The sequence below is a fragment of the Saccopteryx leptura genome, chromosome 6 (assembly GCF_036850995.1).
Source record: "Saccopteryx leptura isolate mSacLep1 chromosome 6, mSacLep1_pri_phased_curated, whole genome shotgun sequence".
NCBI classification, from domain to species: domain Eukaryota; kingdom Metazoa; phylum Chordata; class Mammalia; order Chiroptera; family Emballonuridae; genus Saccopteryx; species Saccopteryx leptura.
The window spans coordinates 130718974-130789955 of NC_089508.1; the positions used below are offsets into that span (position 1 = coordinate 130718974).

Here is a 70982-nt window from a genome sequence, read left to right on the forward strand (position 1 = left end):
TTATCTTGGGTGGCCATTCCTCACCCTAAATAAAGATACTCCAATCTGACATGACATTGCAAGGATTTAGAGACTATGTTCCAGAAGCCAAGGGTAAATGCCAGACCTCTCTTTGGGTGAGGTTGTTTTTTACTACACAGGCAGATGAAACAGTCCCAGCCCACACCAAGGTTGTGCTCTCTGCATGCACACACCAAGAAAGACCATGTGAGGATCTAACCAGGAGGAGGGTTAAGAACCTGACCCTGGCCCTGGCCAGTTTGCTCAGTGGATAGGTGTATAGACGTCCCAGATTCCATTCTCGGTCAGGGCATGCAAGAGAAGCCACCATCTGCTTCTCTCCTGCTCCTTCCCCTTCTCTCCCTCCCACAGCCAGTGGCTTGGTTGGTTTGAGCATTGGCCCCAGACAGGGTTGCCAGGTGGATCCAGTCAGGGTGCATGCAGGAGTCGGTCTAACTCCCATCCTCTCACTTAAAAAAAAAAAAGAACTTGACCAAGATTTCAGACTTCTAGCCCCTCAGTCTATAGTATTGTGTTATAGTGGCTAACACACTGTAAAGCCAGTAGGCACAGCCACCATCACAGCCACCTGGTCCATGCAGGTTTGCATTTGATTCAAACAGACAGTAATAAAACAACGAAGCCAAGAACTGGTGGGCCATTAGCTTTAATCCTAGCTTGCACCCGGTGAGTAAGTAAAAACACACACTGGGCTCCAAAACCCACTCATTCAGTGCTCACAAAGCTACTGACCTATCCGAGTTTCCTATAATCAAAGGTTTCTACCTCACCAGCCTTATTCACCTCTGTTCCCCATTTCCTTCTCTCTGCACAAATTCTGCACAAAGTGGCTTCTTCAGCATTCCTCCATCTTGGCTACCTCTCCACTCCTCCATGTGGCCTTTCTCTGCTCTCCTCTTTAATGCTAATCTCAGGAACTGATAGAGAGCAAGCTCCTGGTTCTGCCCCACTTTAGTGTAGAAATCAAAACCTTTAATCCAATATACAAACAAGGAAGTCTCTGATACAAAGTCACTTATCTGAGGCATAATGGAATTCCTCATGAGAGTGCACCACCCCACATCATACAATTAGTCAAGGGTGTAGGGAAAAGCTTAGTCTTAAAAGTGAGCCTTAGGCTATAACCACCCTGCCTGCTTACAGCCTGTCTCCCCATACCCAATGCTAACTATAAGCGAGCAAACATATATCATATTTAAAAACTTATTTGACCAACAGACATCATTCCATCCTGACCTGTGGTGGTGCAGTGGATAAATTATAGACCTGGAATCCTGAGGTCGCTGGTTTGAAACCCCAGGCTTGCCCAGTCAAGGCACATATAAGAAGTAATACTTATAGTTTGTGCTTTTTACTCCTCCCTCTGCCTTTTTTTCTATTCTCTTTCTCTCTCTCTCTTTCAAAAAAAAAGACACCATTCTAACAAATCATTTATAGTATTGTCTTTCAGAGTTATTAGTTTCCTATTGCTGTTCTAACAAACCACCACAGACTAGTGGCTTAAGACAACTTACATTTATTATTTTACTGTACTGGAGGTAAGAAGTCCAAAATCAGTCTCACTGTCCTAAAATTAAGGTATTAGCAGGGCTGGTTCTTTCTAGAGGTTGTGAGGGCAGAATCCTTTTTCAGCTTGACTGGGCGGTGGCATAGTGGATGGAGCATCGGACTGGGATGCAGAGGACCCAGGTTTGAGACCCTAGGGTTGCCAGCTTGAGCACAGGCTCATCTGGTTTGATCAAAGCTCACCAGCTTGGACCCAAGGTTGCTGGCTCAAGCAAGGGGTTACTTGGTCTACTGTAGCCCCACGGTCAAGGCACATGTGAGAAAGCAATGAATGAACAGCTGAAGTGTTGTGGCGAGAAACTGATGATTGATGCTTCTCATCTCTCTCCATTCCTGCCTGTCTGTCCCTATCTATCCCTCTCTCTGACTCTCTCTCTATCTCTGTAAAAAAAAAGTAAAAAAATAAAAAGAATCCTTTTCCAGTTCCTAGCGGCTGCCTATATTGTGTGGTTCACGACCTCTTCCTTCATTGTCAAAGCTGTCAGCGTAGCATCTTCCAATTTCACTCAGAGAAGCATCAACTTGTTCCATTTAGTTGTGCACTCACTGATTGCTTCTTGTATGTGCCCTAACTAGGGATCGAACTTGAGACCTTGGCTGCCTAGTCAGCACTCTATCCATAGAGCCACCCAGCCAGGGCTGTCTCTTTAACTTTTAATTTTGTGGAAGCACTAATACTGAATACATAGTTGTCCTCAATTAGCATTGTAACCAAAACATTTCCCCACAGGAAGTCTTTGTCACCTTCTTTCAAGGCTGTGAATCCACAGAGGGTATGTGCTTCACTTTGCTCAAACTAGACACCAGGCTGGACCCCATACTTGGTATTACTGCCTTAGTAGGTTCCCAGAAACAGGTCAAAGGGAGTAGTTTTATGATTATATATATATATATATATATATATATATATATATATATATATATATATATATATATATATTTTTTTTTTTTTTTTTTTTTTCTTTCTGAAGTGAGAAGTAGGAAGGCAGAGAAACAGATTTCTGCATGTGCCTGACTGGGATTCACCTGGCATGCCCACTAGGGGGCGATGCTCTGCCCATCTGGGGCATTGCTCCATTGCAACCGAAGCCATTCTAGCACCTGAGGCTGAGGCCATGAGCCGTCCTCAGTGCCTGGGCCAACTTTGCTCCAATGAAGCTTTGGCTGCAGGAGGGGAAGAGAAAGGGGGAAGGGTGGAGAAGCAGATAGGTGCTTCTCCTGTGTGTTCTGGCCAGGAATTGAACCGGGTCAATGCAGTTTATGATTCTTATTACATGGTGCCTAATATCTTTTCCGGGATTGTGTAGTTTACACCTCTCCTTATCAGCCTCATTTGGCTTTCCTAAAAATTAAAAAAAGTTGTCTTTCATAGTAAAGATATCATATATATCCTCATTAAAGAACATTTGGGACATGCATATAGAGACAAAGGAGAAAATCACAGTCCCGTAAACGGAAACACAGCTTATACCACCACTTTTCCACTGATGCACTTCCTTCCCATAGTTCTGTGTGCATGTGTATATAATTTTAAAAAACATGGATATGGTGTTAGAATTTTGTGGAACTATTTTAGATCTAAGACACCTCGTGTTTTGGGGTATGCAGGAGAAAACTTTTTATTGGCTTATCCTGTTTTCCCCTTTGTTTTTTCTTTGTTTTTTCTTCTGTTTTTCCCTTTGATTACTGCTCTCTATGTCACTGAGAGTTGGAGCCTGGTCAGTTCCTTCCATGGATGCTGAGTGTCAGGAAACAATGTGGAAAGTGTAGTGTAAGGCCAGTGGCAATGGCCATCCAAGTTCACCCTGAATTCAGGCAGACGGTAAAGGAACTGTGGAGCCAGAGGATGGTGGGCCATTCTGTTTATTAAAGTTTCTCAGCAGCAGATGAGCAAGCAGGCAGGGAAAACTGCTTTCCTCTCTCTCTCTCTGGACTCATAAACTAAATAAGCCAGGGCAGGGGAGGGGTAACCCCTTCCCCAGCAAACAATGACCCCTCCCCATGGTGGCAGCTAATCTGCAATTTACAATCTGCCACCCTGAGAGCAAGCACCTGCAGCCTTACAAAGACTATACACACATGGCACTGCCCCAAGCTCATGCACTGTTGGTCAAATAAGTTTGTAAATATGATATATATGTTTGCTCGCTTGTAGTATGCATTAGGTGTGGGGGACAGGCTGTAAGCAGGCAGGGTCCTTGTAGCCTAAGGCTTAGTTTTAAGACAGCTTTTCCACACACCCTTGACTGTTGCATGATAGGGGGTGGTGCACTTTCATGAAGAATCCCATTATGGCTCAGATACTCAGATAAGTGACTTTGTATCAGAGACTTCCTTGTTTGTATATTGAATTAAAGGATTTGATATCTACACTATAAAATGGGGCAGAGGAGGCCATGCTAGAGGAAAGGAGAGAAAGGCCACATGGAGGAACGGAGAAGCAGCCAAAATAGCGAAGTGCTGAAGGAGAAGCCAGTTTGTGCAGAGAGAAGGATATGGGGAACAGAGGTGAATAAGGTTGGTGAGGTAGAAACCTTTGATTATAGGAAACTCGGATAAGCCAGTGGCTTTGGGAGCCCTGAATGAAAAGGGAAGTGTTTTCTCACTGTGTGTATTTCTTGCCCGCCGGGTGCAAGCTAGGATTAAAGCTAATGGCCCACCAGTTCTTGGTTCTGTTGTTTCATTACCATCTGTCCGAATCACATGCAAACCTGCATGGGCCAGGCAGCTGTGATAGTGGTCATGACTACCAGCCATACATGCACCAATCAAGCAAAGTGCAAGGCAAGCAAACATACTTGTTTGCCCAACACGTGGCCTGAGATTCTTGAATACAAATTTTCACTCTTGACTCCTCCTACCTAAACTCTATTCTGGAAAATGATTAGAAAGGTTAGGTATTAGACAATTCAGCTTTATACTGTAATCCAATTCATTGATCCTGGTTACAAGCAGTTCGGCAGGGGGGGGGTTGTGTGTGTGTGTGTGGCAGGAACACAGAGAGAGGGACAGATAGGGACAGACAGGCAGGAGAGACGAGAAGCATCAATTCTTTGTTGTGGCACCTTAATTGTTCATTGATTGCTTTCTCATATGTGCCTTGATGGGGGGGTACAGCAGAGCGAGTGAACTCTTGCTCAAGCCGGTGACATTGGGTTCAAGCCAAAGCAGAATATTTTTCTCCTTAAAAATTAATTTATAGCCTGACCAGGCAGTGGCACAGTGGATAGAGCATCGGACTGGGATACAGAGGACCCAGGTTCGAGACCCCAAGGTCGCCAGCTTAACCGTGGGCTCATCTGGATTCACCAAAACTCACCAGCTTGGACCCAAGTTCGCTGGCTCCAGCAAGGGGTTACTCAGTCTGCTGAAGGTCCACAGTCAAGGAACATATGAGAAAGCAATCAATGAACAACTAAGGTATCACAACAAAAAACTGATGAGTGATGCTTCTCATTTCTCTCCATTCCTGTCTTTCTGTCCCTATCTATCCCTCTCTGACTCTCTCTCTGTCTCTGTAATAAAAAAAAAAAGTCTGAGGATCCTTATGAAAGTTTCTGAATAAAAGGAAATTAAAAAAAATTAATTTATATAAATTATATCTTCCATTTCTACTTTCATAGACCTTACCTTCAAGCTCTGGTTACCTGGCTGAGACAACCTTAAGAAATAATGTTGCCCTGACCTGTTGGCTCAGTAGTAGAGCTTTGGCCCAAGGTGTGGATGTCCCAGGTTCAATTTCTGGTCAGGGCACACAGAAACATCCATCTGCTTCTCCACTCCTCCCTCTCTCACTTCTCTCTCTCTCTCTCTCTCTCTCCCTCTCTGGCTTTTCCTCTCCTGCAGTCATAGTTCGATTGGCGAGTTGCCCCAGGCACTGAGGGATGGATCCATGGCCTCTGCCTAAAGCACTAAGAAGAGCTCTGTTGCTGAGCAACAGAGCAACACTCCAGATGGGCAAAGCATTACCCCCTTCTGGGCTTGCCAAGTGGATCCTGGTAGGAGCGTATGTGGGAGTCTGTCTCTGTCTCCTCTTCTCTCTCTGAATTAAAAAAAAAGGAAAAGAAAATCACAGTTGTTGGTCAAGTAAGCTCGTAAATATAATATATATGTTTGCTCGCCTGACCAGGCGGTGGCGCAGTGGATAGAGCGTCAAACTGGGATGCAGAGGACCCAGGTTCGAGACCCTGAGGTCGCCAGCTTGAGCGTGGGCTCATCTGGCTTGAGCAAAAAGCTCACCAGCTTGGACACAAGGTTGCTGGCTTGAGCAAGGGGTTACTCGGTCTGCTGAAGGCCCACGGTCAAGGCACATATGAGAAAGCAATCAATGAACAACTAAGGTGTCGCAACAAAAACTGATGATTGATGCTTCTCATCTCTCTCCATTCTTGTCTGTCTCTATCTATCCCTCTCTCTGACTCTCTCTGTCTCTGTAAAAAAAAATAATAATAATAATATATATATATTGTTGGGCAGATAAAATATATTATGCTCACTTTGTTAAAGACGGCGCTGCCCATGAGGAAGCCGTCGCCCAGGTGATATTAATGTGTGTCTCTGTGCGCAGGTAGAATCCTTGTAGCCTGGGGCTTGGTTTTGGGATTAAGCCTTTCCCACCCGTTTTGATGTGGGGTGGTACAATCCAATCATGCCTCAGAAAAGTGACTTTGTATTAGACTTCCCTATTTTGCATATCGGATTAAGAGTTTGGATTTCTACACTATAAAATGGGGATGGAGCGGGAGTTTGCTCTCTTGGTTCCTGGGATGATTAGCATGAGATAGCAGAGGGAGCAGAACAGAGAACAGCGGAAAGAGGCCATGTGGCCAGGAGAAGCAGCCAAGATGGCGGAGTGCTGAGTGAGATGTCAGTTTGTGTAGTTTGTGCAGAGTTTGTATCTGGGATAAGGAAGGAGATGGGGAACTGAGGAGAATAAGGCTGGTGAGCTAGAAACCTTTGATTCTAGGAAACTCGGATAAGTCAGTGGCTTTGTGAGCACTGAATGTAAGTGGGTTTTGGAGCCCAGTGTGTGTTTTTACTTGCCCGCCAGGTGCAAGCTAGAATTAAAGAAGATGGCTCATCAGTTTTTGGCTCCCTTGTTTCTTTACCGACTGTCCGAATCCAATGCGAACCTGCATGGGCCAGGCTGCTCTGATGGTGGCCGTGGCCACTGGCTTTACATATATATATATATATATATATATATATATATATATATATATGTTTGCTCACTTATAGTTTACATTGGGTGTGGGGGACAGGGTGTAAGCAGGAAGGGTCATTATAGCCTAAGGCTTAGTTTTAAGACTAAGCTTTTCCCACCCTTTTAATACTAAGGTCTTTTCAAAACTAAGCTTTTCCACACAGCCTTGACTGTTGCATGATGCGGGGTGTTGCACTCTCATGAGGAATCCCATTATGCCTCAGATAAGTGACTTTGTATCAGAGATTTTCTTGTTTGCATATTGGATTAAAGGTTTTGATTTCTACACTATAAAATGGGGCAGAGGAGTCTATGCTGGGGGAGAGCAGAGAAAGGCCACGTGGAGGAGAGGAGAAGCAGCCAAGATGGCAGAATGCTAAAGGAGAAGCCAGTTTGTGCAGAGAGAAGGAGATGAGGAACAGAGGTGAATAAGGCTGGTGAGATAGAAATCTTTGATTCTAGGAAACTCTTATAAGTCAGTGGCTTTGGAAGCCCTGAATGGAAAGGGAGATGTTTTTCCACTGTGTGTGTTTCTTGCCCACCGGGTGCAAGCTAGGATTAAAGCTAATGGCCCACCAGTTCTTGGCTCTGTTGTTTCATTACCGAATTACAACAGTGAAATGGGCTACTCTGATGAAAATTAAAATAAGAAATAATGTTGAGCCCTGGCTGGGTAGCTCAGTCGGTTAAAGCATTGTCTAGATATGTCAAGTTTGCGAGTTTCATACCCAGTCAGGGCACATACAAGATTCAACCAGTGCATGCAGAAATAAGTAAAATTAATGTGTGTGTCTCTCTCTCCCCCTTCCTCTTTCTCTAAAATTAGTTTTTAAAAAATCATGTTGCCTGACCAGGTGGTGGGACAGTAAATAGAGCATTGGCCTGATATGCTGAGGACCCAAGCTCAAAACCCTGAGGTTGTCACCAGCTTGAGCACTGAATCACATGCTTGAGTGTGGGATCACAGATGTAAAGCCAGTAGACACGACCACCATCACAGCTGCTTGGCCTGTACAGGTTCACATTTGATTTGGACAGACGGTAATGAAACAACGGAGCCAAGAACTGGTGGGCCATTAGTTTTAATCCTAGCTTGCACCTAGCGGGTGAGAAATATACACAGTGGGAAAACATTTCCCTTTCCATTTTGGGCTCCCAAAGCCACTGACTTATTCGAGTTTCCTAGAATCAAAGATTTCTACCTCACCAGCCTTATTCACCTCTGTTTTCTATCTCCTTTTCTCTGCACAAACTGGCTTCTCCTTTAGCACTCTGCCATCTTGGTTGCTTCTCCTCTCCTCCATGTGGCCTTTTTCTGCTCTCTTGCAATGCTAGTTTCAGCAACTAAGCAAGAAAGCCCCTGATCTTTCTCATCTTATACTGTAGAAATCCAAACCTTTAAGCCAATCTATAAATAAGGAAGTCTCTGATACAAAGTCACTTATCTGAGGCATAATGGGATTCCTCATGAGAGTGCACCACTCCACATCATGCAATAGTCAAGGGTTCGGGGAAATGCTTAGTCTTAAAACTAAGCCTTAAGCTATAATGACCCTGCCTGCTTAGAGCCTGTACCCTACACCCAACGCAAACTATATAAGTGAGCAAACATATACATCATATTTACAAATTTATTTGACCAACAATAGACATAACGCCATGGTCGCTGGCTTGAGCCCAAAGGTCATTGGCTTGAGTCCAAGTTTGCTGGCTTGAGCAAGGGGTCACTCGCTCTGCTGGATTCCCCCCCCCCCCATCAAGGCACATATAAGAAAACAATCAATCAACAACTAAGATGCCTCAATAAAGAATCAATGCTTCTCATTCTAGCCTGTCTGTGCCTCTCTGAAAAAAAAAAACCCCACAAAAAATCATGTTGAGGTATATCTGGTTCTGAATACAGAAGTGTGGGAAGTATTCCAACTTAGGTTCTTAAGTAATTGGCTGCTTTCGTTCTTTTTTTCCCCTTTCTTTTTAATAGAAGTTGATTGATTGACTGATTTTAGCAAAAGAATGAAAGAAACATCAATTTGTTGTTCACCTATGCATTCATCGGTTGCTTCCATTACCTTGGTGTATCCAGATGATGTCTTAACTGAGTTACCTGGCTAGGGCTGACTGGCTACGTTCTTTCGTTCTTTTAAAGATTTTTGTTGGTCAAATAAGTTTGTAAATTGATATATATGTTTGCTCGCTTATTGTTTGCATTGGGTGTGGGGGATAGGCTGTAAGCAGGAAGGGTCGTTATAGCCTAAGGCTTAGTTTTAAGACTAAGATTTTCCCCACACCCTTGACTATTAATTGCATGATGTGGGGTGGTGCACTCTCATGAGGAATTCCATTATGCCTCAGATAAGTGACTTTGTATCAGAGACTTCCTTGTTTGTATATTGGATTAAAGGTTTTGATTTCTATACTCTAAAGTGGGGCAGACCCGGGAGTTTGCTCACTCCTGGTTCCTGAGATTAGCATTAGAGAGGAGAGCAGAGAAAGGCCACATGGAGGAGGCCAGGAGAAGCAGCCAAGATGGCAGAATGCTAAAGGAGAAGCCAGTTTGTGCAGAGAGGAGATAGGGAACAGAGTGAATAAGGCTGGTAAGCTAGAAACCTTTGATTCTAGGAAACTCGGATAAGTCAGTAGGTCTGTGAGCACTGAATGAGTGAGTTTTGGAGCCCAGTGTGTGTTTTCACTTGCCCACCGGGTGCAAGCTAAGATCAAAGGTAATGGCCCACCAGTTCTTTGCTCTGTTGTTTCATAACCGTCTCTCTGAATCTAATGTGAACCTGCATGGGCCAGGTGGCTGTGATGGTTACCGTGCCTAATGGCTTTACAATTTTTTTATTCATTTTAGAGAAGGGAGAGAGAGAGAGAGAGAAGGGGAGGAGGAGCAGGAAGCATCAACGTGCCCTCATTAGGCAAGCCTGGGGTTTCAAACTGGTGACCTCAGCCTTCTAGGTCAACATTTTATCCATTGCACCACCACCAGTCAGGCGACTGGCTGCTTTCCATCTTGGTAAATATAAGAGAAGTCCCATAGTGTAAGTTAGGTATAAGAAAGGACTTTCCTAAAATGAAACATTCTTACACTGTTCAGCCATCCCAGTATTAAAAATTAAAGAAAAATTTCATCTTTCCTGGATGTTGTTGTAGAGGAACAGTTTCTATGAAAATATTAATTTGAACTCAATTGAATATGAACAATAAGGGGTCACAAAAAAATGGCTGCAGGAATGATTGTCATTTACTAATGGGCTGGATAAGATGTTCTGTTGTAGTTTCCCGAGGCCAGGAGGATGTTCTTACCACTTGACTGCTGGCCTAGGTAATTATTCTGGTATGTGGTGACCTTTCTTTGTTCCTAGAGGTTATGCAGAAGGGCCCTCATGTAATAGTTTCCAGCCAAAAATTTCCCCTAAAACAGGTTCTTAGACTGCTCCTGAAGCTCTGGAGAACTCTTCCTAGTCGATGTGCATGGCAGGTGGCTGACTTTGGAGGCCAGGCTGATGCTTCCTGGTCTGGTGATGTGTTCCTCTACGGTTTAGTGAAATTTGTACATACTCGTAATTCTTGTTTTCTTAGTCTATTGCTTTAACTAGCTATTACTCTAGAGCTCAGGCTGATATTTCTCTGTCTGGTGATGTTGTGTAGCTCATCATTGTGTTTTTTCTCTATTCTACTTTGGGTTACATAAGTTCAAACCCCTTTTGATATTGCCTTATTTTTTATTGTTATTAATAAATTTCTCTCTAATATCCATCCATGAGTAATCGCAACTCTGTACTGTGCCTCCTGCACAGGACAATTGTATATTGTTCTGCTTGAAGGGAGGAGTGGAACTGAGTTAGGACCTGGAAGAAAACCTAATCCAGACTAAACTAAGTAGACATTTTTTTTTTCCAGCCCAGATAGCTGGAAAGCAGAGAGAGGAGCCTGAGGCATGGTTAGGTCCAGAAAATGATGTGCCCAGGATCTGGTGTTTACTTCTCTTTGTGGGCTGAGTTCATTTCCCAAGTCTTTGTTTCAATAGCCCCAGGAAGTTTGATGCCATCTCATTGGTCCACTCCTGTGGCAAGGGGAATGCAGTGGGCTGACTGGTCAGACTGAGTCAGGGAGCTACTCCAAGAATATCAAGGACAGAGTCAGCTCCATCAAAGCTTGTGAACTGAGGAGAGAAGGGTCATTCCCCCAAAGAAAAATTGTTAGCCCTTACCTGGATTTCTTAGTTCAAAATTAGGAGAGGAACTGATTGGCAGGTCTCAGGTCTGGTGCCCACCTGACCCCAAACCCAATCAGATATGGCAGAGGGGAGGTAGGGCTGGGAGTGGGGTCCGTAAGCCTGGTAGGACAGGTTGTCTGGGCTCAGCTCTTTTCTCAGGGTGGTGGTGGGGAGATGTCAACACTAAAGCCTGAGGGCTTCCATGATCCAGTTGATTTCTGCATCTTTTTTGTTTTTTTAAGGTGAGAGGAGGGGAGATAGTGATGCAGACTCGTGCATGCGCCCCACCAGAATCCATGTGGGATAATGCTCAAATCAACCAAGCTATCCTCAATTGAGCCACTGGCTGCAAGAGGGGAAGAGAGAGAGAAGAGGGAGAGGGAGGGGAAGAGAAGCAGATGGTTGCTTTTCCTGTGTGCCCTGACCTGGAATCGGACCTGGGATACCCATACACCCAGCCAATGCTCTATCTACCGGGCCAGGGTCAGGGCCTTCTGCACCATTTTCTGAGTGCTTACTTGTTATGTGACCCATTTTAAACTCACCACAGCCCTTTGGAGATGAAGCTGAAGCCTGTTGCCCAGGCCAACACAGGCAGTAAGTGACTCAAAGGATGCTCAGCTGATTAAATATGGAATTGGCACCTGGGGGAGTCTCAGAAGGGACCACAGCAGGGAGGTGTTGGAGTGGAGGGAGCATAGTGAACGAATGTTTGGTTCAAGTGCCACACCAGGGCTTCACTGACTCCAGATATGGCACCTGTTCCTGGATGGAGTGAGGTTTCTAGAGCTCTACCATCCCTCAGAGCCACCTGGTCCTGCCCTGCTTCCTCCCAGTCCTGTGCTCCCAGTGGGTGACTCGGTACTTTTTTCTGCCTAATCCTCTTCAGGAGTGGGCCTTTGTGTTGCCGATGGGAATGGCCACGTTGGAAGGCTCACAGTCTCCAGTCAGCCATGGAGCTGCTCAAGGTCTTGAGGAATGTTCTAGTATCAGCCCTCCACTCTTCAGGATTTAAGGAGATTTAGGGGCTCCTCCCCACATTTTCAGACCCAAGCCCCATAACAAGGCCTAGGGAACCCTGTCTGGCACCCCCCCCCCCCATAGGCTCCCTTCTTCCTCAACACCCTGTCCAGCCCAGTGGAACACCAGTTACCACTTTCCCATTTAAGCTGCTGCCTCTTTCCAGTAGCCTGCCCAGACTGCCTCTTCGCCTGTTCCAGTTGCCTACTCCTTTAATTTGTGCCACAGCTGGTTGTGAGCTCTTGTCCTGTTTCTGTAGCCCAGAACTTCCACTACGCGGCCCTAAATGCCTGAAGCCTTGGAAAACGTTGGCTGAAGGCGAAGGATTCATCCAGCCACGAATTCATTTAATAGTTCTTGAAGTCGGCTTGTAAACGTCAGTTTGGGGTTGGTCTTGCGCAGGATGCCACTGATACTCAGTAGTAATTGAGATCACCAGCCTCTGCGTAGCAGGGTGATTCCAGACACCAAGACCCAGCTCCAAGGAGAGGCAGGGTCCGGCCTAGCGCGTGTACCCGAGGGGCCACGGCTGGACGGAACCTGCGGTACTTCCGCGCGCCGTGAGACCCAGCAGACGTTCTTGCAAAACGCAATTTGCTTTTTTCACTTCTCAAATGCTTCAAAAATGGCTGCTACCAGCTTCGCTACGGGAGAAACGGCTGATCTGGAGTATAAACTCGGCGCGCAGGGATTTTCTGGACGCTTCGCCACGGGGCACCGCAGGGTTCTGCGAACTGCGCGCGGCAGGAGGAAGGGCAGCACGCCAGAAACACTGTGTCCAGAACGTAAGAGCAACAGTAGTGTCCGCTACTCTGTATCTACGCTGCCTGGGCGCCCTGTCTCAAGCCGGGTTTGGAGCCCGATTTAATGCCCCGCGCAGGCTTTGCTGGGAGGAACCCGGGGGTCACCTAATTCGCCCAGGCTAGGCCTTCCAGGATCAGCACCAATCGCCACATCAACTCTCGGGGGAGGGGAGTTGTCCCAGTCGCAAGGCCGTGTAGGAGGACCAGAACCCCGCTCTCTGCATTGAAGGAGGGCATGGCCACCTCTCAGCTAAAAGGAACACCTCCTCAGGCCCGGATGCTTCAGCCCCGCTGCATTTCGGGCAGAACCCGCCTGGCGCGAGCGGTCTGCAAGCGTGCTCCTGCGCACTCACCCACCGCGCGCAGATTAGCCACAACACCCCGTGCCCGGGCGCACGAAGGCACTCAACGCGGGCCCCAGCGCGCACACGGCGCAGCTCGAGAGCGGAACCGGGACTCGGTCTGGCTTGGGCGGTTCCCGGGGCGGGCTGTGGGGCGGAGCTCGCCGGTCCAGGCGCGCAGGGCCGGGGCGGGTCCGCGCCGCCGCGGTCGGCACCGCTCCGCCCTCAGCTCCGCCGTTCGCTAGGTTTCCTGCGCTGCAGCCGCCGCCGTATCCGCCACCGAACCCGCCGCCACCGCCGCTGAGGTAGGCGCAGCAGCGACGGGTCGGGGCTCTGCCAGCGCCGCGGGCGGTGCACTGGGCCCCTAGGGAGCTGAGGGGGAGAGGATGGGGGAAGCACAGGCGTGGGAGCGAGGACGGCCCGCGCGGGCCAGCATGGGAGCGAGGACGGCCCGCGCGGGCCTGGCAGGTCAGCGGCGGGCAGAGCAGGCCGCGCGGGCGGGCGGCCAGCCGGCCCGGGTTCGGGAGCGGGAGGCCGGACCTCGGAGGCTCCTGAGGTTGGGGGCTAAAGCCCGCGGGCGCTTGCTGGTGGAGGAGCACAGGCGTTAAGTGGAGGCCCGGCCGGTGACAGGTCTAGGTGACCTTCGGCTGCGCCCTCTGGCTCTCAGTCGCGCCAGCGCGAGTCGTGCAGGGACTCACCCACCACCCACGCTCGCCGGGTCGAGCTTACGGACCCGTGCCGGCCACGCTGTCGCCGCGGTTGTGAGCTCATGTAACGCCTGTGGCCCGGCGCCCCCAGTCCTTTACGCCCTGTCTGGTCCACGCCGGGAGAAGCTGGTGCCTGGCACTGTCCGTGCGTGCCAGCGCCATTTGGGCGGAACAGGCCGAGAGTCGACTTAGGCCGCAGGGGCCGGGGGCCGGGTCCCGGGTCCCGGGGGTAGGGCCTGGGAAAAGGTTAGCCTAGGAAAAGAAGGCCCCGCAGAGCGGTGTGGCCTCTGTCCTTTGGAAGGACTTCTGTTTGGGTCCTTCATTCATTAACCAAATATAGCAGTGCATTCAGAAAACTGGTTCTGAGCCCTTTGGATTTGGGGCCTGCAGCCCTAGTGACTTGTCTGAGGTCGCATAGCTGGGAGGATACCACACACCTCAGTTTCCCCATCTGTGGAATGAATGGGAGCAAGTACACCTCTTCTTTGTTGGGTGTTTGGGAAGAATAAAATGAATTAAATGAACGTGAAGCCTTCAGAACAGTGCCTGGTGAGGAGAAGGTTTGGTTAGAAGCCTCTAACACTTACCTTTGAGGCTTTTTTGGGAGGATGTGGCCCATCCCCAGACTGGTTTACGGTGTCTTGGAAAGGGTTCAATAAACATAGCAGCTGTTATTTTAAACATTAGGTATTATTAAGCATTTGTGTGCCAGATATTGAGAAATTTTCGGGATATTCACTAAAAAATCCTTTAAGTTCACAGACAGACAGGGTCAGGCTGGAGCAAGCAGGAAGTTGAATGTGGGTGTAGACCTGCTGAGCCTTGGTCTGTTCCACCCCAGGCCCTCATCCCCTTGACCATTTTCTCCAGAGGACATAGAGAAATGGGCTCCTTTGCCTAATACGCTGTTGGCAAGGCCAGGGCAGACTGCCTGGGGCTTGTTGTCTTTCTCTCCACTCCAGCTCTGGACTGAGTTTCTACCCCAGCAGGCTTAAGCCCTATGCAGTTTTGTTTTTAGTACCTGAGATGGTGCCACCTGGCACACAGTAGGCACTTGAGAAGGGTCTGTGTGGGGTAAATACACTTGCTTTTGATCTAAGAGTTGCCTTTTTTGACAGGGTAGGTTTTACCATTCCAGCATGTGGCTTATAGTAGGTGCTCATTAAGTATTTGTAGAATTGTTAAATGGTATATGTGGTGGCTACAGGCCTAGACCATGGTCCGTTGATCCAGGATATCCTTTTTGTGGGACCCACACATCCCATTCAGTTCCAGGAAATAGCCTCGCGTAGCAGAGCGCTGCAACAGTTTGTACAGCCCAAGAACAGTGAGAGGCAAAACGTTCTTATTTGAAACAACTGCTTTAAATGTGTCATCTTCATTCTGTGACTTCCGAAGTCCTGTGGGAAACTTGTTGAACTGGTGTTTCTGGGCTTGCAGGGGAGGGTAACATGGGTGAATGGGAATTCTAAAGGCCTTGGGCCTGGTGCCTTTTTTCTCTCTGATGGTTTCTGCTGGATTTGACCTGAATAAAGAGCTTGACCCTGGGGAAGGGGGCTGCTCTCAGTTGATTACTTAGTTTTATTTCTGCTAGTCCATAGGCTATAGGCAAGGGCTATTTATAGAGACAAACATAGGAGCTGGGGAAACCATATATACTGCTCACAAAAATTAGGGAATATTTCAAAATTAATATGAAGCGATAAAATATCCTCTAATTTTTGTGAGCAGTATAGTAAGTTGTTGCTTGTGGACCTCTGTTCTGGCTAAATACTAAGCACATTTGGACAGTGACCTTCTCGCTGGTGATAATGGGCTACCTTTACTGGTAAAATGCTCCTGAGGCACTGAGGTCTGCTTTGCCCTTGATGGCATTTCTCACAGTGTGACATCTTTGGTGGCAGTGACAGAGACATATGTGTGGCTGAAAGCCAGTCAAGCCAGGAGGCAGCCCCTCAGTGTTCTGAGAGTGTGTGGCCTTGGGCACCCCCCAGACTGTGCTGGTAGCCACTGAAGAAAGGTGGATGGTTGGATCTTCAGCTGGGCCTGAGCACAGTGCTCTCAGGAATTGGGGCTCTTTAACCAGGACTGTGCTGGAGAGTCCTGGAGAGCAGGTGAGCATGCAGCACAGCTCTGACATGAGTCACAGGGTTAGTTCAGGGCAAGTCACTTTCTCTGTTCCTCAGTTTCTCCACTGTAAAAGTGTGCTGGCCATCCTCACACTCACTTTTTATTGAGGGCCTGCTCAGCATTGCCCTGGGGTATTGACTTATGTTGTCTGACATTGACCCCACCATCTTACAAGCCCTGAGATAGAGGTACTACTGTTTTCATTTCACAGGTCAGAAGGTTTGAGCACAGAGAAGTGAGGTGACCATCCAAGGTCACACAGCTCAGGGAGTGGAGCTAGGCCCTTCACACTGCAGTTGTCACTGCAGGGGTCCATTGTGAGGAGCTAATAGATGCAAACTCCTTTTGAAAAGTAGAATTTGCTGTTCAGAGGGGAAGTCATTCTTTTAACACTGATCAGAGCAAGTGTGCCCATAGTTGTGTGTAGACTAGCTGTGCATGGACAGCTAGTTAGTGGAGTCACCCCTATTTGTTGCAAGGTCAGTGGCTCTGGGTGTCTCTCAGAAGGGTCAGTTTTCCTGGGATGAGGTAGGAGGCATTCTTCCAGGAGCTGGCTGGACAATATTCAGCTAAACAATACCTCATTATGGTCAGGGAGACTCTGGACCCTGTGGTTCGGGGTGACCTTTCAGCAGCCTGCGCAGCAGGCCGGCCCTTGTATAGTAAGAAATATGTACAGTGGAAGCCTGTAATAACTTACATTGCTTGTTGCCCCCCCCCACCAGGCACCAGCGGCTGTACTAAGTGCTTTACATTAATCTGAGTCATCCCTCCCAATGATGCTGAATTGGGTATTCTTTTTCCATATCAGAGCTGAGGGAAAATTGAGGTGCAGATAGGCTGTAACTTGCCTGTGGTCACATATCAGAAATTGGTAGGGTGGGATTTGAACTCAGGGCTGCTTGACTCCCGAGTCCACCTGCCCAAGCACTGTCTATTTTAATCCTGGTGGGTCAAGCTAGGTGTGAGGATCCAGGGAACTTGAAGTGTCAGAGATCAGGCAGGAGACCTGGGTGTGCCTGGGACCCCGACCTTAGCATGCTGCATGCCAGCCCAGGCCTTCTCTTTTTGACGGGTGGGTGGGCAGCCTGCTCCCAAGTCAGCTACGTTCTTCTATGGCTTGTGGAAAGCTGTGCAGGTGGTGGCCCGACTCCCAGTGTGTTTTAAAATAGAAGAAACTCCTGGAAAGCTGGACTGCCCTGCCTGAGACTGATGTGGAAGAGGGAAGGGAGGACAGCTGCACTGGGAACACAGACTGCTTCCAGAGCATGGGAAGTGGGTTTTGCCAGCATCCTGGAGACCCAAGCAGGGGTTGTTCTCCTGGGCTTCCTCTTCCTGGTGAGAAAGTTGGGGTGGAGTATGTGGGGAGGCTCCTGATGGGCTGGCCCTACCGGTTGGCTTTCAGAGCTGGGCTGGCTGCCTCCTGGGGAGGTTGCTTTTTCTAGTCCCCAGACTTAAGCAGAGGTGCTTTTGCACTAATCCCTGGTTGGTCTGATGTTCCTCCTACTGGCTGGTCCAGTTCTTCCCTGACAAACCACCTGGAATACAGCCGAGCCAAAGGCTTCCTACAGTTCTCCCTTCCCAGGGGGAATTGGGGATGGTGATGGTGATGATTGCCTTGTTGGTCAAGGTCCTTGCAGGAATCAGATACACAACACACATGGGGAAATTTAAAAAAAAAAGCATAACAAAGGGATCATTTGCAAAGGTGTGTGTAGAAGGTGGGGCACCAGACTAGGGGTATGGCCCCAGGGGTCCTTTGAAATTGGGAAAGGCCCTTTGGCAGGAGCTGTGGACTTGGGTGGTGAAAACTAGTCACTGCCCATTTCTGTCTAGCAGGGAGGGAGGCTGGGGATGAGTGCCCCAACCTCACTCCCATCTTCTGCTGTTGTTTCAGGTTGCCAAACCAACCTGAGCCCGTTGATAATCCACAATGATTAGGTCTTGGGACACAGAACAGGATGGAAGAGGAAAGTGGATCTGGAGAGGCAAACAAAGGCTATCCAGAATAATGGGTTGTGGTTCCCACTGCCATTCACTGAATGCTTACTGTGTATTAGACATTCCTGTGTGTCCTATTAGCTCAGTCCTTGTATCAGCTCTGGTGGAAAGGCACTTTTTTTTTTTTTTTTTTTGAGAGTGGCAGAGAGTAAGAGAGAGAGAGACAGGAGCATCGAGCTGCTCCTGTATGTGTCCTGACCAGGAACTCAAACTGACAAACTTCACGTTCTGGGACAATGCTCTACTCAACTGAACTATCTGGCCAGGGCTTAATTTTTATTGATATTTTAGAGAGACAGAGAGAGGAAGGGAGAGAAAAGGGTGGGGGAAGGGAAGCATTTGTTGCACTCACTATGCTTTTTTTTTTCTTCTTGGAGACAGACAGATGGTTGGACAGGTAGGAAAGGAGAGAGATAAGAAGCATCAACTCTTAAGTTGTGGTACCTTAGTTGTTCACTGACTGCTTTCTCATACGTGACATGATGATGGGGGAGGATGGCTCCAGCTGAGCTAGTGATCCCTTGCCCAAGCCAGCAACCTTGGGCTTCAAGCCAGTGACCTTTGGGCCCAAGCCAGCAACTTGGGGGTCATGTCTATGATCCCACGCTCAAGCCAGCGACCTTGGGGTTTCGAACCTAGGTCCTCAGTGTCCCAGGTAACATTCTGTCCACTGCGCCACCACCTAGTCAGGCAGTAATGCATTTTTTTTTCCTTTTAATTTTTTATTTTATTTTATTTATTCATTTTAGAGAGGAGAGAGAGAGAGACAGAGAGAGGAGAGAGAGACAGGGGAGAGGAGCTGGAAGCATCAACTCCCATATGTGCCTTGACCAGGCAAGCCCAGGGTTTCAAACCGCCGACCTCAGCATTTCCAGGTCGACGCTTTTTACACTGCGCCACCACAGGTCAGGCTCAAGTAATGCATTTTTTAAGTTGCTTCCCATGTGTACCCTTACTGGGGATTGAACCCACACCGTGTTATTTCAGGACAATGCTTTTAACCAAATTAGGTAACTGGCCAAGGCACTATTGTTAGCCCCATTTTATAGATGAGGAAAATGAGACCTTGGGGCTCTGGCCATTTAGCTTAGTCAGTTAGAGCATCATCCCGATATGCAAGGGTTCTGAGTTCCCCAGTCAGGGCGCATACAGGAATCAGCCAATGAGTGCATAAATAGATGGAACAACAGGTTGATGCTCCTCTCTCTCCCTTACTCTCACTCTAAAAAAAAATAAAAAGAGAGAGACCCAGGGAATATAAGTTATAAGCGGGCTGGCACTGGTTAGAACCTCTGCAGTCCTGCTCCTTCCAGCAGTCACTGTGTCCTGCTGCCAGAGCACCCTGATGGGCTAGGTGCCTGTGGCAGGTTCTCCTGGTATTTAGTCCTAGCCCTGGGATACCCTTGCTCTTGAAGATGCCTTTCAACCCACTGTTACCTGTGTTCAGAAGACTTTTCCTCCCAGCTGTTCATGACTGAGCTTTGGGGACCATGGCCACCCTGTTCCCTGTGCCAACTGTGGCAGTGGTTTTGGCTCTTTGAGGGCACCAGGGTTCCACTGCTTGGATCCTCCTCTGGGAGTCTCTACAGAGGAAGAGCATACTCAACTGGGGACCTGGGGTGCTGGTGCAGGAGTGAGCCTGCGCTTCTCCGTGGCCCTGCGGGCTGCCCTGCCTGCTGGTTAGGCTGAGAGGGAAGGAGGCTCTGAACAAATACTGCAAGCCATTCTCATGCACCTTGAAGTCAGTGGGTTCTGCCCTGCTCCTGCCTTCTGGGCTGGGTGGCCAAAGCCACAGGTGGTCACCTGGGGGTAGACTGTGGCCTCAACTGGCCTTGTCACACTGCCATCTCACTGTGGTTTAAATCTGTTCTTGGAACCAGTATTGACACCTTTTATTAGGTAGCTTTTCCTTCTGTCACTCTTGCTGCAACTGCCTTTCATAATGTGACTTATGCCATGCAGAGGCAATGTGGCTCCATTTTGACACATTAAATATGAAAATCCTATTTCCACTTCACTCCTCCCCTAAGCCTCTTGTCCTTTCCAGAAGGAAGAAGTAGCTCTGAGGCAGCCACATTTGCAGCTTAGCGGGGATCCTTCTGCAGGCTTCTCCCTTCATTCACAAATGTGTGAACATGTGAAGGTGTGGATGTGAGAAGGTTTTCTTCTAATTCCATGGAACTACAAATTCTCTATTACTTGCTTTTTCACTTAACATCATAGATAGCTTTGTGTGGCACCAGGTATATTCACCTCATTCTTTTTGCTTTCCACATGGTGCTTCTTAGTTTGCAAGTACCTTAATTTTTAGTCATTCATTTTTCTATTGATGGACATTTAGATTGCTTATGTTTTTTGTTTGTTTTTTAAGCGAGAGAGAGACAAGAAGGGAGCGTAATGAAAAGCACCAACTTGTAGTTGTATCACTTTAGTTGTTTATTGATTGCTTTTTATACGTGCCTTGACTGGGGGGGGGGGGGGCTCAAGCCAAGCCAGTGACCTTTGGGCTCAAGTCAGCCACCATGGGATTGTGTCGATGATCCCATACTCAAGTTGATGACCCTGCGCTCAAGCTGGTGAGCCTATGCGCAAACAGGTGACCTTGGGGTTTCAAACCTGGGACCCGCTGGGACCTCAGTATCTCTTACCAACACTCTATTCACTGTGCTACCAGGTCAGGCAGGTTGCTTTTCGGTTTTGTGTTACAATTAACACTGCCGTGAACATCCTCATGTACCCATCTTTGGGTGCCATGGGGACAGTGTTGGGTGGGTCTCTAGCAGTAGAATTGCCCCGAGGATTAATGCATGTCCACTTAGGTGCTGCCAGCAATTGTCTCTAAAAGGGCTGTACTATACCCAGTGCTCCCACTTGGCATGAATGGGAGAGCCCATTTTTCACTCCAGTAGTCGATATTGTTACTGACATTTTTGCCAGTCTCTTGGTTGAGTGAGCTGCCCAAGCACAGGCATGTCAGTCACCCCAAAGTGGCTCCCCAGGGCACTTAAATAAAGTCCACGCTTGGTTGTCAGTTCAGCGTGGCAGGGCTCTCTGCCTGCCAGCCTACCTGGTCCTTCTCAGGCCACGGTGGGAGTAGGGTGTGTCGTGGGTCTCCCTGTTCCTTTTCCTTGGTGCTGCTGCTGCTTCCTGGTTTCATTGTCATCTACTTAGTCCTTGTCAGGTACCTCGTTTCTGTTTTTTTTCCTCCTATAGAAACACTTTGATGCTCATTATGCATTTATTCATAAAATAGACATTTATACTGAATACGTACTATGTGCTAGGCCTTGATATCTTTATGCACATAACTTTTTCCAAGTTTTGGGTGAATTTATGCATGGCAGGCTCTGCGATGCTTTAGGTTCCAGGGTGTGATTGGGGGTGGGTGTGCTTTTGTGGGAGTATTAGGGGTGCTCGGGGCAGAGGGCAGAGCAGCTGTCCCTGCCATGCAAGGAGGACATGTCCCCCTAAGAAGGAGGTTATGTCACCATGCTGGGCGATACACTATCTCTCCCCTCTGAGCTTCCAGTGCCTGGATTTTCATTCCTGAGCTGGAGTGAGCTTACATAATTGTTCAAGGTCAGCCAGGGAATGTTAGGTAGGTAGGCTGGCAGGTAGTGGCAGGGAACCAGGGACTCCTGTCTTCTGGTGTGATTTATTGGTCCTTCTCAAAGTCATCAGACTTCAGGCAGGTGTGCTTGCTCAGCTGGCCCTGCCCATCCCTCACTTCCCACTTATCCCTAGGAACTGTGCTTCTAGGCCTGGGGTCCTGCCTTCCCTACACAGCCTTCTAATTTCCCTCTGTCCAGGGCTGGCTGTTTTACCTATGTCAGGGGGCCCTGCCTCATGTACAGCCCCTGGAGGCTGGACTTCTGAAGACACGTGGGGTGGACCTTGTAGGGCAGTGGTTCTCAACCTTTCTAATGCCATATAGTTCCTCATGTTGCGGTGACCCCAAACCAAAAAATAATTTTGGTGGCTACTTCATAACTGTAATTTTGCTACAGTTATGATTCGGAATGTAAATACCTGATATGCATTATGTATTTTCCGATGGCTTTAGGCAACCCCGCCGGGGTCGCAGCCCACAGGTTGAGAACCGCTGTTGTAAGGACAGACCGATGGTGAGCTGATCAGGGCAGAGGGAGGGCCCAGGGCCAGGTTCAGCCTCCAGGTTAGCACACGCCAGGAATTAAATGAGAGCAGAATGCTGAATTCTCTTCCCTCCTGTATTGGCCTGAAAACATGAATAGAATCATTTCTCCAATAAAATTGTTCTCAGAGTGGGTGCTGAGAACTGTGTACAATGGGCATTCTCTGGCTCATGATAGGTAAGTTTCTCAGACAGGCAGAGCGGCCCCAGGCCTTCCCAGATGAATGCAGCAGGAGATGGGGTGTGCAAGAAGAGCAGGCACCTTCGTGAGAGGGTTGGAGTCTTCCTGCCCCTTGGCTGCTGTTTCCTTCGGTCCAGCGGTGGGATTGGTGCCAAGCTGAAGCCACAGGAGAGCCTGACCTTCCTCGAGCTCCCTCTGCTATCCTGGCTCCCTTGTCCTTGGGGGGGCAAGCTCCTTAGTGGTCCTGCACTTAGGGTGATTTTGCTGTGCATCAAGTGCTTTCTGACAGGTGGCTTTGCCTGTTTGGACTTGGGGATTAGTGATGAGAGAGGGCATTTGGGGAACATTGAATGATGAATGTTCTGCCTTTTCCCCGGGGGACGACCTGTCCAGATGTGAAAGCTGCTGTCTTGTGAGGCTGGACCCAGAGCCAGAGGAGGGTACTTGGGAAGGCCCTGGCCCCTGGGTGCAGGGAGGTCTTAGCAGACCCAGAGATAATGCCACTGGCCTGCTCTCCCCATCCTCCAGGGCTGAGTTTGGGGCCCAGCTGGGGAGGAGGCAGCACTGAAGAGGATGCTCAGTCCATGGGGACCTGTTAGTGTGTGGGGGTGGAGAATGCCTTGGGAGGCTTGCCAAGATGTTCTGCAAGTTTACTTGGGCTGTGTTACCTCAGCCTTCTGTTTAGGTTGTTCCATCACTTCCCCTTGGGGGTGGGGTTGGGCATGGTGGGACATATGCCTTAGGCTGGGGGTATTTTAGAGGACCTGTTAGGTGGTCTCCTGGTCTGTCCCAGAGGTAGGTGTGCCTATGAAGTTTGTTTGGGGTGCAAAGGGAGTCTCCATACTTGAAAGAGCCTACAAGGGAAGCTTAAAATGGATCTTCCCCCCATGTTCTTTGTGCCCTGACCCTAATGTGGACTGAGCTGCCTATGGTTCCAGACTGATCATGTGTAAGAACAGCAACAAAAATAGGAGAGTGTAAACAGCTCACTAGGCAGCTCCTCTCTGCTCTGACACAAAAGCGGGTTAGGACAGAATTAGCGGAACCTCTAAAAAGAGTAAAACAGGACCCAGATCACAATTTTATAATGTAAAATTGTAAAAGTTTATAGGTGCTCATTGGTTTTGTGGGCTCCCTGCAATATCTTTGAAATTGGTTTGGTCAGGAATGGGACTTCTGATTGTGTTATTGTTCCCCTGGGATCCTTTGGGCCACTTTTTGGTGGATTCTCCCTTACCAGGAACATGCCATGAAGGTGTTTATTTGTGTGAGCATGTATAACTTCAGATGGGGTGTGTGCAGAGTTAGTTTGGTAATTTAGGTATGCTATATTTTGCAAATTAATGGAGTCATCCAATGGATAATTGAATTTCTGGCTAATGACTTTGCGATGGAGAAGGTACAGAGATGATGGCTTTTTTTTTTTTTTTTTAGTGAGAGAGATAGGGAGGGACAGATAGGGATAGACAGACAGGACAGGAGAGAGATGAGAAGCATCAGTTTTTTGTGGCAGCACCTTTGTTGTTCATTGATTGTTTTCTTATACTTGCCTTGATGTGGAGGGTCCAGCTGAGCCAGTGACCCCTTGCTCAAGCCAGCGACCTTGGGCTCAAGCCAGCAGCCATGGGGTCATGTCTGTGATCCCATGTTCAAGCCAGCGACCCAGCTCTTAAACCGGTGACCTCGGGGCCTCGAACCTGAGTCATCTGTGTCCCAGGCCGACGCTCTATCGATTGTGTCACTGTCTGGTCAGCCCAGCTTTAGGCTCTTAATTCTATGTAAGTAATGTGTCCAAGCAAAACCTAAGGATGCAGTGTGGTCTGAGGTAAGGGCTGTTCGTTTTGTTTTTGTTTTTTTTTTTGTATTTTTCTGAAGTGAGAAGGGGAGGGGGAGGCAGATAGACAGACTCCAGATGCGCCTGACCAGGATCCACCCGGCATACCCACCAGGGGGCGATGCTCGGCCCATCTGCAGCGTTGCTTCACTGCAATTGGAGCCATTCTAATGCCTGAGGCAGAGGCCATGGAGCCATACTCAGCACCCGGGCCAACTTTGCTCCAATGGAGCCTTGGCTGTGGGAGGGGAAGAAAGAGACAGAGAGAAAGGAGAGGGGGAGGGGTGGAGAAGCAGATGGGCGCTTCTCCTTGTGCCCTGGCCGGAACTCAAACCCAGAACTTGGCCCTGGCCGGTTGGCTCAGTGGTAGAGCGTCGACCTGGCGTGCAGAGGTCCCGGGTTCGATTCCTGGCCAGGGCACACAGGAAAAGCGCCCATCTGCTTCTCCGCCCCTCCCCCTCTCCTTCCTCTCTGTCTCTCTCTTCCCCTCCCGCAGTGAGGCTCCTTTGGAGCAAAGATGGCCTGGGCGCTGGGGATGGCTCCTTGGCCTCTGCCCCAGGTGCTGGAGTGGCTCTGGTTGTGACAGAGCGATGCCCTGGAGGGGCAGAGCATCGCCCCCTGGTGGGCGTGCCGGGTGGATCCCGGTCGGGCGCATGCGGGAGTCTGTCTGACTGTCTCTCCCCGTTTCCAGCTTCAGAAAAATACAAAAAAAAACCCCAAAAACCCAGAACTTTCACACGTGGGCTGACGCTCTATCACTGAGCCAACCAGCCAGGGCCTGATGTAAGGACTGTTTGCATTACCTTCCTTGAATACCGAGGTGCTTAATAAATGCTTGTTGACTGACTTAGTGATGTGCAACAACAATCCCAAGTAGTATTTTGATAGTTGGTTTTAAAAAATAAAGTCACATTGGAGCTTGGTAAATGTTTGAGTTAAAAAATTTTTAAGCAGGGGTATGTGCTTACATTGGTTTCCTGTGAAGAGTTACCTAATCAGTTAGGTTTACTATACTCCCTGTGAGGAATATGATACTCTATAAGTGAGTTCCCCTAAAATGCACAAGTTTTGTGAAAAGCTGGGTCCATTCTAGCACACATTAGGTACACTGTAAATATTTGTTGAATTAATGATATCAGACCCATACAGAAAATAGGTGGCCATGAGAAGCTCTGATTTCTGTGTGGTGTGTTTAATGTCTAGCAGTCAAAATTTTGTAAGACGGTTTCTTTTATTGGCAAGAGTTCTGCAGTTCAGTAAAGTAGCTGGCTCATGGGGATGTGTCTTTTTTGTTTTTTTACAGGGACAGAGAGAGAGTCAGAGAGAGGGACAGACAGACAGGAATGGAGAGAGATGAGAAGCATCAATCATCAGTTTTTCATTGCGACACCTTAGTTGTTCATTGATTGCTTTCTCATATGTGCCCTGACCATGGGCCTTCAACAGACCAAGTAACCCCTTGCTCGAGTCAGCGACCCTGGGTCCAAGCTGGTGAGCCTTTGCTCAAACCAGGTGAACCCACGCTCAAGCTGGCGACCTCAGGGTCTTGAACCTGGGTCCTCTGCATCCCAGTCCAACGCTCTAGCCACTGCGCCACCGCCTGGTCAGGCTGGGGATGTGTCTTTGACAATTCATTCAGCAAATATTTACTGACTCCTGCTATTCCCTGGGCCTGTGTTCAGTCTTGGGGCTGCCAAGGAGCAGAGGTCTAAAGTCAGGCTGGTCTGCTGTCCACAAAAACAACTTACTGGGTGTCTCAAGCTCTGGCCACAAAAAGAAGCATGAGGCAGCATAAGTTTGTCCGCACCTGAAAGAACAAGGTACCTGGAACTCAGTGCTGATGCTTTTTATTGGTTACTTATTATACCTAATAATTTATTTATTTATTTATTTATTTATTTATTTATTTATTTACAGAGACAGAGAGAGAGAGAGAGTCAGAGAGAGGGATAGACAGGGACAGACAGACAGGAACAGAGAGGTGAGAAGCATCAATCATTAGTTTTCCGTTGGCACGTTGCAACACCTTAGTTGTTCATTGACTGCTTTCTCATACGTGCCTTGACTGCAGGCCTTCAGCAGACCAAGTAACCCCTTGCTTGAGCCAGCGACCTTGGGTCCAAGCTGGTGAGCTTTTGCTCAAACCAGATGAGCCTGTGCTCAAGCTGGTGACCTCGGGGTCTCGAACCTGGGTCCTCGGCATCACAGTCCGATGCTCTATCCACTGTACCACTGCCTGGTCAGGCCCTAATAATTTATTTTTAAAGATTTTATTTATTTATTTATTTTTTACAGAAACAGAGTCAGAGAGAGGGATAGACAGGGACAGACAGACAGGAATGGAGAGATGAGAAGCATCAATCATTAGTTTTTCTTGTTGCGCGATGCAACACCTTAATTCAGGGGTCCCCAAACTTTTTTCACAGGGGGCCAGTTCACTGTCCCTCAGACCGTTGGAGGGCCAGACTATAAAAAAAACTATGAACAAATCCCTGTGCACACTGCACATATCTTATTTTAAAGTAAAAAAACAAAACGGGAACAAATACAATATTTTAAATAAAGAACAAGTAAATTTAAATCAACAAACTGACCAGTATTTCAATGGGAACTATGCTCCTCTCGCTGACCACCAATGAAAGAGGTGCCCCTTCCGGAAGTGCGGCGGGGCCGGATAAATGGCCTCAGGGGGCCGCATGCGGCCCGCGGGCCGTAGTTTGGGGACCCCTGCCTTAATTGTTCATTGATTGCTTTCTCATACGTGCCTTGACAGTGGCCCTTCAGCAGACCAAGTAACCCCTTGCTCGAGCCAGCAACCTTGGGTTCAAGCTGGTGAGCTTTTGCTCAAACCAGATGAGCCCTCGCTCAAGCTGGCGACCTTGGGGTCTCGAACCTGGGTCTTCCGCATCCCAGTTGCACGCTCTATCTACTGCGCCACCGCCCGGTCAGGCAAGATTTTGTTCATTGATTTTACAGAGAGAGGAGAAAGATAGGGGGGTGGAGTGAGAAGTATCAACACATAGTTGCTTCAGTTTAGTTGTTCATTGATGAGTTGTTGTATATGCCTTGACTGGGCAAGCCCAGCGTTTCAAACCAGCAACCTCAGTGTTCTAGGTCAACACTTGATCCACTGCGCCACCACAGGCCAGGCCAATTATACCTAATTTTATTGATGGAAAACTAATTTCTATGATTATTAATGTGTTTATTCTGGTTATTCTTTTATTGTAGCAGAAGATGGCTGTGCCTCCCACGTATACTGATCTTGGCAAACCTGCCAGGGATGTCTTCACCAAGGGCTATGGTGAGTGTTGCGTGGAGTGGCCTTTCAGCTCATAGACTGGATTGGCATGTTTGGGATTTGGCCATCATAGGCTGGGAGACCTGGATCAGTCAACTCTCAGAAAAGAAGAAAAGCTTTCTATGGCTAGGAGAACAGTATTGGTTATACACCCAGTAGGGGCAGCTCATGAGTTGCTGAAGGCAAGAGGATGTTCCTGTTCTCTCCCCCAGGCGTGGAGCAGCTCTGTGGGTACTGCTATAAATTAGTCCATTCTTACACATGCACCCACACTGTCACACACCTTTCCTCAGATTGCTGGCAGCGCAGGTGGGGACCCGGTGGGGCTGTGCCTGCTCTGTCTGCTGCTGTGCCATAGCAGCTGAGCCATGTGAACAGGCCGGCCATAGTGGGGACTGGCTCTCTGCTACCCTCGAGTTCCTTAGATAACCTGTTAACACTTCTCATCTTCCTTCTTTAGGATTTGGCTTAATAAAACTTGAATTGAAAACGAAGTCTGAGAATGGACTGGTAAGTTGTCTGGCCCCCAAGGAGTGTGGATGTTTATTGTAGATCAGTACATAACTGCCACGGCCTGGGGGCAGAGCCAAATGGAGGACTTTTTTTTGTTTGTGGCACTTTGTAGCTGTTATATTTATTGCATCCTCTATGGGATAGTGGCCCAGGGGAACCACAGTAATAGGTCCTCAATTCAGCAGCTGTTAATACTCATGGGTATATGAGACAGGTGTCAGTTTTATTTTTCCTTGTGTTTTTTACTTCAAAATTGATCTATATTCAATGTTGCATCATTACTTTTAAAAAAATCTTGGTAATCCCTTTATTTATTTACTTACTTGATTTTTAATTATTTTTGTAGTCCCTTTTAGATTACGGATGTGGTAATTGTTGGAGGGTCGAATTACCGCAGTGTCAGCTTTGTCTCAATGTTTTTTCTCCGTGCTGGGCTGGAGGCAGGCTGGACACAGCCTTCCTGTACAGACTGGAGAGTTCCAGGGAGGAAGGACGCTATCTCTTGATAAAGAATTCTCCATAAGATTCTTTTAATTAGCAGATTCCTCTAGCTCTCTCTAGTCTTTCGGTAACTAGGTGAACTATAGAGTTAGCAGTGCCCCCACACACTCGAGGTGTTGGCTCTTGCCCAGGAAAGAACAGTTTGTTTTGAGGGTAGTGATGCCCTGGGAAGTGCTGGCAGGCAAGCTGTGGTTCTCCCTCTCCTTTAAAGGAATTTACAAGCTCAGGTTCAGCCAACACTGAGACCACCAAAGTGACGGGCAGCCTGGAAACCAAGTACCGGTGGACAGAGTACGGGCTGACGTTTACGGAGAAGTGGAACACTGACAACACACTGGGCACAGAGATCACAGTGGAAGACCAGGTAATGGTTGCCTGTGAAGACGGTTTTCTTCATGGACCCCAGCTGGCCTGCCTTGTGACTAACCCTACTGGCGAATTTCTTTTCTCTTCAGCTTGCACGTGGATTGAAGCTGACCTTTGATTCATCCTTCTCACCAAACACTGGGTAAGAATCTACCTGTTTTTTCTGCCTTTATAGGACACGTAGGCATGTCTTGTAGTGAGATTCTGCGCTGTTACTGTTCTGGCCTTGGCCGTAGTGGCTGCAGGTTTCTGGCCCAGTGATGCTCCACTTCACATGAGACAAGCTGCTGGTGATGTGAGGGCCCGGCTGCAGGGCAGTGGGCCACATTTGGGAGGAGGGGCTAACTGGTTTCTGGTGCCAGCCCCGTTTTTCTGGCAGGGAGGGTCATTTCCCCAGCTTCCTAGGGACACAGGGTGTGTGGGCTTACCTGCAAGGCAGCTTCTGAAGCTACACTTTTGTCCCAGGCTCTCTAGCCACAAACTAATCAGGCTTGATGGTTACTAGGCATGTCAGGAGGCAGGATGGTATGTTGGTCTGCCTCTTCTGCTAGGCGCTTTTCACAGTGGCTAGAAGGCATTATTTGCTTCTAGAACACACTCTTGTTTTTTTCGGCTCTGAGTGCATCTCTAAAACCTGGGAAAAGCTGCTTTGCACACTGATGACAGGCTCAAGGGTATGTATTGAATTTAATATTTTAGTTCTTAAAAAAAAAAATTACGGTAGCCTGACCAAGTGGTGGCGCAGTGGATAGAGTGTTGGACTGGGATACAGAAGACCCAGGTTCGAGACCCCGAGGTCGCCAGCTTGAGTGCAGGCTCATCTGGTTTGAGCAAAGCTCACCAGCTTAGACCCAAGGTCGCTGGCTCAAGCAAGGGGTTACTCAGTCTGCTGAAGGCCCCTGGTCAAGGCACATATGAGAAAGCAATCAATGAACAACTAAAGTGTTGCAACAAAAAAACTAATGATTGATGCTTCTCATCTCTCCATTCCTGTCTGTCCCTATCTATCCCTCTCTCTGATTCTCTCTCTGTCTCTGAAAAAAATTAAAAAAAAAATTATGGTAAAATATACCTATAAAATTTATCGTCTCAATCATATGTAAGTGTACAACTCAGTGGCATTATGAATTTTATTTTTTGTCATTTCATATTATTTTCCTTTTTCTTTTTTCCCTTTTGACCAGGCTTTTTCTCAATATTAAATTAATTGGGGTGACATTGGTTAGTAATATAATACAGTTTTCAAGTGTACATTTTAGGATACACGATCAATATATTGCATTGTACACTCACCATCCCAAGCCAAATCATGCTGCTATACATTTGGCCTCTACCCTTTACTACCCTCCAGGATCTCCTGAGTCCAGACCCTGGACTGGGTGCAGGGTGATACAAGGGGCTGGGCAGACAGGGCTTCTGCCTCTGGAGGTTCTAGTCTTTTTATAACTTAGTTATGAACAATCTGAAGATGATTGGCCAGGAGCCAAATTTACTCTTTTTTTGTGTGTGTGACAGAGACAGAGAGAGTACAGATAGGGACAGACAGACAGGGAGAGAAATGAGAAGCACCAATTCTTCAGTTGTTCATTGATTGCTTTCTCATATGTGTCTTGACCTGGGGGCTACAGGGCTACAGCAGAGCGAGTGACCCCTTGCTCAAACCAGCAACCTTGCGCTCAAGCTGGTGACCTTGGAGTTTTGAACCTGGGTCCTCCAAATCCCAGTCTGACGCTCTATCCACTGCACTACCACCTGGTCAGGCCCGAATTTATTCTTGTTCTCATCTTTGCTGGAGTTTCTCCTGTAGGATTATTTTCTTCCTGCTTACACTTCCTGCCTAGGCACCCTGCTCTGATGGAGAAGTTATCCAGGGAGAGAGAGCCTCTGATAGGATGAGGGGCTGGGGGTGTGTGCCCACATGCTTTACTTTGCTGCCCAGGACTTTGCCTGCCTCATGGTATACATTGAAATTTGTAAGAGATTTTCCACTTCCTTTGGGGTTTGCAGAGAAGTTTCTGGGTCCTGCAGTAATACACATAAGAGGAAAGATTTTTATTTAATTTTACTTTTTATTTTGAAATACTTTGTGCTTAACATACACAATAATGTGGCACAAACAGTGTGTAGAGTTTTCTTAAGTCCTTCACCCAGCTCCTCCTAATGTTAACATCTTATATAACTGGAATGATCAGAACCAGGAAGTTATGTTGCTGTTACACTCTAATCTGTTGTCCTGCTGGAGTCTTATTGCTGGTCCGTGATCCAGTTTAAGCTTCTATATTGCATTTAGTTGTCAAGTCTTCCTTGTCTCCCTAATCTGGAATAGTTTTCCTTTATCTTTCATAATCTTGACACTTTCAAAGAGGACTGGCCAGTTATCTGTAGAATTCTACAAGTTGGATTTGTTTGTTGTTTCCTCATGGTTAAACTCAGGTTATACAGTTGTTTGGTTTTTTTTAAGTGAGAAGAGGAGAGATATAGAAGCAGGCTTTTACATGCACCCCAACTGAGATCCACCTGGCAACCCCTGTCTGGGGCAGATACTTGAATTAGCCAAGCTATCCTCAGTGCCTGGGGCCATTGCTTGAACCAATCAAGCCACTGGCCATGGGAAGGGAAGAGAGAGACAACGGGGAGGGGGAGGGGAAGAGAAGCAAATGTGTGCTTCTCAAGTGTGCCCTGACTGGGGATCGAACTTGGGACATCTTCACGCTGTGCTGATGCTCTATGCACTGGGCCAACTGGCCAGGGCCAGGTTATGCGGTTTTGAGCATAGAAGTGATGTTGCATTGTGTCCATTGTGATGCATGGTATCAGGATGTATATATGCATATATCTCAGTATGCCCTCACTACTGGTGATGTTAACTTTCATCACTTGACTAAAGTGGAGTTTGCCAGGTTTCCCTATAAAGCTACTATTTTTCTCTTTGCAAATAATAAATATCTTGGGGGGAGACACTTTGAAACTATGTAAATATTCTGTTTCTTATGGTTTGAAGCATAAATATTAGTATCCATTGGTGATACTTGCCTGCAACAATTATGTTTAGCAAATGGTGATTTCCTGTTCCCATCATTTCTTCTACATTTATTAACTGGAATTCTTCTGTGAAGAAGAACTTTTCTTTCTTTTCCATTTATTTATTTTACTAACTATATCAGTATGCGTTCATGGACATTTATTCGATGGGTTATAATCCCTTACTGTAATTTGTTTTCTTATATTGCTCAGATATGGCCATTGGGAGCCCCTTCGAGTTGGCATCCTGAATATCTTTGACAAGCCCCTATCCATTTTCTTAGTCTTTTTTTTTTCTTTTTACAGAGACAGAGCGAGTCAGAGAGAGGGATAGACAGGGACATACAGACAGGAACGGAGAGAAATGAGAAGCATCAATCATTAGTTTTTCGTTGCACATTGCAACACCTTAATTGTTCATTGATTGCTTTCTCATTCGTGCCTTGACCACGGTCCTTCAGCAGACCGAGTAACCCCTTGCTTGAGCCAGCAACCTTGGGTCCAAGCTGGTGAGCTTTTGCTCAAACCAGATGAGCCCTCACTCAAGCTGGCAACCTCGGGGTTTCGAACCTGGTATTCCGCATCCCAGTCCGACGCTCTATCCACTGCGCCACCGCCCAGTCAGGCTCCATTTTCTTTCTGAGCACTTCTTCAGAAGATATTCCAGGCTCTTCTTGCTCTACCATAGTCCTACGATCAGCTATTTCTCCATTCCTTTTATTGAAGAATGGTGTTTTGAAACCAAAATTGTGGATGCAGGTTGTACACCTTCTACTGGGTATTTGAAGAAAGTTTTGATGACTTGATGGAGATTGGAAATGAAAGCGGCTGAGGAGCATAGGCTAGGAAAGCGTCCTGGTTTCCAGAAGGAGCTGAGTGTGGACTGCACCTGGTTGAGGCTGTGCACTTGGCCTAGGGACCAGTGCCCACACTGAGCACATCCCATAGATAAAGCCAGCTTGTTAACCATAAGTCAGAGTCATGCCTCTCTCAGGTGCTTGTCAGATTAACACCACTGTTTAAATAGTGAGCAGTGGAATGCTACATTAGATCAGAAACTTCAGCACTATCTAGTCTCTGGGGACTGTGTGTCCTTGGCCAGAGCCCAATGAGGTACTGTGTGGAGGTGCTGTGTATACTGTCCAGGGCAGCTGGTACACACCAGGGAACTGAGCCCTGCCATAGGCATCACACTTTGTGGTTAACAGCAGCTTTTTACCTACTTGTTATAAGATGCCCAGTTTTTACATTTCTTGGCCTCCCTCTCTTTCTAAATGTCAACCTCTGACAGCTGTCTTTTTATCAATCACCCTACCAAGCCTGGTGCCAGTTAGATGCTTGGCCAGAGTCCAGGCTTCTTCCCCCAAAGAGCAGGCAGACCACAATAGATTTGAATTTTTCTTATTGAGAGATAATTTGGTCATTATGCTTTTCCTTCAGAGCTTATGAAAAGGTGCAGAAGCAATCTGAACGGAAGTTGCACGTTTCATTGTCACTTGGGAAGGGTGTTGGCTTTATTTTCAACTATGACCTGAAATTTTTGTCTCATTGAGGACTTGGGATATTTAACCTTCAAATTTTTGTTACAGAGAATTTCAAATATACAAAAGAGTGCAGAAAAATATGTTAAACCCATGTCCTGTTCCTATCATCCAGCTTTAATAATTATCAACCCATGGCCAATCATGTTTTAGTTATACATCCATAATTAATTCCTCCTGCCTGCAGATTACTTTGAAGTAAATAACATCACACAATTTCATTTGTAAATATTTTAATATGTATTTTTAAATAAGGTCCCTTTTTACAAAAGCAAAACATTACATTGTAAAAAACATAATTTCCTTATACTGACCAATCTCTAGTCTGTTAAATGGCATGATTTCATGAAAATTTTTTTTTTACAGAATTGAAAATTGTCTATGCAAAATTGCAAAAATTGGTTCATAGAGTTTCTCAATCTCTTAATTTTAGATTCTCCTCTCTGTTTTTTTCCCCCATGCAATTATTTGTTGAAGATAGATCATTTGTCCTGTAGAAGTACATATATACTTTGTTGTTTCCATCTTCATGGTATCATTTAAATTATTCCCATCTCCTGTATCTCCTGTGAATTGGTAGATCTGCAGGGGTCCCCAAACTTTTTACACAGGGGGCCAGCTCACTGTCCCTCAGACCGGTGGAGGGCCGCCACATACAGTGCTCCTCTCACTGACCACCAATGAAAGAGGTGCCCCTTCTGGAAGTGCGGCAGGGGGCCGGATAAATGGTCTCAGGGGGCTGCATGCGGCCCGCTGGCTGTAGTTTGGGGACGCCTGGTCTAGGGGCTTCATCATGTTTACCTATCATGGAGGGGGGTAGCTAAAATAGCTGGGGCTGTACGCTTCCATTGGGATTCACATAGAAGGCCTGGATTTCTCTTCACATGTTAGTGCCATTCATGATCTACTTATTAGGGGTTGTGAAGTGCTGTTAATTCCTTCTTCATTTGTTAGCTGGGGATTTCTATAAAGAGAAACTTCTCATCAGCTATTTGGTTACCTTGAGATATAATTAGAATAGGAAAGGTAGAATAAATATTTGATTCTTTTTTTATTTACTCTTTTTCAAAATGACAGATTGGTTCTCTTGTCCCTAAAGCTGATTGTGTGTCTTCTGTTGTTATGAGTTCATAGATTTAAACATTTGATACATTTCAGTCCATCGTTAGTATTATTTTTAATGATGCTCACATTGCCCCCTGTCTGAAGCCCTTGGGAGTGTCTTTAGGTTAGCTCTCAAGTCCTTTTGCCCTGCCCCAATGCTTAGTCTTTGAAGCTTTGACAGATGCCTCAAGCTTACCTTGCACATTTCCTGCATGACCTGTAATTGACTACTCTCTGAGGAGCACTGGTTTCTTTTAGGAGGGAATGGTATTTACCCCACAGGCTAGATGCTGGGGAAGCTTCACTCTCAGTGTGAATGAAGCTGGGGTGGACAGGACCGTGCAGTCCTGGGGCCTCTGAACCCATCTGATTTCTCCCATGGTCTCTGCTGAGAATGCAGCTTGCTGTCTGTGGGAGATGTCCATGTTGTAGCTGAATGACAGAAATAATCAAATGGAAATAGCCTAAATATTATTTGATCAACACTTGTTTCCAGTGTTGATTTTCGGTAAAAGGTATGGTGATAATATATTTGCAGGTGACACAACTCACCTACCCTTTCTGAGGAATGCTGGGTCTTGAGTCATAGGCAAGGGAGGCAGTGATATGGTTATGTACACAAATCTGGGATCAGCAGGTAGACCTGAGGTCTTCACAGCCTCTGTGACTGCAGGGCCCCAGGTTCTGTCTCAGTACCCAGTTCTCTGGACTACCTACTCAGTGGGATCTCATGAATACTGAATTAAAAGCTGTCTGTTGTATTTACTTAGACAGGATCTAGTATTTGTTTCTTTTTGACTTAAGTGAGCCACAAACAAGAAGATGACCATTTCCTTATGAGCTGCTGTTTAGATTGTGCCTTCATGACAAATATATCTTTCCCACAGTCTTGAAAAATAGCAAAGATGCATCTGTTTCAAATTACATGGTGGCGTTTCTACCTAATAAATGCCTGTGTGGACACTGCATAAAACACAGGGATTGGATAGTAAAAGAAAATGACTTCCTGCTTATTTTTCAAGCTTGTGTCCTCACTTTGTGGCCTTTGTGCAGACTGGATTTGATTTAAGAGAGGTTACGTTCTACCTGTTGAGACAGCAGCTGCTTAAGGGAGATTTGGGACCCTGACTCCACCCCCATCCCCATTTAAACTGGGATTCTTTTTTTAAAATTTGTATTTCTTGGCATGATTGTTTCAAGGTGAGTTAGCTTCTGATTTTAATACAATCTATTTTCCTTCAGGAAAAAAAATGCTAAAATCAAGACAGGGTATAAGCGGGAGCACATTAACCTGGGCTGCGACGTGGATTTCGACATCGCCGGGCCTTCGATCCGGGGCACCCTGGTGCTGGGCTATGAGGGCTGGCTGGCTGGCTACCAGATGAATTTTGAGACCGCAAAGTCTCGCGTGACCCAGAGCAATTTTGCTGTGGGCTACAAGACGGATGAATTCCAGCTTCACACTAATGTGTAAGTGTGGTGAGGGTGGTGTGCGAATGAATGTGTGCAGCAGGGGGATTGGTCATGATTGTTTCCTAAGTTCGCTTTTTCACCACTGTAAAGTGACTTTGTTGGCATCAGGTGAGCCAAATGGACTGCCACTGTTTTTGTTTCCCACCCACCCATTTCTTTAAGTGACTTAGGTTCCTTGTACTCTATGGACAGTAAATACTGTCCCTGGTTACACAGAGAGTGGCTGATCATTGATAGAAAGTGTGTGACGTCAGCCCAGAAGAGGAGGATCCCTTCCCTGCAGCTTTATAGGTGTTGGAGGTCCTTTTGGTTTTGGTTAACAAGATGAGGGGAAAGGGGCAACTCTTCATTTCTCTGTGTGTTGTTGGCTGTGCTTAATGGAATCTTGACATGGGAGACAAATTAGAATATAGTTTTCTCAGTTAAATACACAGGGTCCTCTCTGCACAGTGGAGCATTTAAAAGTTTATTAACCCCAGGACAGTATAGTGAAGGGAAGAGAAAATTACAGATTAGGTTAGAGCGAGCCCCTGTAATCAAGCTTGAGAGTTGGAGTACTGATTCAGGTTGAGGAAAACAAAAATTTCATTCATTAAATCCCAGTAGATGTGAGGAACTAACCTGAGGCAAAAGTTGGGTACAACTTTACCAAATTTCTTTCTTGCCACTAGAGGTCACCAAAGAAGCGACTTCTTAAACTTAAAAACTACTTGGTATTAGTGCCTAATGAATCACATTCTCATTAGTAATTTTTTTGAGATTTATATAATTAATCTGATACAATAAATGAATGTTGTGAATAAATTTTCAGTCTTTTAAAACTAAAGAGTCACAGGAAAATTATAGAGATGGACACTCCAGGATCTAGGGGTGGGGAAGGCTGGCACGAGCGAGTTTGGGATGGCGGAACTGTTCTGTATCCTGATTGTGGTGGTGGTCACTCAGAGCGCATAGAAATGTACACTGAAAAAGGTGCAAAAAGGTTATGTTAATTCAAAAGGGTAACATACAAAAAGTCACAGGAAAAACATCACAAGCATAGAAGTGTGTTTTGATTTAGGGTGTTTTTTTTTTGTTTTTGTTTTTTTTTTAAACATTTTTTTTTAATTTATTTATTCATTTTTAGAGAAGAGAGAGAGACAGAGAGAGAGAGAAGGGGGGAGGAGCTGGAAGCATCAACTCCCATATGTGCCTTGACCAGGCAAGCCCAGGGTTTCGAACCGGCGACCTCAGCATTTCCAGGTCGACGCTTTATCCACTGCGCCACCACAGGTCAGGCTGATTTAGGGTTTTGACTGAAATGAAAAGTACTCCCTTGGTTTGGAATTGGGAACGGGCACCATTTTAGGAAGAACAGTGGTTGTTTGCTATTTTCCCCATGTGCCTGGGCTTCAGAATTTTTAAGAAGTGGACATAGTTTATTTTGGAACCCAGCATGGAATCAGCTGACCCAGCTAATCTGGGCTGCCCGGTGCTCACAGAGGCCTGGGTATACAGGCGCTCTCGGCTCCATGCAGATGAATTTAAATGAATTCCCTCTCTTTATGTTTGTTTGTTTGGTTTTTGACAGAGACAGAGAGAGGGACAGACAGACAGGAAGGGAGAGAGATGAGAAGCATCGGTTCTTCGTTGCGGCACCTTAGTTATTTATTGATTGCTTTTTCATATGTGCTTTGACCAGGGGGGGTGGTGGTGGTGGTGGTGGGCTATGGCAGAGCAAGTGACCCCTTGCTCAAGCCAGCGACCCCACACTCAAGCCAGATGAGCCCGTGCTCAAGCTGGCAACCTTGGGATTTCGAACCTGGGTCCTCCACATCCCAGTTCGATGCTCTATCCACTGTACCACCGCCTGGTCAGGCTCTTTATACACTTGATCTTAGCCAAAAGGCCGAGAAGCGATGGTCAGGCTCTTTATAGTTTTGAGAGTTCTGTACAGGAAGGCTGTGCTGCTGGTTTTAGAATATATAGGAAATTCTGACATTTTTTAAAAAATATTTAAGCCCAAGAATCTCCTTATTTGAGTTATATCAAGGCCACTCAAATCTATTACTTTTGACAAGCTGCTGTTTTGTAGCATGCTCAGACTTACTGAAGGAATCAGGATTCCCTGTGAGTCAGGTGGTGCCTATGGTTTCTGGAAGTACAATGTCTGTCTGGCTTAATTTCAGGGGAAAACATAAGATATATAATATATTTAATGAGCACCTACTTGCGGCAGAGTATATTAGTGAGAATCAGAGTTTGCAATGAAGGAGCAAACAATTTGTTCTTGGGTTAGTGAGTTCTAAGCTCTGGATTACAAAGCACGCGGGCTCTGCCTTAACAGTTTCCAGTGCCATTTCCACCGGAAACACCCAAAATGATGAAGCAGAACTTTGACAGTGTTTATTTATGTTGAAAATGTCAGGGAGGGGAAGGGCCTTTTCCCAGAGGCTGGAGTCAGTATGGAGTGTTTGGAAGAGAGAAAAGGAGTCTGGCTACCTGGGTGTCATTCCATTTTGAGAGACTTTTCAGGCTTTTTGTAATTGATAACTCTTGTGATCAGGTCAGTCCTTTGACTGCATCTCTGCCCTCTGGCTTGGGAAGCTCGGTCCTGCTCCAAGCCTGCCTTCCTGGGTGGCTTGGTATCTGCTGTGCTTGTTTGCAGAAATGACGGGACAGAGTTTGGTGGCTCCATTTATCAGAAGGTGAACAAGAAGTTGGAGACTGCTGTTAACCTCGCTTGGACAGCAGGAAACAGTAACACTCGCTTCGGTATAGCAGCCAAGTACCAGATCGACCCTGATGCCTGCTTCTCGGTGAGTACCTGTGGGGTTATGCATCACCTAGCCCCACCTGACTTTTAGTTTGGAATCGTTCTGATTGCTGGAGTTCCATGCTTTGGCTAGAGATTTTCTCACTATGAAAAGAGAAATAATGAAACTGCATATAGTAACAGTTCTTACTATGGGTGCCAGGTGGTGTGTGGAACCCAGGATATGTGGATTACTATATTTAATTCTCACACAACCCATTTGAAGTAGGTGCCCTACCCCCTTTTAAATCATTCCATCCCTGTTACTGTGCAAGGAACTAGAAGCTTAGAGTTTAGTAACTTGCTCAAGGGCAGATGTTTGGTCAGTGCTGGGGCCTAGATTTGACCCAGGCTGGCTCACAAGGATGCCTCCTCCTCTGACCAGTTCCTGTTCTATCAGACTATAAAGGGGGTTCCCTCAAAGGCTAAGATTTAAAGGTTTGTTTTCCCCCTCATTTGTCATTCTCTTGCCCAGCGCCTGAAATGCACATTAAGCAAACAGGCCCTGGTGTTGGGCAGTTGGCATCTTACCTTGCAGACCTGTAGCATTGCTCGTGGGCTCTTGATTGTGCACAGTTTTTGCATTAAAACCTGTCAAGCTCAGTCTCTGCTGTCATAGGGCATTGCCAGCTGCAGCCCTTTCAGGACAGAATGGGAAATCTCATGTCTCAGGATGGTTTGTGTAATTTAAAAACAGCTATTTTAAGTCTTCTGAAACAGGAACGGAATGTGGCTCCCTTTGTGTTAGGATTGTTATAACAAAGGGGAAGGGACCTTATTATTTGGATGACACGAGCAAAAAGGAACAGTTAAACGGGGCACTGACTGCCTTTTCCCTTGCTCTGCTCCTTCTGATGGGAGATGTCAGGTCTGAAAATAGCATTCGAGCCGGAAAACATCCACCTTGGCAGCCCAGCTTTTACCAGGACTTGGTGTTCTCATGGCTTGAGCTTTCTCTGCTCCTGACCTTTACTTATTTCACCAGAAAGGGGCCAGGGAAAGGCCCAGATTTCCTACAACTCAGGCACAAGAATGAGGGCAAATTATTCTGGACTCATCAGCTTTACTGAACTTAATTATTAATCAGCATTCAATGAGTGCTGAAAGGGAAGAGATTGGATAGGCCATTCTTGCTCCAGTGTCCGTTTCAAACTCAGACTTGTCAGTGCTGAACTTTTGTAATCTTAATCAGTATGATTTTTGCTTCTCTTTTTCATGAAGAGAACATTTCTTTTTTTATTTTAGAAAAATTCTGATAGTGTTTCTCTGCCTTTAAAAAAAAGCCTCAAAATCCCATCTGACATTTGCTCTATTTTTCCTTACCTCAACAAATAAATCTTGAAGAAATCTTTCATACAAGGGGACCTTTTATCTCTCTGCACATAAACGAAAGTGTCCTCATCTCTTATAACTTGAATAAAGACCTACTAAGTATAAATGAAATTGGGCAGTCATACCTTCAGGAATCAAATGTAAATAATAACTTCATTTTATTTGAAAATTGTGTTGACTCTTTGGAGTTTCCCTTCTGAGACCAATCTCCCAAATTTGATATATTTTATGGTGAATTTAATGAATCCCATAAGGAAAGTAGTCATGAAAATGGAGAATTCGATTCTGAAGTTCAGGGTTGGTTGATTTAAAAAGCTCATTTCTTTCACAGATGGGAACGTGAAGTACTAACCATTTTCTTTCTGTCTTGTTTTCCTTTACTAGGCTAAAGTGAACAACTCTAGCCTAATAGGGTTAGGATACACTCAGACACTAAAGCCAGGTATGTGTTCATTGTGTGTGAGATTAGTTCTTTGTCTTAAAAAATTAAGGTTCTTGTTTGCTGCTTTATGTTATTGCTGATAAAATGTCTGTTAATGCATTGTAATTGTCTGTAAAGTTTTATAATGAAATGTCTATAAAGGCATGCAGAGTCATTATAAAACATTTGGAGGATTGGAGAAGGAGTAAGTAGAAGAGAAGAGCAAGGCTAACATATTACATTTTTTGGTTATTTTCTCCCATCCTATTTTTTCCCCCAACATACATAATGCTTGATACTAATTTCCAGCAGGTTCTTTAAACTAGCCCATTAAGTCATCCTCATGGTCAAACTGGTTTGCAGGTTTTCTCTGCACAGCTGTCTGGGCCGATTCCTGGTGTGTTAGAGCCATGGGAGCTATTGCCACCGTGGGGTTATTTTGGATAAGTTGGGTCTTTGAACCCTGGAAATCTAAGATTCATGATGTCAGAATGAAGCTATTCTAGGGAAAATATCAGTGTGTGTGTGCACTCACGTGCATACTTACTGTGAATGTGAGTGTAAGACTTCTGTGTCTGATTCAGGATTGGGATTTAATTTCAGGGGGCTGTTGCTGAAGAAGCTTACTGCAGGTGCCAGTGGTAGAGAGATTAGTGGAAGCAGGAGATGATGAAAAGAAAAAGAAAAGTGGAGTCACTAGTGTGGGTGTGGGTAGGCTGTGGAGTAATACTGATTGTTGTATAAGCACATTCTAGGCTACCTATTAATTAGTCAGAGGCATTAAGTAACAGGGATTGAAGGACCATGTGATTTTTGCCCCTGATCACACAGCGGAACAGGTTTTGAATTGGGTATGGTTTTGCCAACATGTTCCAGCATTCCTCTGTGTATTAACTTTTCTTCTCTTTTCTTCATCCCTCCCCCTTGCCTCACCATGATTTTTGGCCCCTGCAGGCATCAAACTGACACTGTCAGCTCTGCTAGATGGCAAGAATGTCAATGCTGGTGGCCACAAGCTTGGTCTAGGATTGGAATTTCAAGCATAAACGAAGACTGTATAATCGTTTAATTTTCAACTATTTTGCAGCATAGCTACCTTCAGAATTTAGTGTACCTTTTAAATGTTGTATGTCTGGGATGCAAGTATTGCTAAATACCATGTTAGACCTCCAGGTTACAGATGATTCAGCTTTAAGGTGTTACCCTTCCAGAGGTACAGAAGCAACCCAATTCCAAAAAAGGTCTTTCAGCTGTAGACTTGGGGGCACTTGGCAGCCCCTCTAGAGATGTCAGGTTTCTTTTTTAACCTAGGCTGCAAGTGGAAGCTGATGATTTATAAGCACTTTGTAAATTTATATTGCTTAAATGTATGAAATTGTGACTTCCTGAGAATTGAACCTAGATCCTCTGCCCTAACTGAGAGAGATGTGTACAGACTCATCTGAAGGGACTTTTTTAGACAGATCTTCATGACCTATTTCCACCCTGGTTCATCACCTCTTTTACACCAAAAGTAGTCTGCAGGGTGTGGTAGTTGATTCTTTTGTGCCATTTTGGGGTGGAAAAGGTAGATGTGATGAAGCCAATAATTCAGGACTTAATTCCCTTTCAGGGTGTGGTTTGGTTTTTTTTTTTTGCCCTTGCACCAGAGTATGAAATAACTTCTAAGAGCTCCAGCTGCAAGCTGGGGAGAGTCTGTGTGACTATAATCACATGGTGACATCACTCAGAACCTAAATTAGATTTCTGTTGTCTTCTTGCCACTCAGTTTATTTTTTAGCAGTTTAATGGGTACATTTTAGTCTTTCATTGTGTGGAATTAGATCATCCCTTTCAAATGCTGTAATTAACATCACGTAAAATAAAACTTGAATAAAATATTGAAACCTCATCCTTCTTCTGTTGTTTTTATTAATAAACATGTCAATCAACAGGGATTTGGTCTTGTTCTTTGGCCTCTTGTTCTCTCTTCATGTGCGATATTTTTAGTTTTCTATTACAGCAAACAAATTACCACAAATTTAGTGGGTTAACACTGGTGTGTGGGTCAGAAATCCCAGCACAGCGTGGCTGGGCTCTTTTTTAAAAAAAGACTTTTATTTATTCAATTTTCAGAGAAAATAGAAAGAGAGAGAGAGAAGGGGGAGGAGCAGGAAGCATCAACTCCCATATGTGCCCTGACCAGGCAAGCCCAGGGTTTTGAACCAGTGACCTCAGTGTTCCAAGTCAACACTTTATCCCACTGTGCCACCACAGGTCAGGTGTAGCTGGGCTCTCTTAAGGCTTTCACATGCTTAAATAGGTTGGCAGCCACCCTGCCCTCATCTGGAGCTTGGGGTCCTCTTCCAGGCTCACATAGTTGTGGAAGAATTCAGTTCCTTTTGGTTGTTGGATAGTGGTCCCAATTTCCTTGCTGGCCATCAGTGAGGGGCCACTTAGCAAATGGAGGCCACTGGCATGCCTTGTCAGGTGGTTCCCTCTGCCTTCAAGGCTGGAACAAAATAATTGTCAAATCCCTCTTACACTTCAAATCTCCAGGAATAGCCCCCCCCCCCCACCGCTTTAAAAATTATTTTCATTGAGATATAATTGACATTAGTTTCAAATGTACAATATAATGATTCAATATTTGTATATATTATGAAATGATCTCCACAAGTCTATTTAACATCTATCACCATACATACTTACAAAATTTCTTCTGATAAGAACTTTTATTCTCAGCAACTTTAAATATATAACACTATCATTAATTTTAGCAACCATGTTGTATATTACATCTCCATAACTTAAAACTGTCCCAAACCTTTCTAGGTCTCTCCTGATTAGGTCAGACCCACCAAAGATTATCCCTCCCCCCCCCCTTTTTTTTTTGGCAGAGACTGTCAGAGAGGGACAGACAGGAAGGGAGAGAGATGAGAAATATCGATTCTTCATTGAGGCTCCTTAGTTCATTGATTGCTTTCTCATATGTGCCTTGACTGGGGGGCTACAGCAGACCGAGTGACCTCTTGCTCAAGCCAGCAACCTTGGGCTCAAGCTGGCGACCTCAGGGTCTCAAACCTGGGTCCTCCACATCCCAGTCCAATGCTCTATCCACTGCACCACCGCCTGGTCAGGCCCCTTCCCCTTTTTTGTGACGGACAGATAGGGACAGACAGGAAGGGAAAGGGATGAGAAGCATCAATTCATTGTGGTTCCTTTGTTCATTGATTATCATGTTCCTTGACTGGGGGGCTACAACAAAGCAGAGTGACCCCTTGCTCAAGCCAGTGACCTTTAGGCTCAAGTCAGTGACCATGGGGTCATGTCTGTGATCCCATGCTCAAGCCAGTGACCCGGCGCTCAAGCTGGTGAGCCTGTGCTCAAGCCAGCGACCTCTGGTTCTGAACATGGGTCCTCTGCGGCCCAGTTCTATGCTCTATCCACTGCACCACCGCCTGGTCAGGGTGGAATTCCTTTTTACAGATATCTGAAAGTGACCATTCCAAACAAGTATCAGATTTTTTTTAGCATTTTGTGTAACTGATCACCTCAAACTTGCTGGCTTCAGTTCAAGTTCATAAGACATGCAGCAACTTCAAAGTAAACTTTTTTTCTAATTTAAAATTTTTTTATTTATTGATTTCAGTGAAAGGAAGGGAGAGAGAGACAGGAACATTGAGCTGTTTCTGTATGTGCCATGATTGGGGATCACACCTGCAACTTCTGCACTTAGGGACAGTGCTCTGACTGAGCTATCCAGCCAGGGCTCAATTTTGTTGAATTTGTCCAGAGATTTTGGCACTTAATGGATATTGGGGACATCCAGAAGCCAGGTACAATATTATTATTTTGAAATGTATAAAGGTCTCGGTATGGGAATATTTTTCTCCCCATTTATTATTTTCCCTCCCTCCCTTCTTCCTTTCCCTTTCCCTTCCCCCCCCTTCTTTCTTTGAGGAGGGGAGTTAGAGATCCCCAATCGGGATACACCCAACAACACCTGTCAGCGGCAGATGCTCTGACCAACCAAGCTATCCTCAGTGCCTGGGACCAATGCTTAAACCAATTGAGCCGCTGGGCTGTGGGTGGGGAGGAGAGAGAGAAAGGGGGGAGGGAGGGGAAGAGAAGCAGATTTTCACTCGTGCTCTGACCAGGACTCGAACCAGGATTTCTGCACAATCCTGGGCCAATGCTCTATATTTACTGAGCCAACCAGCCAGGGCCTTTTCTCCCCATTTTCAGTCAAATATCTGCCTGTTGTATGCACATGTAAAAATATCGTGTAAATGTAAAATGCCTTCAGTTCATAATGGCTTACCAGGAAGAGAATTGAAACAACCTGGGGGCAAAGGGACAAAATGGACAAAGGAGGGGATTGAAGATTTGTTTATTACAGAAAAGGGCCCGTTTAAATCTGAATCTCCCGATAAGCAGAACCTAGAATTGAGAAGCTTGTTAAACTGAGTGGTGTTTCCGTACCCAGAGAAGGGAGAGTTCCAGGGGAATGGAAAAGACTGTTGTACTCCGGCTACCCTGGAAGCTTTGCAATAAGGCCACCATTCAATCTGTCTAGCTCAGGGTTCCCTAAAATATGTCCATGGGCTGCATGTGGCCCCCTGAGGTCATTTATCAGGCCCCCGCCGCACTTTGGAAGGGGCGCACCTCTTTCATTGGTGGACATTGACCATCTCATTGGCCAAAAGCAGGCTCATAGTTTCCATTGAAATACTGGTCAGGGCCCTGGCCAGTTGGCTCAGTGATAGAGCGTCGGCCTGGCGTGCAGGAGTCCTGGGTTCGATTCCCGGCCAGGGCACACAGGAGAAGCACCCATCTGCTTCTCCACCCCTCCCCCTCTCCTTCCTCTCTGTCTCTCTCTTCCCCTCCTGCAGCCAAGGCTCCATTGGAGCAAAGTTTGCCCGGGCACTGAGGATGGCTCTGTGGCCTCTGGATCCTGGTCGGCGCATGCGAGAGTCTGTCTGACTGCCTCCCCGTTTCCAACTTTGGAAAAATACAAAAAAAAAAAAAGACGGGTCAGTTTGTTTATTTAAATTTACTTGTTCTTTATTTTAAATACTGTATTGGTTCCCATTTTGTTTTGTTCTTTTACTTTAAAATAAGATGTGTGTGACATCTTAGGACAAGCGGTACAGGCCACCAGCCATGAAAACTGAGTACATCCAGTACATGGCTGGAGGAAAAAAGATAAACAACCGTTAGAAATGTAGTAATATTTTCCACTGAACTCTATGTACCCAGATCAAGGAAGCCCCTACCCTAGAGACTTAGCTAAGAATGAGGTCAGCTAACTGCACCCCTCCTGCCCTTGTAAGCATTGCTTGCTTGCTCAGCCTAGATAGCCACCCTACAAAAAGGAGCCATTTTAGAAGCTCGGGGCTGCAGTGTTCCCTTGTGTGGTTTGCCTGCAGTCCCTGCGCAGGTTTGCAATAAAACTTATAAAATTCACTTTGGGTTTGCTGTGGTCTGTCTTCTGGGATGTAATATATGGAGGCCCCAGCGAGATTGGCCGTGTAAGACCCCCTCCTCATGGAGTGGGCTGCAGTAGACGTTGGTAGCTGGCCAGCCTCTGGCAGTTGCCATTTGAAAACTGAATTTGGCTGATTCGAAACATTTGGAGTCTCGAGACTGTTTGATAAGGAAGCTTCCTCTTTGAATATTTGGAAACAGAGCTCTGGTTAGAAAAGGGTGTAGTGGAGCAGGCGGGACACCACCTGATTTCTCCCCACCCGGTCAGTCGGGGAACGCAGGTCACTGCCTTCTCCCTTTGGTTTTGGTTTAGAAGTTTTGTTTGTTTTGTGTGCATATTTGGTTTGTTTGTCTGCTTTGCCCATTGCTTCCTTACAGGATTCCTTCGAGAGTCAAGGGCCATGGGTCAGGGGCAATCTGATGCCCTAACACCTCTTCAGTGCTTGTTTGATAACTTTTCTGATTTCTCTCGCAGGGCACGAGACTATAGGATTCCTGTTGATTTCGCCATGTTGCGGACTCTTTGTGAACTAGAATGGCCAACCTTTGGTGTAGGGTGGCCCTCGGAGGGCACTTTCAATTTACCCACACTCTTTGCTGTCAGGGCAAATGTCTATCAGGTCCCGCACCCTGATCAGATGCCATATATAGATGTGTAGATTGACATAGCCACGGAAAGACCAGGTTATGTTAAGATATTTTTAAAGAACTATATTAAGGGAGATAAAGTCCAGGCAGGAGGAAAAGCTGTCCTATTGGCAACCCCAAATGAAGGCAAAGGGAGGCTTCCCTCCCCAAAACAAGAAACTTTGAGAAAACAGCCACAGCCTGCCCACAGACTTTATCCAGTAACACAAAAAGATCCAGGGGCTGCTGGGTCCTTACTAGATCCCATTCCTCCTCCATATCCAGAGCAAGCTGAGGACCCGCCTAAAGCCACGGGGCTACCCCCCGCAGCAAACCCACAACCGGGACTGGCCCCCTCTTGGGAAAAAGACCACCCCATACCTGTACAGGGGCCAATTATAGTCATCCTAGTATGCTACCAGCTCCAAAGCCAGCACCTTTGCTTCACCTCCGAGAAGCTGCAGGGGTGGATCCGAGGGGCCTGGCTAGATTAATTTATGTCCCCTTCTCTACTAATGATTTATATAACTGGAAACATCAGAACCCCCCCATTTTCAGAGAAACCCCAGAGTCTAATTTCTCTTCTTGAAACTATTTTCCATACTCATCATCCTACTTAGGATGATTGTCAACAGGTTCTTTATACTCTCTTCACTTCTGAGGAAAGGGAAAGAATCTACCAAGAGGCTGCTAAAGCAGCATTAGGGGATGGAGATCTACATAGCCTTAGTTGAAGGCAAGAATTAGAGGAAGTTCTCCCTTCGACACCGCCCCGACTGGGACCCCAACACTTCTAGGGGACAGGAGGCTTTATGCAAGTATCATGATTTCCTGCTCAGGGGTCTCCAGGCAGCAGCAAGAAAGCCAACTAATTTTAGTAAATTCAGTGAAATCATCGAGGGAAAGGATGAATCTCCTTCTGCTTTCCTTGAAAGGCTTTTAGAAGCCTATAGAACAGGGGTCCCCAAACTTTTTACACAGGGGCCAGTTCACTGTCCCTCAGACCATTGGAGGGCCAGACTATAAAAAAAAACTATGAACAAATCCCTATGCACACTGCACATATCTTATTTTAAAGTAAAAAAAAGAAAAAAAGAAACGGGAACAAATACAATATTTAAAATAAAAAATAAATAATTTTTTTTTTTTTTCTGAAGCTGGAAACGGGGAGAGACAGTCAGACAGACTCCCGCATGCGCCTGACCGGGATCCACCCAAAACTCCCACCAGGGGCGATGCTCTGCCCACCAGGGGCGACGCTCTGCCCACCAGGAGACGATGCTCTGCCCCTCCGGGGCGTCGCTCTGCCGCGACCAGAGCCACTCTAGCGCCTGGGGCAGAGGCCAAGGAGCCATCCCCAGCGCCCGGACCATCTTTGCTCCAATGGAGCCTTGGCTGCGGGAGGGGAAGAGAGAGACAGAGAGGAAGGAGGGGGGGTGGAGAAGCAAATGGGCGCTTCTCCTGTGTGCCCTGGCCGGGAATCGAACCCGGGTCCCCCGCACGCCAGGCCGACGCTCTACCGCTGAGCCAACCGGCCAGGGCCCAAAAACAAGTAAATTTAAATCAACAAACTGACCAGTATTTCAAGGGGAACTATGCTCCTCTTACTGACCACCAATGAAAGAGGTGCCCCTCCTGGAAGTGCAGCGGGGGCCAGATAAATGGCCTCAGGGGGCCGCATGGGCCTGGGGGCCGTAGTTTGGGGGCCCCTGCTATAGAACATATACTCCATTAGACCCTGATGCCCCAGAGAATAGGAGGCTCATAAATGTAGCCTTTGTCTCCCAAGCAGCCCCAGACATTAGAAAGAAGTTACAAAAGTTAGAAGGATTTAAAGGAGAAAATAGAAGCAAGCTTTTAGAAGTTAGTCAGAAAGTTTATATGAACAGGGAGGATCCAGAGATACGAGGTGCAGAAAAGGTGGCAAAAATACTAGTCACAGCCCAACAAAAGAAACCCGCTAAAGGAAAGCCACAAAAGAAAGGGCAGAATAGTAAACCGCCTCTAGACAAGAATCAATGTGCTTATTGCAAGGAGACCGGGCATTGGAAAAATGAGTGTCCTAAGCTAAAGGAGAAGGACAGGTCCTCTTAGAGGATCAAGACTGAAGGGGCTGGGGTTCCATACTGTTAGGCCCCCAGGAACCCATGGTAACACTGTCCATTGATGGGAAGCCCATAAATTATAGGAACTAACTAAAGGCCTAAGAGAGTGCTAGAGGAAGTATAGAGTAGAAACTAGTTTCAGATATTCACCTACTGACCCAAAGAAATTTTACTCATTTAGAAAATAAAGGGTAAGGATTAATATTAAGAAGATACATTGAGAACTCTGTAAATTAAAATGGCCAATTTAAGAGCAGACTGACCAAACCAAGGATTGCTAGACCCATAGAAAACATAGAGAGTCTAGCGTACTATCACCAGCACCCACCCTCAGGCAGGTGGCACGGTCAGTATGCAGCTCAGTAAGGCAGCAGAGGTAGAGAAAGAAAAGGCAACCAGGCTGCAGCTGGCTGCAGGAGAAGCAGCAGAGAAAAGGAGAAGTGGCAGGCTCCCCTCACAGTTTCGGGCACCTGCCCCTCCCCCTTAGGCACTGGGAATCCCAGGGACCCTGACTGATTCCCTTATAGTGTATATAACAAAGAAACCTCTTTCTTAGCCACTGCTAAGGGCCACTGCTAAGGGCTAAGCCACTGCTTGGTCAGGCAAAAGATAACAGCGCAGTAAGCTAGAGGCTATCATCACCTTGCTACAGCCCCCTGCCCTCCTCTGCTTTGGCTCCGGGGAATCCCCGCCTCCTACCTGGAGCCAGACCCGAGGAGAAGATTTAGGGAATACGGCCCCTTCTAAACCCACTGCTTTAGCCATAATAGTCAAGAATTATAAGAAAAGGGTCCTCAGGGAATTATAGGGTTACTATGTCCCTGAGGAAATTGAGGACCTTAAGTAAACTAGAATACCCCACTGTTAAGAAAATGTTTATAAAATTGTATGTTTTTTTAGTTTACTATGCTGACCCTTATAATGACTTAATATTGTAAAGCTCTATAGGTCAAAAAGAGGGTTAGCATCTCTTTGCCAGCTGGGAAGCCACAAAATAGTAACTACATTGTGACCATTCCTTATTTTTCTCTGAAAATCAGTAGTTCATTAGGGATAGTAGTTTATAATCTCTTATTATGAATCATACTAAATTTGTACTAATAATAAAGGATATAGAATTGTATAGTCTGTCAAATACAAAGACTTCCTTTTTGTACCAAGGATCTGTTGTTGTAAAAAACATTTTCTATGTTAGAAATGTATATGTTATTTCAAGAGTCTTTTGTTAATTCTCCTTTTCATTTGCTATTTCATAGCCTGTGATGTTAAAATTTTAGTTTAAATATTAGGGGATATGTAATAATTCAGTAATTTTTAATTGTTCAATATTAGGTCACAAAACCCAGAGTGACAAATATTACTATTGATTAGCTTAATAGAAGAATTCTTAACATAATAGGTAGAAAAGAGAACTCTAGAGACATAATCCTGAACCTCCACCTGATTTACCACCTTATCAAACTGCAATTGTTAATCAGCTAAGTAAATAAGTACATTAGGAAAAGTGCAGAGGTGAAACTGCTCAGGTTTTACTTAATATTTCCTATAGAAATGTCATAGATTAGAGCCCTCATAGTTCTAACCGAGTTAAAGGGCAGGGTGCTGATTTAAGGTAGCATAAGAACAATAGTTCAATTACAGCTGATAGTCAAGGAAGGAGAAAATAAGAAATAGTTTAAATTCTTTTTTCCAAGTAGCCTACAGAATTAGAAAGCTCAGAACCCCCTTTTCTCAGAGGAGCCTCAAACCTGAACAGGACTGTTAGAGATCTGTACTGTACATAGGCTGCCCCACTTACAACAACTGAGACCATCTTGAGAAAATGTTTCTAATTGCCTAGCCTAAGCGGGACCTCACCACCCAAGCAAGTAAAGAAATTTTTAGATACTTTCCACCAGTTTCTGTTAGCCTAGATCAAAGAAGACACTCAGAAAAACAACCATAAGTTTATTTAAGGTGTCAGAAGTTATTCAGGATCCTCAGAAGACCCCCACAGCTTTCGTAGACTATAGAAAGCTTACAGAGTCTATACACCCCTAGACTTAGAGGAGCCAGAAAATACTAAGGCAGTCAACCTAGCCTTTACATAGCATTCAGCTCTAGGAATTAGAAAAGAAATATAAGTTTTTTATCAGGTAGAAACATCGGCTGCTAAAACTAAGCATTTTAGAAGGGACATTGCACCTCCCTCACTCTCATGGCCATAAATAACTCTGGCCCCTAAGATGGCTGGTTAGCCAAAGACGGGTAAGATTCCTGAAGGCAGGAACAACCTAAGACAGGCACAGTCGAAGGGGGGCCATCAGGAGAAGGCTTAAGAACTAGCGAAGGTGAGGCTCAAATCCTCACCCCAGAGAATACAGGAGACTGCTCTCCTGAAGTAGTGGTTATCATCCACTGTCCAGGCCACCTAGAGAGGAGGACTCCGTAGAAACTCTCAAGAAAAACCAAGCAAGCAGCTGATGATGGTACCAATAAGGTAGCCCTAAAACCAGTAGGGTTTTAGGAAATTTTAGTAACTTTTCTAGAACCCAGGTTGCCAAAAGCTTTGTTTTACAACCAATTAGAAAAGTCAGACTTATAATCTAATAGAGAAGGCATAATTTCTAAGTGTTCAGTCTGTACCCAAATAAATATTAAGCAAAGTAAAAAAATTATAAAGAGAAACAGAGAGAGAACTTTCCCAGGTGAACATTTAGAAATAGATTTTACTAAAGTAATTGACAGGTAGAAAACATGAATCAGATCTTAAAGGAAACTTTAAACTTGTTTTAAACCGGTAGAATATAGCCCACCTTACTCCCCTTAGCCCTCCTTAGGGTGAGGTACACCCCCTACAGGGAAGAATTCACTCCTTTTGAGATAATGTTTAGGAGACTCCCTCCCTTCCTACCAAAACTCAGAGAGGAAATAAAACAACTAAATTAAATAACCACTCCTTCCTTAAGTACTTACAGCAGGTGTCCCCAAACTACGGCCCCCTGAGGCCATTTATCTGGCCCCTGCCGCACTTCCAGAAGGGGCACCTCTTTCATTAGTAGTCAGTGTACTAGAGTACTGTGTGTAGCAGCCCTCCAACAGTCTGAGGGACAGTGAACTGGCCCCCTGTGTAAAAAGTTTAGGGACCCCTGAGTCTTACAGGGTCTACAGATTACTCAGCAGGCTGTCCAAAAGACTGTCCGGGAAGTGATTCCAGCACTGCCAGAAGACCTAATACATTCCTTCCAGCCTACAGACTCAGTCTAGGTAAAGAAGTACACCGCCCAAGGACTGACTCCCACGTGGACGGGTCCACACACCATGATCCTGATCACTCCCACTACTGCCAAGGTAGAAGGCATACCCGCCTGGGTCCACCGCAGCTGGCTGAAGCTTGCAGTCCCAGCAGAGACACCTTTGTGGACAGCAGAGACTGACCCCACCGACCCTTGTAAATTGACCCTGAGAAGGACAGCATGCCCTGCTCCAGCCGCAAATCGGAAGCTGGCTGGTCTATGCACAGCTAATGCCTACAGAAACTCATTGAGGACTTCCTTTTAATTATTAGACTTTAGGGAGGGAGGGAAACTAAGGTCATAGGAAAGCCAGAATAGTTGTCTTAAGGGTTAATACATGTACTACTATAAGTCCCTTTACTAGAAGGGAAGCTACAAGGTAAATGAAAAATATATATACTTATACTTAACCTATAAATACTAGCTACTTAGAGGGAGGACACCTCCAAGAGGAAGTATACTTTAAAGAAAATTACTTATTGCTAGCTTAGTTGTCACTAAAGGTAAAGGTTAAGATTTTTTAAATTAAGAGTTCTAACTGAAAGGAAATTGTAGTTTCAGTAATAAAAGGTATAAGGTATAGAAATACTTTAGAACGAAAAAGGAAGAAAGTAAGTTATTATAAAGCCAGTTATTTCTGAATAGATAAGAAAGTTCATAAAAATTAAAGATTTATGTAAGTTACAGAAGGTTTGTGCAAGTTGTAAGAACTTAGTACAACCCTGGCCGGTTGGCTCAGTGGTAGAGCGTTGGCCTGGTGTGCAGGAGTCCCGGGTTCAATTCCTGGCCAGGGCACACAGGAGAAGCACCCATCTGCTTCTCCACCCCTTCCCCTCTCCTTCCTCTCTCTCTCTTCTCCTCCCGCAGCCAAGGCTCCGTTGGAGCAAAGATGGCCCGGGGGCTGAGGATGGCTCTGTGGCCTCTGCCTCAGGCGCTGGAATGGCTCTGGATGCAGCCGAGTGACGCCCCAGATGGGCAGAGCATCGCCCCCTGGTGGGCATGCTGGGTGGGTCCCGGTCAGGCGCATGCGGGAGTCTGTCTGACTGCCTCCCCATTTCCAGCTTCGGAAAAATGCAAAAAAAAAAAAAAAAAAAGAAGTTAGTACAGAGAAAAAAATGCAAGGCAGAAAGAAATTAGTATGAGAATTTATTCTCTTCATCCCCTTGGCTCACTACATTACTTACTGCTCTTACTGGACCCCTAGTTTTACTTATAGTAGGGGGGGTCACCATTGGTTCATGTATTACCAACTGCCTCATGCAGTATGTACAAAATAGAATTCAAGCCGTAAAGCTTGTAGTACTAAGGGCACACTATCAGCGTGTCAGCACATACTAGGGAGGACCCCTGACCCAATTAGCTTATAGCTACAGCTAAAGTAGAAAATTCTGATGAGCCTCAGCAAATCTAATCTTGCTAGCAAAGGCAGGATACGTTCCTTGTGTATCAGCCCTGCAGCTATTGCAGGAAAGTAGTTTATTATCTTAGAACAGTGTGTGCTTGTGTGCTTTTGCAAAGATATTGTACAAACGTGCTGAAAACATTGTAACCTTGTAGGTTTCACCTATAAATACCCCTCTCCCCCTGAGCTCATCGCTGACCATTGCGAGAGGGGTAGGAGGCTGATCACTAGCCAGTGTATAAAACCCAAATTGATTGCATCAGTTTAGGGTCCAGTTCTAGTTTGGTGCAGTTGCACCACAGCATTTGTTCGAGAAAAAATAGATACTGTAAGACTTATAGTCTTAGCTCAGCCCTACCAGATTATACCCAGTTCGGATGAGCAATACCAAAGTTCAATGATTTAAACTAGTAAGAAGAAAACGGGGGAATGTGACATCTTAGGACAAGCGGTGCAGGCCACCAGCCATGAAAACTGAGTACATCCAGTACATGGCTGGAGGAAAAAAGATAAACAACCGTTAGAAATGTAGCAATATTTTCCACTGAACTCAATGTACCCAGATCAAGGAAGCCCCTACCCTAGAGATTTAGCCAAGAATGAGGTCAGCTAACTGCACCCCTCCTGCCCTTGCAAGCATTGCTTGCTTGCTCAGCCTAGATAGCCACCCTACAAAAAGGAGTCATTTTAGAAGCTTGGGGCTGCAGTGTTCCCTTGTGTGGGTTGCCTGCAGTCCCTGTGCAGGTTTGCAATAAAACTTATAAAATTCACTTTGGGTTTGCTGTGGTCTGTCTCCTGGGATGTAACAATGTGCAGTGTGCATAGGGATTTGTTCATAGTTTTTTTATAGTTGGCCCTCCAACGGTCTGAAGGACAGTGAACTGGCCCCCTGTGTAAAAAGTGTGGGGACCCCTGATCTAACTTGTGGTGGGCTTAGCGAGATAACAGATGAATAACTTATTAGTTTTCTTAACAACATCGAGTTTCTGTGTTTCAGAGCTGTCTCCAGGGCCAGATAAATGTTAAGGGAAACCAGATTCCAGAGAACACAGGCCATACTCTTCAGAGGCTGTGTCTGGGGGATCACAGCAATCTTCTGAGAGAACCGCGGGGACTAGAGTGGTGAAGCTGTGGCTGCGCCTTTGTGACATACTGATTTTCCTGAAAATTGATCCAATGGGACTTTTATTATTCAAAGCCTATAGATGTTTATTAAGGAAACATTCACAGAACATACAGACCAAAGCATTGTGCCAAGGCCTTAAGGGAACTCCCTGGTTTCTAAATTTGTATTTTCATATAGTGGGAATTTTAAGTTACAAAGTTTAAAAGTAGTAGAAACCTATTGCAGGAAATGTGGAAGGTCTTTGCACATCAATTTCCTGGCCTGCTTACCGGCTTTCCCTCCATACCTTTTCCATTGCATATTTTACACTCGGCTCCCTCTTGAGAAAATAAACTCCACAGAAGTAGGGGTTTGTTTTGTTCACTGCTGTATACTGAAATATGGAAAGGTGTTAAACATTTGTTGAAGTAATAAATGATTATGGGTAAAAAAAAAAAACAACACCCCAAACCTCCAAGACATTGACCAATAATTCCATCACCCAGCCACCGCCAATGGGAGCAGATGGAAAATTACTTCAGCCTAACTCTTCCATTCAAATGTTTTACAACACTTTTATTAGCTGTATGGTATCCCATCATGAGGGACGCGGGGAGAGGCTCACTGTGACTCTCCTCACACTTTACACATTGCATCAATAACGTGAAACCGATTTGGAGAGCTGCCTTTTTGCCTGTTCTCCCACTATCCTTAACCTTTCTTTTTCCAGAGCCCTGCTCCAGGCTGCAACGTCATTACGCTGGGACGTAGGGCGTTAGGGCCGTGATGCCTTACGCAATGTCTGACGTCATGACGCAGAACCTAGCAACCCCGCAGGTTCCGGGCGAAGTCCGTTATGGCCGCTGTTACCCTGAGGAGGATGAGTGGGACTGTGCGAGCAAAGCTGCCGCCCAGGCTGGGCATCCGGGTCCCCGGGGGTTTGGAGCGGCCGCTGGTGCTGACGCTCCTGCTTGCGTCCGCCACCATGTCCAGTGGTAAAGGGGGCGCGGCGGCAGGGCGGTTGCGGGAAGACCTGCAGAGCCAGGGAAAGGCGCTTCCAGTGTCCGGAGCAGAAGGCGATGTCGAGCTGGGGCAGGGTCGCTTCTGGGCCGGCGAGGGAGAGTGGGGTCTCAGCAAGGGGGTCTCTAAGAGGCCTGAGAAGTGGGTTTGAGAGGCGCGGGGAGCAGGGAGCGGAGTGTATAGATGGGCTGGGAGGGAGGAGTGGTGGTGTCTGGAGACTTGAAGAATGGGTTGCCACACAAGTCCTTCGAGAAGGTGTAGAAGGGAGGCAGAAGAGACAGGTGCTGAGGAGATGGCCGAGGTTAGGAGGTGTGATGTCTACAGAGGGTCCCAAGGTGTGTGTGTGAGGGCACCCAGGGGTCTAGCAGGACCGAGGTGGGCAGGAGCAGTGACCAGACTGAGCTGATGGAGTATATTGCACAGAACAAAAGAGAAGGGGAAAGAGCTGTCTTTGGGTGCTGGTATCTCTGAGGTCTGGCTCTGGTGTCTGTTAAAGAATCAGAATACAGGGACTTGGGAGAAGGAAAGGAGTTCCCAGACAAGGGAGGTGCTTTGTAAGGAAACGTCGTTCCGTTCTCTGGGTCTTGGGTTAATAGGACAGTCCTGCTTCCTTTTAATGGACCCGTAGAGTCACCATGCTGTAATTTACATCCTCATTACTTTAAAAAAAAATTTTTTTTTTAAGATTTTATTCATTCATTTTTAGAGAGAGAGAGAAAGGGAGAGAGAAGGGGGGAGGAGCAGGAAGCATCAACTCCCATAAGTGCCTTGACCAGGCAAGCCCAGGGTTTCGAACCGGCAACCTCAGGGTTCCAGGTTGACGCTTTATCCACTGCGCCACCACAGGTCAGACGACTTTTTTTTTTTTTTAAGACTCTATTGATTTTAGAGTGAGGAGAGAGAGAGGAACAGAGGGGGAGGAGCAGGGAGCATCAACTGATAGTAGTCTCTTCTTGTATGTGCTTTGACCGGAAAACCTGGTGTTTCAAACCAGCAACCTTAGCATTCCAGGGCAACGCCCCATCCACCACACCACCACAAGGTTAGGCTGTATAACTGGAAGTTTGTATCTTTTTAAATATATATATATATATTTTTAAATATATATATCTTTTTAAATATATATATATATATTTTATTTAGTGATTTGTAGAGAGAGGAGAGAGCGAGAAAGAGAGAGAAAAAGAGAAAGATGTGGGGAGAACCAGGAAGCATCAACTCATAGTTGCTTCCTACATGTGCCTTGACCAGGCCAGCCCAGGGTTTTGAACTGGCGACCTCGGTGTTCCAGGTCGATGCTTATCCACTGTGTCACCACAGGTCAGGCTGGAAGTTTGTACCTTTGACTTCCTTTACCAATCCTCCTTCCCATCCCCCTCCACAAACCACCAATCTGTTCTCTATATCTGTGAGGTTGAGGTTGACCTTTTTTGGTTTGTCTTGTTTTGATTTGCTTTGTTTTTTAAGATTCCACATATAAGTGAAATCATATAGCAATTGTCTTCTCTGCGTGATGCCCTCAAGGTCCATCCACAATGTTCCAAATGTCAAGATTCTATTCATTTTTTTTTTTTTTTAACAGAGACAGAGAGAGGGATAGATAGGGACAGACAGGAACGGAGAGAGATGAGAAGCATCAGTCATTAGTTTTTTGTTGTGCATTGCGACACCTTAGTTGTTCATTGATTGCTTTCTCATATGTGCCTTGACCACGGGTCTTCAGCAGACCGAGTAACCTCTTGCTCAAGCCAGCGACCTTGGGGTCTTAAACCTGGGTCCTTGGCATCCCAGTCCAACGCTCTATCCACTGTGCCACCACCTGGTCAGGCTGTATTCCTTTTTTTATGGCTGAGTAATATTTATCTAACATCTTCCTTATTTATTTATCCATTGATGGCACTTAAGTTGTTTCCTTATCTTGACTATTATAAATAGTACTGCTTGGTTAAATATTTCTCTTAGATATATTACATTGTGAATTGCCCAGGCCGGTTTGCTCAGTGGTAAAACCTCTGCCTTACCATGTGGATGTCCCTGGTTTGATTCCTGGTCAGGGCACACAGGAGAAGTGCCCATTTGCTTCTCAACCCCTCCCCCTCTCTACCTTCTCTCTCTCTCTTTCTGTCTCTTTTCCCCTCCTGCAGCCATGGCTGGATTGGTTCAAGCACCAGGCGCTGAGTGGCTCCACCTCAGGTGCTAAAAATCTCTTTTTGGGAGCATGGCCCCAGAAGAGCAGAGCATCGGCCCCAGACGGGGGTTGCAGAGTGGATCCTGAGTCTGGGCACATGAAAGAGTCTGTCTGTCTCCTCTCCTCTCACTTGTAAAAAAAAAAAGAAAGAAAGAAGATGATGACCCCAAGGTTTTTGGCTTGAATATCTAGATATATGAAGTTGCCGTTAACCAAGAGAAAGACTAGATAGAACAAATTTTTTTTCCTTTTTGTAGTGGGAAGTAAAAATGCATTTTTATTTTATTTTTAAATTTTATTTATTCATTTTAGAGAGGAGAGAGACAGAGAATGGGGGTAGGGAGCAGGAAGCATCAACTCCTATTTGTGCCTTGACCAAGCAAGCCCAGGGTTTCAAACCAGCAATTTCAGTGTTTCAGGTCGACACTTTAGCCACTGCGTCACCACAGGTCATTCTAAAAATGCATTTTTAAATTAAACTTTTTATTTAAAAATAATTGTAGATTCACTTGTATTTTTTTATTATTTTTAAATTTTTTTTAGATTCACTTGTAGTTGCAAGAAATAATAGAGATCCTGTGTACCCTTTACCTAGTTTCCTAGTGGTAACGTCATGCAAAACTGTAGTGCAGTATCACAGTCAGCATACTGACGTTGATATAGGCACGATACTGGGCACTTTCATCACCATAAGGATCTCGTGTTGCCCTTTCCAGTCATCCCCACTTCCCTTTTCCATACTCCCTTCTGAAATCCTGGCCACCACTAATCTGTTTTTTAGTTTTATAATTTTGTCCTTTTGAGAATGTGATATAAGTGGAATCAGATGGTATGTAATTTTGGGGGATTGGCTTTTTCCACCTAGCATAATTCTCTGGAGATGATTGATCCAGGTTGTTTTCACATGTCAGTAGTTTGTTCCTTTTTATTGCTGAATAATTTTCCATAGTGTAGATGTGTACTACACTTTGTTTAACCATTCATCTGTTGAAGGACATTTGTGTTTCCAGTTTTATGCTATTATGAATAAAGCTGCTATTATGAATAAATATAAACATGCAGATTTTTGTGTGAGCATAGGTTTTGATTTCTCTGGGACAAATGCCCAGGAGTGCAGTTGGTAGGTCATATGGTAGTTGCATATTTAGTTTTTAAAGAAATTGCCAAACTGTTTTCTGGCATAGCTTTCCTATTTTACATTATCACTAGCAATATATGAGTGATCTAGTTTCTTTACATCCTTGCCAGCATTTGGTATTGTCATTATTTTTTTATTTTAGTTATTCTTATATGCAGTGATACCTCATTGTGGTTTTACTTTCTGTTTCCCAAATGGCTAATATCTTTTCATGTGCTTATTTGCCATCTGCATACAGCAGATCCTGGAACAAGTGTTTCTTTATTATTGTAACATTGTAGGAACTTAACTCTCAATTAGCTTGTGGTTTAGTTAAACAAAATAGGTTTTGCTTAAAGTTGTAAAACCTATGTGTAACTATTAAGTGAGGACTTCCTGTATTTCCTTTGGTGAAATGTCTCCAGAGTCTTTTGCCCATGTTCTTTTTTACTTGGTTGTTTTCTTTTTCACTTTTGAGTTTTCAGAGTTCTTGATGTATTACAGAGACGAATTCTTTGTTGGGTATGGGGCTACCACTTTGTAGCCTGTCCTTTCGTCCTCAAGGAAGGCCTTTCATGGAGCAAAAGTTTAATTTTGGTGGAATCCAGTATATGAATTTTTGCTCGTGTATTTTGTTTTTGGTGTCAGGTGTAAGAATTTGTTCTGTAATCTTAGATTCCAAAGATTTTTCCCTATATCTTTTTCTAAACCTTTATAGTTTTACCTTTTACATGTAAGTTTGTGGTCCATTTTCAGTTAATTTTTATATAGTTGTGAGACTTATGTTGAGGTTTACTTAGCTTGTTAATATGGTTGATTACACTGATTGATTTTGAATATTGAACCAGTCTTATACCCATGGAATAAACCTCACTGTTTATGGGATATCATTGTTTTTATATATTGCTGATTTCTATTTGCTAACATTTTGTTAAGGATTTTAAAATCCATGTTCATGAAAGATATCAGTGTTTAGTTTTCTTTTTCTGTGGTATCTTTAGTTTTGGTATCTAGATAATAATATCAGCTTCATAAAGTGAATGAGAAATGTTTCCTTTTCTGTTCTCTGGAAGAGATTGTGTAGAATTGATGTTAATTCTTTTTTAAACATTAGGTAGAATTCTCTAGTGAACCATCTGTGCCAAGAAATTTATTTATTGATTTGAGAGAGAGAAATGTTGATTTGTTGTTCAACTTATTTCTGCATTCACTGGTTGATTCTTACATCTGTCCTGACTGGGAATCGAACCTGCAACCTTGGCATATCAGGACCATGATCTAACCAACCGAGCTACCTGGCCAGGGCCCAAGAGATTTACTTTTGAGGAGTTTCTTTTTCCTCTTTTTTCCCTTTTTTTTGGGGGGGTGACAGAGACAGAGAGAGACAGAGAGAGGGACAAACAGGGACAGACAGACAGGAAAGAGAGAGATGAGAAGCATCAGTTTTTCGTTGTGGCACCTTAGTTGTTCATTGATTGCCTTTTTCTTCCTTTCTTTCTTCTTTCTTTCTTTCTTTCTTTCTTTCTTTCTTTCTTTCTTTCTTTCTTTCTTTCTTTCTTTCTTTTTTTACAGGAACAGATAGAGAGTCAGAGAGAATGATAGATAGGGACAGACAGACAGGAACGGAGAGAGATGAGAAGCATCAATCATCAGTTTTTTGTTGTGGCGCCTTAGTTGTTCATTGATTGCTTTCTCATATATGCCTTGACCATGAGCCTTCAGTAGACCGAGTAACCCCTTGCTCAAGCCAGTGAGCTTGGGTCCAAGCTGGTGAGGTTTTTTTTGCTCAAGACAGATGAACCCACACTCAAGCTGGTGACCTCAAGGTCTCGAACCTGGGTCCTTCTGCATCCCAGTCCGACGCTTTATCCACTGCACCACCGCCTGTTCAGGCTGATTGCTTTCTCATATGTGCCTTGTCCAGGGGCTACAGCAGACCAAGTGACCCCTTGTTTAAACTAGTGACCTCGGGCTCAAGCTGGTGAGCCTTGCTCAAACTGGTGAGCCTTGCTCAAACCAGATGAGCCTGTGCTACTTTTGAGGAGTTTTAAAATTAAGATTTTAAGTTCCTTAATAATTTTAGGGCTATTCAAATAATGTATTTCATATTGGGTGAGCTGTAGTGGTTTGTGTTTTTAAGACTCTGGTCTTATTTACACTTTCTCTTTTACTTGTTAATGGCATCAGTCTGGCAGGGGAGGGGCGGGTGCTGCGCATAATGCCAGAACAATGCAGAAATCTCTGCTCTTTACTTCTGGGCATGGGTGTGAGTCCTGGCTCCCTTCATGGTTCTCACTGATGTAGTGGTGGGGGTGGCCTTGTGACTTCTGCGCAGTGGTGAAAGTCTTGACTTCTCTGGGCCTCCTCCAATGCCGTCCTACCATGAACGGGAAGGGGCACTCTGTTAGACTGGGGAGGGAGGGAGTCCGGGCTCCCCGCACAACCTTTGCTGGTGTGGATGTGATGGTATTTGCCTGGAGTCGGGAAGTCATTGTCTGAAAGTTGTCCTTTCTTGCTAGGGTGCCTCTCTCTGAGGCCCTTTTTGTCCTCACCCCTTGGTGTTTCCAGGGTGTGCCTTTAGCTCCAAGTAAGCAGTACCCGAGGGAAAAAGAAAGTCCAGGTGCAACACCGTGTGATTTCTCAATCTTGAGGTCTTTAACTACTCTGCCTACTCTCTCCACCCTTCATAGTCTTCTGGTGCTACGTTATGTATAGATGTAGCACTTTAGTTGTGTTTAGTGGAAGGAATGGGAAAAAATGTTTACTCCATCTTCCTGTGGGCCAAATCAGAATTCGTTTTGAATATGTTAATTTGAATGTCAGACATCTAAGAGGAGATTTCAAGTAGGCAGTTGGATTTATGAGTTTAGAGTTTTGGTAGTTCATGGAAGTTCTTTTCTGATCACTTCATTTTTCTTGGAAGTTAAGAATTGATTCCATCATTTGAAAGTGAGGACAGCAAAGGTGTTGAAAGTCTGAGGACAGAGGAAAATGTGAATGGTTTCCTAAGAGAGCAGGAGGGTGGATGGACTAGGAAAATACAGTATAATCGCCAACAGCATTACATGTACACACAAATTTTTGGCATTGAATTTAAAATGAGATAAAAACAGTGGCAGGGTTGTATCTTTATTTTCAGCCACGCTCAGCTGTTTGGTGTGGATGGAGAGTATTCACAGTTTGATGTAATGTGAGATGTAGCCTCACCAAGTAAGTGGGACAAAGTGAGCAAGGGGGCAGAGGAAGGGAATTGAAGGTTGTGTGAGAGAGGTACAACTACTGACCATAGAATTGAATCTGGGTAAAGAGGGATGACAGTGTATTAGGCACCCATGAGGGACTGAAAAGGTAGTGGGATCGGAGAATTGTGGTCCTGATGGATTCAGGACACCAGGAATGAGTTCGAAGGATAAGAAGTCATGTCAGCAAATGGATGAATTAAATTGAGATGCTGAAAGAGGTGTGATGATAGATTGTGACCATGGAAGTGAGATGTTAAGGTAAGGGGGTGGGCTGACTCATCAGAATAGAGGAGGTCAAGGAATTTGAAATCAAGACAGGAGTACTTGAGTAGAGTGAACTCAAGCCAGGAGCTAAAATTATTGAGAATTAGGGACCTTGATGGGGAGTTTGTGGACAAAGGTTGGTGGTTGATAGCAGATGACAGGAGAATCAAGGCAGGGGCATTTAGGGAGGAGTATGGAAGAATGGTCTGCTGGAAGGGGCTCCACCCCCCCTCCAGTAGAATAGCTCCCCCTCTTTCAGACTCAGCTGTACAAGGATGTGGGTGAAAAAAGAGCTGTTAATTAAAAGGGTTGCAGGGAGCCCTGGTTGGATAGCTGGGTTGGTAGGGGCATCGCCCTGAAGCACAGAAGTTGCGGGTTCAGTCCCTGGTTAGGGCACATACAGGAAGAGATCAATGTTCCTGTCTCTCTCTCCCTTCCTCTCTCTCTAAAAATTAGTGAATAAAAATTTTAAAAGATTAAAAATAAATAAGTGTTGCAGGGAAAGTATCTTTAAGGGAGATTCAGGTTTCAGTTATAACAAGATAGTGAAGGACGACAAGGATTAGTTAGTGAGTGACTATGAATTCTAAAGTGCATAGTGGAGGGCTGTGTGGACAGAGAGAGGTGTCAGCTGTGTCCTTTAAATATACGTAACTATTACAAAAGTCAAGCATAGAAAATAATATTTTAAAAAGCAAGGTTAGTTTGTTGGCTCCCAGCTTTAAAATTTTATTTTAAATCATGTTTCCCCACAGTTTGTAAGGAAAATGAAATATATATATCAGAGAAATAGCAGTTTGTAAATGCCTGAATCATAACTAAGTTGAGGTAATAAGTACAAAAATTCTTATGACATTCTTGTTAATAATTTTCTGAATAATGAACTCAGTTGTAGTCCCTATTATTTCTTCTAGTGAAAAATTTTAAGGAACCAAGTGTTACAACTGTTTTAAGAGAGTTTTACTAATTTGCTAATTCTTTTTTTAAAATTTATTTATTAAATTTAATGCAGTGACACATTGATAAATCAGGGTACATATGTTGAGAGAAAACATCTCTAGATTATTTTGACATTTGATTGTGCTGTATACCCCTCCCCCAAAGTTAAATTGTCTTCTGTCACCTTCTATCTGGTCTTCTTTGTGCCCCTCCCCTCCCCCAACCCCTCTTTCCTTCTTCACCCCCTCCCCCCTCCCCCCACCTCCCACCCCTGTTGCCATCACATTCTTGTTCATGTCTCTGAGTCTCATTTTTATGTCCTTTCTATGTATGGATTCATATAGTTCTTAGTTTTTTTTTTCTGATTTACTTATTTCACCGTATAATGTTATAAAGGTCCATCCATGTTATTGTAAATGATCCGATGTCATCATTTCTTATGACTGAGTAGTATTCCATAGTATATATGTACCAAAGCTTTTAATCCACTTGTCCTCTGACGGACACTTGGGCTGTTTCCAGCTCTTCGCTATTGTGAACAATGCTGCCACAAACATGGGGGTGCATTTCTCCTTTTGGAGCCGTTCTATGGTGTCCTTGGGGTATATTCCTAAAAGTGGGATAGTTGGGTCAAAAGGCAGTTCGATTTTCAGTTTTTTGAGGAATCTCCATACTGTTTTCCACAGAGGCTGCACCAGTCTGCATTCCCACCAGCAGTGCAGGAGGGTTCCCTTTTCTCCACATCCTCGCCAGCACTTATTCTGTGTTGTTTTGTTGATGAGCGCCATTCTGACTGGTGTGAGGTGATATCTCATTGTGGTTTTAATTTGCATTTCTCTAATGATTAGTGATGTTGAGCATTTTTTCATATGCCTGTTGGCCATCTGTATGTCCTCTTTAGAGAAGTGTCTATTCACCTCTTTTGCCCATTTTTGGATTGGATTGTCTGTCTTCCTGGTGTTGAGATTTACAAGTTCTTTATAAATTTTGGTTATTAACCCCTTATCAGACGTATTGTCAAATATGTTCTCCCATTGTGTAGTTTGTCTTTTTATTCTGTTCTTGTTGTCTTTAGCTGTGCAAAAGCTTTTTAGTTTGATATAGTCCCATTTATTTATCCTGTCTTTTATTTCACTTCCCCGTGGAGATAAATCAGCAAATATATTGCTCCGAGAGATGTCCGAAAGCTTACTGCCTATGTTTTCTTCTAAGATGCTTATGGTTTCACGGCCTACATTTAAGTCTTTTATCCATTTTGAGTTTATTTTTGTGAGTGGTGTAAGCTGGTGATCTAGTTTCATTTTTTTGCAGGTAGCTGTCCAATTTTCCCAACACCATTTGTTAAAGAGGCTGTCTTTACTCCATTGTATTTCCTTGCCTCCTTTGTCAAATATCAATTGTCCATAGAACTGTGGGTTTATTTCTGGGTTCTCTGTTCTGTTCCATTGATCTATATTCCTGTTCTTATGCCAGTACAAGGCTGTTTTGAGTACAATGGCCTTGTAGTATAACTTGATATCAGGAAGTGTGATACCTCCCACTTTATTCTTCTTTTTTAAGATTGCTGAGGCTATTCGTGTTCTCTTTTGGCTCCATATAAATTTTTGGAATATGTGTTCTATATCTTTGAAGTATGTCATTGGTATTTTAATTGGTATTGCATTGAATTTATAGATTGCTTTGGGTAACATAGACATTTTAATGATGTTTATTCTTCCTAACCATGAGCACGGTATATGCTTCCACTTGTTTGTATCTTCCTTGATTTCTTTTATCAATGCTTTGTAATTTTCCAAGTACAAGTCTTTAGTCTCCTTGGTTAAGTTTATTCCTAGATACTTTATTTTTTTGGTTGTAATTGTGAAGGGGATTGTTTCCTTAATTTCTCTTTCTGACTGTTCATTGATGGTGTATAAATATGCCTCTGATTTCTGAGTATTGATTTTATATCCTGCCACTTTGCTGAATTCATTTATCAGGTCCAGTAGTTTTTTGACTGAGACTTTAGGGTTTTCTATATACAATATCATATCATCTGCAAATAATGATAGTTTTACTTCTTCTTTTCCAACTTGAATGCCTTCTATTACTTCTTCTTGTCTGATTGCTGTGGCTAGGGCTTCCAGGACCATGTTAAATAAGAGTGGTGAAAAGGGGGCACCCCTGCCTTGTTCCTGATCTTAAGAGTATTGCTTTTAATTTTTGCCCATTGAGTATGATGTTGGCTGCGGGTTTCTCATAGATGGCTTTTATCATGTTGAGGTATGTTCCCTGTATTCCCACTTTGCTGAGAGTTTTGATCATGAATGGGTACTGGATTTTATCAAATGCTTTTTCTGCATCTATTGAAATTATCATATGGTTTTTCTCCTTCTTTTTGTTTATGTGATGAATCACATTGATTGATTTACAAATATTGTACCAGCCTTGCCTCCCCAGAATAAATCCCACTTGATCATGGTGTATGATTTTTTCCTTATATTGTTGGATCCGGTTTGCTAATATTTTGTTGAGGATTTTATCATCTATATTCATCAGAGATATTGGCCTATAATTTTCTTTCTTTGTGTTGTCTTTGCCTGGTTTTGGAATCAGAATTATGCTCGCCTCATAAAAGGAGCTTGGAAGTCTTCCTTCCTCTTGAATTTTTTGAAATAGTTTGAGAAGGATAGGAGTTAGTTCTTCTTTGAATATTTGGTAGAATTCCTTTGTGAAGCCATCGGGCCCCGGACTTTTCTTTGTTGGGAGTTTTTTGATAACTGTTTCGATCTCATTTGTTGTAATCGGTCTGTTTAGGTTTTCTGATTCTTCCAGATTGATTTTTGGAAGATCGTATGTTTCAAGGAATTTGTCCATTTCATCTAGGTTGTCTAGTTTTTTGGCATACAGTTCTTCATAGTATTTTCTTAAAATATTTTGTATTTCTGTTGTGTCAGTTGTTATTTCTCCTCTCTCATTTCTAATTTTATTTATTTGAGTCCTCTCTCTCTTTTTCTTGGTGAGTCTACTTAAAGGTTCATCAATCTTGTTTACCTTTTCAAAGAACCAGCTCCTAGTTTCATTGATCCTCTGTACTGTTTCTTTAGCCTCTATGTAATTTATTTCTGCTCTGATCTTTATTATTTCCTTCCTTCTACTAGCTCTGGGCTTTACTTGCTGTTCTTTTTCTAATTCTTTTAGATGCAGGGTTAAGTTGTTTATTTGAGTTTTTTCTAGCTTCTGAAAGTGTGCCTGTAGTGCTGTAAACTTCCCTCTCAGCACTGCTTTCGCTGTGTCCCATAAATTTTGAGTCATTGTATGCTCATTGTCATTCGTTTCTAGGAATTTTTTTATTTCTTCTTTGATCTCATTCTTAATCCATTCATTATTTAACACCCTGCTATTTAGTTTCCATGTGTTTGAGGATTTTTGAGCTTTTCTGTTGTGATTCATTTCTAGTTTCATGCCGTTGTGATCGGAGAAAGTGCTTGATATGATTTCAGTCTTCTTAAATTTGTTGAGAGCACTTTTGTGCCCTAACATGTGGTCTATCCTAGAGAATGTACCATGAGCACTTGAAAAGAATGTATATTCTGCTGCTTTAGGGTGAAAGGTTCTGAAGATATCTATTAAATCGAGTTGATCTAGTGTTTCCAATAAGTCTGCTGTTTCTTTGTTAATTTTCTTTCTTGAGGATCTATCTAGTGATGTTAGTGGGGTATTGAAATCCCCTACTATTATAGTATTGCTATTGATCTCGCCCTTTAAATCCATCAAAGTCTGCTTTATATATTTGGGTGCTCCTATATTAGGTGCATAGATATTTATAATAGTTATATCTTCCTGTTGGATTACTCCCTTTATCATTATGTAGTGGCCTTCTTTATCTCTTACTATATCCTTTGTTTTAAAGTCCCATTTGTCTGATATAAGTATTGCTACCCCAGCTTATTTTTCATTTCCGTTTGCATGAAATGTTTTTTTCCATCCTTTTACCTTCAATCTATGTGTGTCTTTTGTTCTAAGGTGTGTCTCTTGTAGACAACATATGTATGGGTCCTGTTTTCTTATCCACGCAGCTACCCTATGTCTTTTGATTGGATTATTTAATCCATTTACATTTAAGGTTATTATTGATATGTAGTTGTTTATTGCCATTTTCTTCTTTAAAGGTGTATTCGTTTTTTTGCTATATTCTTTTCCCACTTTGATCTGTTTAAAATAGGCCCCTTAACATTTCCCGCAGCATTGGTTTGGTTGTAATGAATTCCTTGAATTGTTTTTTGTCTGGGAAGCTTTTTATTTCTCCTTCGATTTTAAACGATAGCCTTGCTGGATAAAGTAGTCTTGGTTGTAGGTTCTTGTTCTGCATTACTTTGAATATTTCTTGCCATTCCCTTCTGGCCTCAAGTGTTTCTGTTGAGAAGTCAGATGTCATCCTTATGGGGGCTCCTTTGTAGGTGATAACTTTTTTTTCTCTTGCAGCTTTTAATATTTTCTCTTTATCTCTTAGCTTTGGTATTTTAATTATGATGTGTCTTGGTGTAGGTTTCTTTGGATTTCTCTTTAATGGAGTCCTCTGTGCTTCTTGGATTTGTGAGAGTTTCTCTTGCATTAATTTAGGGAAGTTTTCAGCTATGATATGATTGAACAAAGTCTCTATCCCTTGTTCTTTTTCTTCTTCTTCAGGAACCCCTATGATGCGGATGTTATTTCTCTTCATGTTGTCACAGAGCTCTCTAATAAGAGTTTCCTCAGACTTTTTGAGTCTCTTTTTTCTTCTCTGCTTTCTTTTTTTTTTTTTAATTTTATTTGTTCATTTTAGAGAGGAGAGAGAGAGAGAGAGAGAGAAGAGAGAGACAGGGGGGAGGAGCTGGAAGCATCAACTCCCATATGTGCCTTGACCAGGCAAGCCCAGGGTTTTGAACCGGCGACCTCAGTATTTCCAGGTCGACGCTTTATCCACTGCGCCACCACAAGTCAGGCTCTTCTCTGCTTTCATGCCTTCATTCCAGTTGTCCTCTAACTCGCTGATTTGATCCTCTGCTCTATCTGTCCTGTTTTTAATTCCTTCCATTGTGGTCTTTATTTCTGATATTGTATTTGTCATCTCCAACTGATTCTTTTTTATACTTGCTATTTCTTTATTTAGGTTTTCATAATGACCATCCATTGTTGTTCTAAGATCCCTAAACATCCTTACAGTCATTATTTTGAACTCCGCATCTGGAAGTTTGATTATTTCCATATCACTCAGTTCATCTTTCGAAGGTGTCTCTTGTGGTTTCATTTGGATTGCACTCCTTTGTCTTCTCATCCTCTTTTTGGGTGTTTTATTTGTAGAGTTGGTTGAGTCTAGGCTTGGTGTTGTCTGCCTCCAGTTTTCAGTTGTGTTATTTCTAGGTCTTCTTGGGTTGGTATCAGCTGTTATCTGTAATCCACTTTTGGATTTGGGCAGCTTTGAAGTCTTGATTTGTTTGTTTTCTTAACAGGTGATAGTCTTGTTTACTGATCTCAGCAGGGGGCTTCCTTGAAACTGTATCCAGGAATGCATGGGTATAACCTGAGACTCTGAAGGCCTCTTTAGCCAGCTAATCTCACTGGGGGCAGGGTGTTTTCTCAGCTTCAGTAGGGGGAGGTGTATCTCAGATCTCCATGGAGACCTGAGTTACTGCCCCTCCTCCCCACTTCTTGTTTTCAGCTGTGTCTTGTTGCGTGGATTGGAGCTCGAGAGATGTCCGGAGATCTCTGATCCAGAAGCACTTCAGCTCTGTTTTGTGAAAGGTTCAGTCCCTCCCCCAGTTATGGCCGCCTCCAGCAAGGATGAGGCAGCTTTTTTAGTTCGTTTCCTGCATTCCTTAGCCCCTCCTAGTCTGTCCCTCTCCCTGTCCTTTCCACTTGGGAGATAAGCTGGTCTTTTCAATGCACCTCGCTCCCTGGTCGCCAGGCAAGTGGCTGTGAGCAGTAGTTTCTGCTCTTTTCCCTCTGAGATCCTCTCTGGGCTCTCAGCCTCACCCACCCCCCTCCGTTCCGGTAAGCAGAGGAGGTTCAGACGCTCTCTACCAGGATTGTTGTGGTTTCTTCTTTGCTCCTTGGTTTTTGAGAGCTGTTCTTGCAGTTCAGAGTTGGTTTTTCATGCTGATTTTTCCTAAATTCATTTGTATTTCAGTTTGGTGGTGAGAGCTGGGCGTCTGTGCATCCGCCTACTCCGCTGCCACCTTTTTCTCTAATTTGCTAATTCTTTTCACTAATTTACTGAATTATTTTTTCTGAGATTCTATTCAGTCCAGTTGAGACTAACTGTTTATTTTTTTTCTATACAAAGTAGATGTCACCTGTGATACACAAACCAGAGTGTAATTACATAAACCATTTGTGTGCATACACATATTGTTTTGAAAGCCCAGGAATGGTTTTTTTAAATCTTAGCCCTATAAAATATTTTCCTGTACTTTAATAGAGTTAAAAATATCATCTGAGTATTTTTAAATCTCACATGACATTTAAAACAATATAATGGATATTCTTTTTTTTTAAGAAGAAAAAATTTTATAAAGATTTTGTTTATTAATTTTAGAGAGAGGAGCACGAGAGAGAAGGGAGTGGGGTGGCAAGCATCAGCTTGTTGTAGTTGCTTCTCTTATGACCAGGCAAGCTCAGGGTTTTGAACCTGCAACCTTAGCGTTCCAGGTCAATGTTCTTTCCACTGTGCCATCACAGGTCAGGCTTTAATGGACATTCTTGAAGTTGTTCAACAGAAACTACATTAGATTATACATTAGAAACATTGTTAAATTTTAGCAGGTATGTCTCTGAACTTTTGCTATATAGAGTTACTTCTGCAAATAATTTAATTTTAGTAAATCATGCTGAGTGGGTAGGAGCACAGAAAAATAAGAGCTTGTATGTATTTGCATCCCTCCCATACTGCCTTCCCCAGTCTTTAAAATGGTCTAGTTCACACTTGATATTTCAACTGCAGTTTCCAATTCTTTCCTTTTGGATTTTTTGCTTTCGTCTTCCTAAGAACACTTTTAACTTTTTTTTTAAACTTTTATTTATTTATTTATTTATTTATTTATTTATTTATTTATTTATTTATTTTTACAGAGACAGAGTGAGAGTCAGAGAGAGGGATAGATAGGGACAGACAGACAGGAACGGAGAGAGATGGAAACATCAATCATTAACACCTTAGTTGTTCATTGATTGCTTTCTCATATGTGCCTTGACTGTGGGGCTACAGCAGACTGAGTAACCCCTTGCTCAAGCCAGCGACCTTGGGTCCAAGCTGGTGAGCTCTTGCTCAAACCAGATGAGCCCGTGCTCAAGCTGGCAACCTCAGGGTCTCGAACCTGGGTCCTCTGTGTCCTAGTCCGATGCTCTATTCACTGCGCCACTGCCTGGTCAGACCCTAAGAACACTTTAAAAAAAATTTTGGAAGAGGAGGCATCTTCCAGTTCTAGTATCACTTAGAAATATTTCCTACATTAGCTTCTCTTGAATTTGTTGATATGTTGAAAATACTTAAGTTCAAATTTCATATCTAGTTTGTGACATGCACTACTTGAGCTAGGATTGGCCACTGTCTTTCTATTCTGGGCACAGGGTGGAGTCTGGCTGGACAAAGATTACTAAAGCCCCACCCCTTCATGAAATAATGGGTGAGAGCTGTGTGTGGACTTTGCCATTGTGACCTAAAGCCAA

The 70982-nt window shown here is 44.7% G+C and overlaps 2 protein-coding genes across 3 annotated transcripts in view; both read left to right on the forward strand.

Annotated features, from left to right (window-relative positions):
- The first annotated feature begins 13327 nt into the window (after positions 1-13327).
- On the forward strand, positions 13328-42434 carry VDAC1 (voltage dependent anion channel 1). 2 transcript variants are annotated; one of them, XM_066341601.1, is made up of 9 exons: positions 13328-13475; positions 27408-27480; positions 27938-27987; positions 28703-28855; positions 28947-28999; positions 35766-35993; positions 38644-38794; positions 40507-40564; positions 41498-42434. In XM_066341601.1, the coding sequence occupies exons 2-9, from the start codon at positions 27414-27416 to the stop codon at positions 41587-41589; spliced, it is 852 nt and encodes a 283-aa protein (XP_066197698.1). In that variant the 5' UTR covers positions 13328-13475; positions 27408-27413; the 3' UTR covers positions 41590-42434. The 2 variants fall into 2 exon arrangements, with proteins under 2 accessions (XP_066197698.1, XP_066197699.1); XM_066341602.1 differs by lacking the exon at positions 35766-35993.
- Positions 42435-55347: 12913 nt separating this feature from the next.
- Positions 55348-70982, forward strand: part of C6H5orf15 (chromosome 6 C5orf15 homolog) — a 20807-nt gene continuing 5172 nt past the window's right edge. The window contains exon 1 of the mRNA XM_066342859.1: positions 55348-55521. Within this exon, the coding sequence (XP_066198956.1) occupies positions 55383-55521 (139 nt within the window). The 5' untranslated portion in view covers positions 55348-55382. The remainder of the gene's footprint in view (positions 55522-70982) is intronic.

What these genes read in the sequence shown, in the direction of transcription:
- VDAC1 (XM_066341601.1), top strand. Translation starts at nt 27,414, where the DNA reads ATGGCTGTGCCTCCCACGTATACTGATCTTGGCAAACCTGCCAGGGAT. An exon ending in TCCTTCTCACCAAACACTGG is followed by an intron (nt 29,000 to 35,765) that starts GTAAGAATCTAC and finishes ATTTTCCTTCAG; the next exon opens with GAAAAAAAATGCTAAAATCA. An exon ending in TTCCAGCTTCACACTAATGT is followed by an intron (nt 35,994 to 38,643) that starts GTAAGTGTGGTG and finishes GCTTGTTTGCAG; the next exon opens with AAATGACGGGACAGAGTTTG.